At 38.9% G+C, this 72089-nt stretch overlaps 1 protein-coding gene across 1 annotated transcript; it reads right to left on the bottom strand.

Moving 5' to 3' along the window:
• Nucleotides 1-28373: 28373 nt before the first annotated feature.
• LOC148028325 (putative HVA22-like protein g) lies at nucleotides 28374-54110 on the bottom strand. The gene is made up of 6 exons (XM_087690129.1): nucleotides 53819-54110; nucleotides 53637-53735; nucleotides 41406-41462; nucleotides 41220-41283; nucleotides 30636-30839; nucleotides 28374-29250 (listed from the first exon to the last, which is right to left on the bottom strand). The coding sequence occupies exons 1-6, from the start codon at nucleotides 53848-53850 to the stop codon at nucleotides 28921-28923; spliced, it is 786 nt and encodes a 261-aa protein (XP_087546255.1). The 5' UTR covers nucleotides 53851-54110; the 3' UTR covers nucleotides 28374-28920.
• Nucleotides 54111-72089: the final 17979 nt, after the last annotated feature.

Below are 72089 nucleotides of genomic sequence, written 5' to 3'. Positions count from 1 at the left end.
AACTATCTCTTCTCAACAAATCTCAAATAACCAGAAAGGTCACCCTAGTAAGGGAGCTTGAAAAAAATAGCTTATTCAATAATAGAAGATTGATAGTAGACTTATATTGTGTTTTTCTTGCATCCATTAGAAGTTTCTATATAGGCTCAAGGAAAGCTTGATTGTGCTACAACAAGATGATGGGAAATGTGTAACCTACCAAAATTTTATTGGGCTACAATACAAAGAATACTTTCAATCCTTGTACATCAAAAAGGTGCTTAAGTGCTAATGAGGCAAGCAATCAATTATTAGAACATATTCAAAAAGAGTAACTACAACAGCCAATATGGAGTTGATAATGGAATTCTTAGCTAAGAAGCTTTAAGGAGCATTAAAAAATTTCGGATCAAGGAAGTCACTTGGCTATGATGGTGTCACACTAGAAATGATTAGACATACACTATTCGCCCCAAGTGCAAAGTAGTACATATGATTAAATAATGTTGTAATAGGATCACCCTTCCATAATCTTGGGCCAAAGGCATCATCCATCCAATTCCTAAGCGAAAACAATGTACCAAGTTGAGGTAATAGAGAGCCATATCCTTGATGAGCACTTTATACAAAATATTGGCCAAAACAATGGCAAACAATCCTCAGTAGTGCAAATGTGTGTCAACAAGCATCAATATAGATTTATCAAAGGCAAGAACATAATGGACAACGTTCTCAGTGTACTGATTGCATTGAAATGGGTATAATCATCTAGTAAGAAATCTATTGCAGCTAGATCTAGAAAAGACTTTTAAAAAGTTCAAATGGACAAGTCTAACACAAATCATGTTGAAAATGGGTTTTGATGAAAGGATAGCTAACCTAACCTTATTCTTAGATGGGCACAAACACACATATATATCTCTAAATGGATTTATCTCTAAATGGATGATTCCTAGATCTTTTGGCTACAAAGAGAGATAAGGCAAGGATGCAAAATCACTCCCTTGATGTTTGCAATTACAACTCGCCCACTTTTTGCATGATGGAAACATTGTCTAGTAATGATTATTGAAAATTTATTCATTATAGGGGAAGCAATTAACTAGGCAAGGATGCTAGATGACTCTCTCATGATGCTCAAGGTAGAAAAACAATCTAGATAAAGCCTTAAGTTTCTCAACCTACCTAGGAAAGCTACAAGCTTCGTAATCAACTACAAAAAGTCATGTTTGATACATGTATCTGAGAATGATTTGAACATCTTCAATGGAAAGGAAAATTTACTAATAGAGAGAAAAAAAATCATGTATTTCAATTTTCCAATTGGAATTGAAACCAAAGATTCAAAAAGAACAAGCTAGGCCTGGGAGAATAGAAGGAAGAGGCTAAAATGTTGGAATATGATCAACTAAATTCTGCATGTAAAACTCAAGGTGTTTAATTACTTCATCTATCTAGAAATATTATTCTATCTTCCTTTTAATGAAAGGATTCAAAAGGAATAAGACTCTCTAAGGCCTAGATTACACTCCAATCCCACCAAATCTACTCTCCTCTCACTCTCCTGAGCAAACAAGAAAGCAAAACAATAAGAGCTAAACTCACCTTTTCACCTTCACATGTTATAGTCTGAATGCCTTGAAACCTCCTTAGTGGTCTTACAATTCAAAAGTGGTTCCTTTGATCTACTCCAATTGCTCCACTATGATTGATTTTTACCTCAAGTGCTTTGATGATGAGAGAAATCATGGAGAAGGAAGAGAGGTAACCCAACCTCACCCCAATAATAAGATAGAAGCAAGAAAAAGGAAGCTCTCATATTTGCACTCCCACGAATGAGCACCCCTATTCACTTTTTGGATTTTATATATGCTATTGGGATTTAGGGTTCCACTCCTAAGTTGGGTGCCCATCCCATCATTTAGAATCTTGATCATTGTTACCTGCATACATCTCAAGTTAGTTCAACCACTCTTGACAAAGTGAATAGAATATCTATGTTTCAACCTCATATGGCCACGATTCTTCCTAACAAGTCTTGATATATGTTATAATTTGCATGGATGTGAGCTTGGATCTTGAATTATTACAAAAGTAGAGTGCAACTATAAATAAATAAAGTACATTACAAACAATGGTGCCTACAATAGTATAATGCAATCCAAAACATACGATCCTTTTTTACTTAAAACTAGCATGTTGCACCTTTGCTCATCTTACTTCCCTTTCATTTGTGATTAGAATTATCCCCCTCATGTTCGAATGCCAACACATGGCACTTTCCATTGTAGGTAGCACACTTCAAAGACATGGAATGCTTGGGACATCACGATAGGAGTAGTTGATGAGGGATGTCACTTGATAGATAGAATGTTGAGATATCGAGCTCCACTCGTGATATGCCAGGGTGACCGTTGTGCATTTATGTCACCGACGTGTTAGTTGCAGATGCGGTTGGTACACCGCCCATGAATAATAGCTACATGACAGCTATCCTTATCTACTCTAGTTCGTGGCTCAGTTAGTATGCCACCTTAGTTAGTTGAGTTTGGTTTGAGACCCATATATAGGGTTCTTCTATTTCTTTGTATGAGAGTTCTTTTGGCTTACACAACTAAGAAGAGGAAAACTGTTTTCAGCCTCCACCCTTGTGTGTATTCCCCCATTGTGCAAGCAAGAAAGCTACAAGTGAGACTCCTTCCTTCTCTCCCACAATCTTGACATGGTATCAGAGCCTTGTTCGTGGTAAGGAGCTCAAGAAAGCAAGCCAAGCTCGTGGTGTTCTGGTAAGAGGAGCAGTGTTGCTTTCATTTTCTGTTTTGGGAGCAAATCTCTGCAGGTAGCATAGCCGAAAATTGCAAGAGTGCATTGTCTCAGGTTGAGACACCCTTCGCGGTGAAGCAAGAGGGCAGTATATGCTGCGGAAAAAGGCTTTAGCCCTTGGCGACCCTTTTTTTTTTATTTGAGGCCATCTCAGGGCCTGTTTTGGAGGCGGAAGTTTTCTGCACGCACTTAGGAAAAGGCCCAGTTTTATGATGTGCGACCACTGTTCTACAGGTCGGTGAAAAGTTACTGTAGAAATTGCATCGTATGCATGTGCGCAGAGACATTGGGAGTTACAGAATCATCCTTGTTGCCTGTTGATGCAAAATCGTCACTAGGAAGTGACTGTGTGGTTAAATACCACTTTCGTCAGTTTTGTAAATTTGCCCTTGTGAGGCTGAAGTTGTGTTCTTTGCAGTGACAGAATTTTTTGCAGTGTTCTGTAATGGCATCTGATTCTCTTTCACAGATTGTCACTGAAAAGCTTGACAAGAACAACTTCCAAGCATGGAAGTTTAGAATGACGAATTTCCTTATGGGAAAAGGATATTGGGAATTTATTGCAGGAAATGAAGAAGAACCAGTTCTTCCTGATGTTCCCAATCAATAGCAAATGCAGGCATTCAAAGCATGGCATGAGAGAGCCAGGAAAGTTATGTACTGGCTGTCTATCAGTATTTCAGACTCTATGATTGTGCATATTCAGGATGCAAGTACGCCAAAGGAGGCATGGGATACTTTGTCAAAAATGTATAGCACAAATACACAAGCCAAGAAAATGCAACTCAAGCAAGAGTTGCATAATGTGCAAAGAGAAAGTATGAGCATCAATGACTACCACATGAAGGTGAAGAAGATTGCAGATGCACTTGCTTCCATTGGGTCGCTAGTGGAAGATGATGATTTAGTTTTCGTGACCTTGAATGGTCTAGGAAAGGATTATGCACAATTCCGAACATCCATTTCCGTCCGTGAAAGATTTCCTGATTTTGAGGAGTTGATTGCTCTTCTAATTTCTGAGGAGCAGAGAAATGGTGGTGCATCCTCTTCAGGAGGAACTTCAAAAGAAGCTGTCTTCTACTCAAATGCTGGAAGAGGTAGAGGCAGAGGTAGAGGAGACCGATTTGGAGGCCGTGGTAGAAATCAGAATATGCAGCAAACTCAAGAAAACCAGTCCTATGGAGGAGGACGTGGTAACTCTAGAGGCAAGGGGAGCCAAAGAGGTCGTGGTGGATGGCAAAGAGGCCAAAATGCAAACAGTAATGTTGAATACTACTACTGTGGTAAAATGGGTCATATGGCTAAAGACTACTATAAAAAGCAGAATGACATCATGAATGGAAAACTGCAACAAGGAAATTATGCATCTTCTAGTAGACAAGGTGATGACAGAAATGAGCATTTGTTTATGGTACAGCACATGAACAATTCTGTGACAAGTGCAGAAGAAAACAACGATGTATGGTATGTTGACTCAGGTGCATCAAACCACATGACAGGTCATGCAAAATGGATGGAGGATGCAAGGAAAATGGAAAAACCAGGATTTGTGGAGACTGGTGATGATACTACACATCCTATTGTGCAGATTGGAAAAATTCCTTTGTCTATGCAGGATGGGAAAAAGAAATACCTGTCTGATGTATTTCATGTCCCGAATATCACCAAGAATCTGGTTTCTGTTGGTCAAATGGTTGAGCAGGGCTTGCAGGTCAGATTTAATCCTCATGGATGCTTTGTTGAGGATATGAAAAATAAAGGTCGCTTGATAGCAAAAGGAAAGAAGAAGGGCAGAATGTTTACGTTGGATGTAGACATGCCTGAATTGAGTGCAGCAATGTTTGCACATGGGACCGGTGTAGTTGCAGATATTGATATCTGGCATAAACGCATTGGTCATGTTAATGTACAGCGACTTAAATCAATGCAGGCCCAAAATATTGTTGTAGGATTGCCTAAATTCAAGGTTGCAGAAACGCATAAGGTATGTGAAGCATGTCAATTTGAAAAACAGGCAAGGAAACCATTTCCTAGACATGTTCAAGAGAGTAAGAAGCCATTGGAATTAATCCACTTTGATGTGTGGACTACTAAAGCTGCATCTCTTGGAGGCTGTCATTATTTTGTCACTTTTATTGATGACTATAGCAGAAAAGTTTGGGTGTATTTTATGAAAAAGAAAAGTGAAGTTTTTGGGCATTTCAAAACTCTTAAATCTATGGCTGAAAAAGAAACAGGTCTGCAAATAAAATGCCTAAGGTCAGATGGAGGGGGAAAGTACCTCTCAAATGAGTTTGCAAGGTTCCTGCAGGAGCATGTCATAAAGCAGCAATATTCATGCAGTCATACCCCACAACAAAATGGAATTGCAGAAAGGAAAAATAGGCATATTGGAGAGGTATCTCGTGCCATGCTCAACGAAAAAGACTTGCCAGATTTTTACTGGGCTGAAGCAGTTGCTACAGCAGTCTATATAATGAACAGGACTCCCACTGCATGAATACATGGGATGACTCCAGAGGAGAGGTATACTGGTAGGAAACCAGATATTTCTCATTTGAAAATTTTTTGTTGCATTTCCTATGTACATGTGCCAGATGAGTTGAGATCCAAGTTGGATCCAAAAGCTGAGAAGTGCATCTTTATTGGTTACTCTCTGCAGCAAAAAGGGTATAGATGTTATAACCCTTCTACTCGTAAGTTTACAGTGAGCAGAGATGTTATTTTTTATGAGATGAGTAGCTGGTATAAACCAGTAAATGTGATTGATGATGTAGATGCACAAAATGGTAATACTGCACAGAATTCACAGCAGCAGTCACAAAATATTAGTGGACCTGGAGCGTCCTCTAGCAGTGGTTCACATTCTTCGCCATGGACAGGTAGATTGAGTTCAGGAGAATCTTCTCAAAGCAATGCAGATAGTGGTATGCAGGTATCACAAAAAGGAAAAGAGATGGTTGATCAGCCCATGTTTGATGTGAATACAGGTCACTCTTATGTGGATGGTGAATCCAGTGGCTCAGAACAAAGCATTGATAATGAGTTGGGTATTCCTTCTATTGTTACACCTAGAGTAAGGAAGACCAGGGATGTTTTGAGAGCACCTGGGAGTGAACCTGTTTTGCGCAGGTCTACGAGAGCTAGGTATCCTGTGGATAGGCTGAAATATGATGGATTTACAGTCATTCACTATGCATATATGGTCAAAGTGATACAAGAACCAGAACCCACTTCTTTTGAGCAAGCCATGGGAAAAGAAAAATGGGAGAAAGCCATGGATGAAGAAATGGATGCCTTGGAAGCAAATGCTACATGGAAATTGGTACCTTTGCCTAAAGGTAAGAATGCAATTGGTTGTAAGTGGGTTTATAAGGTGAAGCACAATGCAGATGGTTCTGTGAACAGATACAAGGCAAGATTAGTAGTCAAGGGGTATGCACAAACATATGGCATTGACTATGAAGAAACATTCAGTCCCGTTGCAAGGATGACAACTGTAAGAGCAGTCATTGCTATGGCTGCATCAAAGGGATGGTCTTTACATCAGATGGATGTAAAGAATGCCTTCTTGCATGGTGATTTGCAAGAAGAGGTCTATATGGAGCAGCCGCCAGGTTATGTGCATGCTGTTCATCTTGAGTTTGTTTGCAGGTTGAAGAAAACATTGTATGGCTTGAAGCAAGCACCTAGAGCATGGTCTGACAAGATAGGACAGTATCTTGTCACTATTGTCTTTCAGATTTCCAAGGCAGATTTCTCACTTTATGTGAGAAAAACAGAGAAAGATATTATGCTACTTGTCATTTATGTTGATGATTTGATTATGACACGTGACAGTGATGAAGATATCCTTCATGTGAAAATGCTATTGAAGCAGAAGTTTGAGATGAAGGATTTGGGAGAGCTGCGTTATTTCTTGGGCATCAAGGTGATTAGATCACCAAGTGGGATACAGCTCTTGCAGAGGCAGTATGGATTGGACATGCTGTCCAAATATGGGATGACAAGCTGTAAGCCTATCTCAGTTCCTTTGGAGCAGAATGTGAAGCTGAGCGCAGATGCAAGTGAGCTTCTGGAAGATCCTACTATGTACAGACGCATAGTAGGAAGCTTGATTTATATGACTATTACCAGGCCAGATTTGAGCTATGTTGTTGGATTGGTAAGTCAGTTTATGCAGGCTCCACGGAAACCGCATTTGGATGCGGCTAGACGCATACTCAGGTATGTGAAGTCCACATTGCAGTATGGACTATTTTATGTGACTGGGGTTCAGATACAGTTGCATGGATACACTGATGCGGATTGGGCTGGTAGCATTTCTGATAGACGATCTACCAGTGGTGGATATGTGTTCTCTTTTGGGAGTGCTGCAGTCACTTGGAGCAGCAAGAAACAGCCTATAGTTGCCTTGTCGAGCACAGAGGCTGAGTACAGGGGTGCAGCAATGGCTGCATGTGAGGTAGCTTGGTTGCATAAGCTACTTTATGATATGCATCAGCCTACAGATGGGCCAGTTGTCATTTATTGTGACAACATGAGTAGTATACACTTGGCAAATAACCCAGTCTATCATGCTAGAACAAAGCACATTGAGGTACATTATCACTATGTGCGGGAGAGGGCTTTACTAGGTCTTATTGATCTAGTTTATGTCAGCACAGAGGAACAGGTAGCTGACATATTTACAAAGGCATTGGACGCAGAGAAGCTGCGCAAGTTCAGAGACCTGCTTGGTGTGCAGGAATTGGGATTGAGCTCGAGGGGGAGTGTTGAGATATCGAGCTCCACTCGTGATATGCCAGGGTGACCGTTGTGCATTTATGTCACCGACGTGTTAGTTGCATATGCGGTTGGTACACCGCCTATGAATAATAGCTACATGACAGCTATCCTTATCTACTCTAGTTCGTGGCTCAGTTAGTATGCCACCTTAGTTAGTTGAGTTTGGTTTGAGACCCATATATAGGGTTCTTCTATTTCTTTGTATGAGAGTTCTTTTGGCTTACACAACTAAGAAGAGGAAAACTGTTTTCAGCCTCCACCCTTGTGTGTATTCCCCCATTGTGCAAGCAAGAAAGCTACAAGTGAGACTCCTTCCTTCTCTCCCACAATCTTGACATAGAATTGGTGATTGGAAGTATTGAAAGTGACAAATTTATTGAAGATTTCATGATTGTTGGTACTGCTCTTGGTTCCATTGGTTAGATAAAGTTTGCATGAGCATGAGGTTACAGATGGTTGCAAGTGGATGAGTTGTTGCTAATGACTATATGGTTGCATTGGAATTGTGATGATATTCTATACCTACAATGGAAAACCTCTCATGTATTCTTTCCTTATGGGAAGTGCTAGCATTCTTTTTCATGCACATGATATATTTTGATGGTCTAGGAGATGGGTCAAACTTCAAGCATGCCTAACCATTGCTACTAAGGGAAAGGGTACTTAAAGAAAATTGCATGGGGATGCCTTTGGTTGATAAGGGTAAGGTCTCCCATTTTTGCAACAAGTGAAAGTGAAATCATGATGAGTTGATCCTCTCCAAGCACCATTCTTACACCTTGCTTCCATTATCAACTTTGATGGAACTAAGGTGAGAAAGGAATAGAGAGAAATAGAGATGGACAATGTGCAAGTGACTTAAGGAGACAAGTCTTACCCTACGCAGGTTGATCTCCCTAGGCATATCTTTACCTTGATGAGCTATGAATAGATGTGAGGGGATGGGAAAGAGAACTAGGGGCCTGGGAACAAAGCGAGTTGATTGAGACTACCGAGCATACCTAACTTGAGGATCCCTAGGTGCAATGAAATCATTGTAAGTCTGTATTTATTTTATTTTTCTTTCTTTCTTTTTTTTGAATAATATATAAGTGACATACAATAAGGCTTCCATCTTTATGAAGTCAAAGGGGGATGGTGATGCTAATCAATTAAGAATGGCTTGACTCATTGGATTGTCATGGATTTGAGCACATATGTGTGTTGAGTATTGAGCACAATCATCCGAAGTGCAAGCCTCCTTATGGGAGTTATATCCATTGATGCAAAATACTTTACTGATTGTGATTGAAATGCATGGAGCAATTTGCACATCCCTTGAAAGAGTAGAGGTGCTTGAGGTAGAAGTCATGGTACATATGAATTGTTTATTTATATACACATGGCTCACTATAGCACAGAGTTATTCCACTTTTGAACAAGCCAATCATAGTAGTCTAGGGGGGAAGGGCAAGAAGTGAGCTTTTTTAGTGAGCATTTAAGCGAGCTTTTTTGGGAAACCTCCATTTCTTGTTCCACATATTCCACTTATTCCTCCTCTTCTCTTGTGCACGTATTAAGCACCAACCGCCCCCTACTGCCACCACCATCTCCACCACCACCATCGCCACTACCACCACCACCATCACCTCTACTACTGCCTCCACCGATGTTGTCACTACCACCTCCACCGCTTCCACCACTACTTTCCCCTCCCATATTTTCCCCCCATGTTAATTACCTCAAGTACAGCTCTCTCTCTCTCTCTCTCTCTCTCTCTCTCTCTCTCTCTCTCTCTCTCTCTCTCTCTCTCTCTCTCTCTCTCTCTCTCTCTCTCTCTCTCTCTCTCTCTCTCTCTCTCTCTATCTATCTATCTCTATCTATCTATCTATCTATCTATCTCTATCTCTATCTCTATCCCCCATCTTCCACCAATTATTCTCTCTCTATTTTCCTCTCTCTCTCTCTCTCTCTCTCTCTCTCTCTCTCTCTCTCTCTCTCTCTCTCTCTCTCTCTCTCTCTCTCTCTCTCTCTCTCTCTCTCTCTCTCTCTCTCTCTCTCCTTTTCTCCTCTCTCTCTCTCTCCCTCTCTCCTCCCCCTCCTCTCTCTCTCTCTCAAATAGAGCAAGTAAATATAGCAACTAATGAATATTAGATTTGAGAGCACTAGACCAAATAGGCAACTCCTCTATTTCTCCACCTCTTACACACACACACACACATACACACACACACACACTCTCTCTCTCTCTCTCTCTCTCTCTCTCTCTCTCTCTCTCTCTCTCTCTCTCTCTCTCTCTCTCTCTCTCTCTCTCTCTCTCTCTCTCTCTCTTTAAATTAGCAACTTCTCTCTCTCTCCCCCTCTTAATTTTGCAAGGGTCATCCATCCATTTTTCACAATCCTCTTATTTTTACAAGGGTCAAGGGTTTACATGAGGTCCATTGTTTTAGACACATTTAGCTATTAATATCAGGATGAAAAGAATATCACATTGTTACTCCCACATGCATATATACATTCATGTACCTCTCACTTTTATGTGCATGATTTGATATTATATCCTGATATATCACTTCCATTGTGCACACATAAGTGAAACTACATCACACATATTTTCACTACTTTCAATTGAGCATTATTATGTGGACTTACTACAAGAGGATAGGGTATCAAACAATTTGTTACACTCACTACAATAACGTGCGATATCTATTGTTTTTCACTTTTTTCGAATAGTTAATATCGCGACAACAATATTACCTCATTGTTACTCAATCCACTATGCACATATACATTCATATGCATGCATGTTTCTACACTCCACCCTTCCCTAGATATTTTGCACGTGCTTTGTTTACACATCTTGTAGTATTGCAATTGAGCGAATACCTATACACAATCTCCTTCACTTGCACATTCCTCTCTCTTTCTCCTATTCCCTCTCATCCTCATTTCATTGCGCTTGTAAATAAACTCAATCTAATAATTCTGAAAGTACATATTCATTATGCACATCAAATATCAATCAAGCTCCATTGCTAGGGGGTGGAATTGGTGATCCCTAACAAAGTCTAGGTCTGAACCACGGAAGCACGCTAGCTAAGTTAAGTAGGGAAGCATGTGCACCAAAAGGATACTCTCCATGGGGTTTCCCTCAAATGGGGGTGGGCATATAAAGGCATTGGGTGGGTTCATCTACATCTTCTCCATGTTATCATCCACAAATAGTGTTGTTTTTGGGTGGCCAATCAATGTCATCAAAACATTTCATGAAAAGAGGCTTTATGTAACTCCTTCCGACAGAAGTTGTTGCAGGAGTTGCTCTGCACTTGCCTTGTCCATATTGAAATACAAAGGTTGGTGCTTGCTTTGACAACTTCACACATTCACTTCTAACCAAATGGAGTAGCTCACTTAAGTTATCTTCCTTCATGGAGCTCTAGATGGCAATGTCAAACAATGTAGATATTTCCTTCAAAAACCTTGCAAGCCCTAGCCACAAAATCACCCAATACCTCCCCACTTCTAGGGGCTTCACTAGTAACGATCCCTTCTGCTTTGGCTACCTATGTAGAAGCCCCACATTCATATCAAACACAATTAATTTTCAAGTTGTGGAAGGTAGATGTACATGCGCACGTGGAAGGGTGAGCACCCAAGTATTGGTATGACAAAAAAGAACACTACATTACAGTCAAATATTGTACAAGTTTATGTAAACATGTTACCTTTGATCTTAGATATCTTCCATCTTCGGCAAAGCGATACAGGCATGCAATCTATCTATTGGAATTTAGCACTACCAATGAAAAGTCACCACATCCTGCATTGCAATCTAAAATGGTGTCCCCTTCTTTTGTGTACATTTGCAAGAATGAGCTCCAAAAAGTCATGCCATGTTGCATGCCACCTATAGTATTTGGTAGTCATATAACGGATTAGGAATCTACTAAATGTTTACAAAACATCTAGACTACATTAATTTAACAACATTGGATCTCATATTGACCACTCATTGGGGATCCCGATGTATCTTGCATCCACTCATTCGCAATGGTGTCATCTTTTGTGAACTCCGGAGAGGGATTATTCCATTGTAAGCGATATCTAAACACATGTACACTAGAATATATAGCACGTGTACCTTCATTTAAAGCTTGAAGTACTAATTTTAGTAATTGAACTCACTAAACAAAGCCAACAAGTGTGATGCATAAATAGTATCCAGCATGGCCATATCATGACTTTAAAACTCTCACCTCTCTACCTCCAATGACATAGGCAAGCGTCTCGCAATGAACAACCTGTGCCATGTGTAAGGCCCAACACTTCTTCCTTGAATCCATCCTTCGATGTCCATTCTCCACAACCTGCTCGACAAGCTCTACCATGGAGTGTGTTGTGGCAAGAAAAAGTAACATCCATGTGTCCTTGAGAACATAATCAGCCAGATACATGGCATTGGCTGACTCTACCTTAGTATAGGATTTCCATGATGGAATTCCATCTCCCAATCCATGCACGACATTATCTTTAGGGAGACAAACCACCATGTTATCGCATGCTATGTTTGTGGTTTCTTCGTCAACCTCAACCATCTTGTGTTGGTTGACCTTCTCCAATGCCTCTACCAATCGAGAGAATGCCTCACTTGGCTGATCATTTCACAATGCATCTCCTATCTCGAATGCCTCTACCAATCGAGAGAATGCCTCACTTGGCTGATCATTTTGCAATGCATCTCCTATCTCGAATGGGTCACACAGAATAGTACGCCACTCCACCTTCGCCGTCATAGTGGCATGGGAGATAGCGACTTGCAAGGGGTCTTCCATGGGGCTTTCAATGTTGTGGACCTCTGCACATCGACTCCTCGATTAGTAACATATTCTTCTTACTAAATGTTAATGATAGATAATTTTCTTCTTATGTGTTTGTTTTCCTACGTGTGTGGTTCGAACATCTTGCATATTGTAGCTTTGTGGAAGATGATGTATTGCAAGAGGACCTCCACGTGACTTTCAGTATGGCCCTCGACACGATAAATTCATAATTAGCAACATATTCTTCATTCAAAATGTTATTGTAGATAGTATTCTTAAGTCACATTAGTTCACTAGTGTCTGTGGTGGCTAGCACATCCTCTAGCATTATAGGTTGATAGTCAAAAATTGTATCCCCCTCTGCAAAAATACAGACCATTCTTATTGACATTCTATTGTGGAGAAAAAAAAACCATGAGTCACGCTTGTTTACCCCAGTAGTTGCCACGTCCCCTAGCACGACTAGTTCGTGTTCTTGCATTCTTTCCTTCCCTACACAGGGACACACATCACTATTAACATCAACTCTCTATCTCCCTCTCATGCACATTGTTTATATATCATCCTCTCTCTCTCCATCTCTTGTATATTACATACACCCCCACACTAAGTCTTTCAATGACACCATATCTGACATATGTATTCGTACATGTGTAGACAACTTTGGAAATGGATCCAACATCCAGTGCTACACCAAATACCAAGGTCCGCATATATGTATCCTCCCTCTCTACCAAACCTATTATGCACTCCACAAGTAGTCGATTCCTAATGTTGAAAAATGAAGACATTTGCAATGGCAATGGCCACCGTGTTCTTGCTATCACCCACGCAAATGGTTGAATACGAAGCACGCCGATCCATTGTAACAAGGACCATGAGGCTATCCAAGTATATGTTCTGGATACCTTGGTCTCGCAAAACTATCTTATCAAACAAGAAAATGGGCCTACATTGCGACCTTCCCTCACCATAGACCTCACCCAAAGCCCTTGCAACATTGAGAAAACAACAATCACTGTGGAAGCCTCACCACCTCCCTTGGACATTGAGAAAAACAAAACCATCCATATCACGCTTGATGTGGAAGAGGAGGGGATGCAAAAATCTTCTTATGTTGTAAGTGTGGTTGAGTACATAATGTCTTTGGGGAGCTGATACCGATTGTTACATCATTTGCTTCAGAATCCGAGAGCTATAGAGAGAGTGGAGGAGATCCCAGTTTTGTATGATGGCAATGTGGCGTACGAGCTTCCACTAGTAGTAGGCAATATGTGTCCAATGGAGGGTATGGAGAAAAAGTACAATGGCCATTGCTGAACAAATCCCAGGTCAACATCGATGGCATTCCTCAGTACTGCTCGCCGAAGCAAATGTATCTAAGAGCAAGAGTGTCCCAATAGAAATTGTACTAGCAGGTCGATTTTTGGCTCCCCAAACAAGGTGGCATGGACAAGTACAAGATTCTTCATTCGCTCCACTATCATTAAAATGATTGCAGAGTCACATGACATGGTTCTAGTACCCTATTGCAAGTAAATCATACTAATCAAGTCCCAATACATGACATGTAGGTAAACTCAATACCAGCATACCGACTGTCGGAATGTCAGTTGATGGTCTTGGGAGCCTTGGATGCTTCTATTGTAAGAACCCCCCATCCTGCTCTCCAAGTGGAGTGTGTAGTGTATTATGTGATGTCAGCAACACTAATGTCAAGACTTTTTATCCATCAAGGCACACATAACCATGAGGTGCAAAGAGGCACATGCAAAGCTAATGTCAAAGAGGTGCAAAATACCATAGAGGAAATGGTAAGAGACTTTAGTGCAGCAGGACCTCGACACCTGCAAATGACTGTGGCTAAAAGGCTAGTGATGAGTAACTTGGTTCGTGAGAGCAAGGTATCCCCATGTCAGACATTGAACTCTTGACAATGCTTGAGGAACTCCAGCCACTCATTCAAAGGAATAGGTAATATATTATTCCATTCACAACACATTCCAAAGTATCATTAAAAAGCCATGCATATGAAGATCAATATTATGTGCATACAGGTTCAATCACATGGTTCGTGCAGCACGTGCTGAGAGCGATCAGGGAATGGAATCTCATCTTCTAAAGTTAAAGCATCGTTCTGCATATAGATTTTTCCATGGTAGCCTATTTCCTAGGCAAGTTATTGACAATGATAGTAAGTGCTTTATATTCAAAATGTCAATGATTGGGCTAGCCTTAGGGGTTGACTTAGTGAATCATATGCAAAGGAATGGCACTAGAGACCTACGCAATACCTGGATATGCTTCGACCACATACATTGCATTAATGATTGGACCACCATGGCAGCACATGTGTATGACCCAAGGTAGTTTCTCTTACGTGATTTTATCGTCACAACACGAACTTAAGTAACATAGTTCTCCTTACTCTTCCATTCATGTCTTGTGTTTTTGTAGTGTACAAGAGTTTATGACTTTGGCAATATGTGAGATAAAGGAAGAGGATACATATGTACAAGCTCTTTTTTGGACAAGGATGAATGAAGTGATGGAGAAGTGTGGACACCCAAGCACTGATTTTCGAGGATTCATGCTAGATAAGGCACCCACCAATTGGAGGGCCATCTGCACAGTGTTCAATGGTGGTCTAGACAATGTAATGCAAGGAAGGGAGAGATCTTACTTATTTCATTGGGAACAAAGTCTCCAAATACACACATCATAGTATGTGAACAAGAGTTTCCAAGTGAGCATAAGCACTTGTGCCACATGTGGAGGTGTACAATCACAGAAGATGATTCAACAATGCAATATCGATTCATTTGGGCTTGGTAGGCCTCACGGAAAGTTGCAGATTGCAATATACCAGAAATGGATTATTGGCTTAGTTTGTGGCATATTAGATATCCACATTGGAGGCAGCAGGGCAAGACTAGTTTGTAATAGTAGGATGTGATGTGTGGTGCATTTGTTTTCTCACGCTCCATACATTCTCGTGTTGTATTTTTGTCCAGGTGGTGGAGGACATTGCTCATATGCCAACCATGAACCTAGCAAATCCAATGCATGCAATTTGGTTGGCAGAGGAGGGATTCAAAAGATCTATCAACTTGTATGATGCATGTGTCAGTGATTTGGCCAATGCTCTACTATAGAGCACAAAATGACATGCATTGATTGGTGGAAAGTTCCATGGTGCAAGACCCAATGCAGAGAAGCTTTGGAGTCGACTACAACAAGGAATTAGCCCCACACCTCGAGCAACGGCAAGGATGATTGAGGAGGTGGCAAGAGGAACTCAATTGCATAAACATCTTGATTTTTTAGAGGACAATGTGACCATAGCAAGAAAACACAAGATTGATGGGAAAGTGGAGTCTGAGGAAGCCAATGCCTCTCATAGGCTTGAGTATGTGACCAAAAACATACCTAGAAGAAAGGGTACAAGAAAAAAAAACTTTGAGGACCCTTTGCCTCCTAACCAATCAAGGGCAGTATCGCGAAATTGTTCAGAGGAAATGGTGGTGGAGATAGTCCTTCATGACACCGTTTTGGGCTATAAGAAGGATTCCAACTCACAGTCGTGTGTAATGTCAAGGATGGTTCGAAGCTAGAGAGGGAAAATGAAAAAAACTCATTTTGGGGCATCATGGAGTGGTCTAGCTCAAGAGGAGAACCTAGAAATCATCATGGAATGTGGCACTAGTTCATGTGGTTTTGTAATGATAGTGTGAACTGTACATGGAACATTTGTTCTTCCATTCATCATGCACTGCCAAAGGTTCCACAAGTATGGCCAATGGCACGAGGCACAAATTTGACCATAGAAGAAATCCACATGTTGGAGAGTGGTGGATTTGTTTTACCAAAGGCCACAGAAGAGGTGGATGTTAACAAGGGCTCATGTAGATATCGAAGAGGTGTTTCACAAGCTGCAAGGAAAGGGATAGACTCAGTGTTGGCTCTAGATACAACTGTGAAGGGCCACATAGTGGTGAAGCCCTTGAAGCATGAGATTTTCAAAATAGAGACCCCTAACTCAAGTGTAATGCAAGAGTGTTATGGTGTGCACATTACAAAGAATCCAACATGTAATTGTTGGGATTTCATGGACCATGCTATAGAAGAAAAAGCATATTTGGCATGTAAGCACCTATATCATGTGTATCTCCAACTGTTTGGGATGGATGCAAATGCCAACATGTTTATTCATTAACATGTAAATAGCCTATCTATAATATGGATTGAGTCAAGTTGCAACATCATGATTTTCATTTCAAAAGAAACTAACAAAATGTCAAAATCGAGAACGAATTGTAATATGTCATAAAGAACTCATAAATGAGACTAAAGTCTTATAATATTCAACTCTCAAGACAAGAATAGATACTAGATTGACAAAGTCCAATAACCAAACAAAATCACAAAAAAATCAATCTCTCGTCCAAAATCTTGAGCCATCACGAGACATTACACATCATCATCATCATGTTTAACATTGCCCAATAGTTTTGTTTGCATTAATATTTGGGATATTATTATTGGTATCATGTTCTTCCATGGATGCCTGGGATAGTATATTGGAACTACTATCTGTATTGCACACATATTTGCTTCGTCCTTTGAATGAGTATGTTAGGAACTTGCCGAGAAATTTGTTTAGTCTATGCCGTCTGCATGCACATAACAAATCAATTCGGACAACAGGATGTTTCACACATTGTCCATAATTTACAGCTCTGGCCTTCCGTACATGCTTTACATGTTTCAGAATTGTGCGTGTGTCTTCTTAGTGCCTTACATGGAACGACATACTGATTTAACCAAATTTTCTCAATCCAGATAGAGTTTTGACAATGATTAATCAAACTCAAAATGCAAAAACGGGTATATTTATACACCAACCCATACTCACTGAAGAAAACTTGCACATTGTATTTGGAAGCAGAAGAACTTTTCCAACACCAACTACACAATTTCCAACAATGCAACACCAACACTACCTCTCAGCACAACCGCATTTTATTTTGTTGAGATGGCTTGTGTGTGTGCCTTCTCCATAATCAATTTTTCTTTTCATTTAGGATTTAAGTTTACTAGGGATTATCGTCAAGAAGAGCATTTCTATGCAATAGGTAAATGGGAGGCATTCTTGATGTTTGTGGTTGTGTCTAGTTATATTGAGGCATTATTGATGTGTTCCTTGGTGGAGTTGGTGATTTCAATCTCATCTTGGTGGGGGAGTGTGACTATTTGAACTCCACTTTGGATTGGAAATTAGTAGCTACAAGGTCAATGGATTTGGCTATGTGGACACTTGCAGGCAACTATTGAAGAGGACCCTAGGAGTACTCAAAAGTATTCTAGGGCTTGATTGATTTGAAAGCATGGGGGATAGCACTTCTAGCTTCCTTTTGTCACACATCCACTTACTTATTGTCCTTCCCCTTAGGATCCATATGAGTGACCTTAGATGCAACACAAGGTTGTTACTATCATCTTTCATGCACCTAGTATACTTGGGGCACTCAATGGGACTCAAATGTACCATGGGCTATTGCTTTTTATCATTTGTTGGGGGTAAAGGTGCATGTGTTTAGCCACCCATGACTTGTTGAGCTTGCTCCAAGCCTTCCTCTCGCCCCAATAATCATTGCCTTGGGCTCCCTTATGGGCAACATTAGCTATAGCAAGAGGGGCTATAGGCAACGTGTTTGCGCTCTACTATCCCTCCTTGCCCCTCTTCCTACCCCATTTGACGCTTCTGTTGCCTCCCATTTTTCCTCTACTACTTTGTTAACTCCTGGGCATTCACCCTTTGGTACCTCAGCATTGGTTACTATCTCTTGGAGTTGGATTTGAGCCTTCCTATTTCAGTTCTTGAATGTGTATTCACAGTAGTCTATTGTGTACTACGACAAAGCAAGTATTGAGCTTGCCTCTACCTATTTGATGCTCCTAGGGCTTGACATGGATGCCAACATATTAGCTTGATGCTTGGGATGCTTCTTGGGCTTCTATTGAACTCATTTGGATCAATTTACAGAGTTTTTTTCATTCTGGAATAATAGGGCAGCATACAATTTAACAAAGTATCTTGTGTGCTATTGCTCTTGGATGCTTCTTGAGCATTTTGGATGCTAGACTAGGGTATACCATTGAACTTACATGCTTGGTTATAATTTTGGATTGCTTTTGAGATGAGATTGGAGCTTTGAATCTTGACATTCACTATCATTCACTATTATGTATGGGTATTTGATGCCCCAATAAGAGCTTTGCAAGTTACTTGGGTTGGATGCTCCCAGATATATGCTACTTGGATCTTGGATGTATGGATGCCTTCCACATGATGTTTTGAGCTTTTTTTGCTCATCTGGCATTCAACTTTTGTTCCAATGGGAGTCACTACTTAACACTTGGATATTACATTGAGCATTTGGTTATGCAAGTGAACTTGAGGATCTTATAGTGAGACTGTGGGACTTGGTGATATGTACATGCTCTTGTCATGCTTTATTTATGTAGTTGGTGCTTTTAGTGGGATGATTTGACATCACTCTTGGGCAAGTACCTATCTTTGTCACACGATGTTGTTAGTGATGTATGCATCTTGGTTGGTTATATATTGATCTTCCATTACATTGCTCAGTCCAATGTGCCTTTCATTGGTCTCTTCTGTACCCACTCTATGCATAATGGTTATGCCTATGGGATATATCTCAATGTAGCACACTAGTTCTTTGATAGTTCTCAGCTTCAATCGTATATTTACTCACTACTAGTCGGAGCTATTCCTTGACAATTATAGTTTGTCTTATATTAGTGATTGCCCATTTTTGGCATTGATTTCATACTATTATACTCCATTTTCAGCATGCTATAGTTACAATTTACTGCATTGTTTTTGTGAGTAGTCACCTTCATTTCACAGTTCTTTACATTAAAATGTGGAGAGTTCATTACTTGGTCAATACCCCTTGTTTTCAGGTTGATCCTGAGTGGTTTTGGGACTGATTTGCAAGTTATTATAGCAACCTATTTTTCCCTTCTATGCATTCACTTGGTCTCAGTGTATGGCTGGTGATTCGAATGATGTGATAATATGGACAAGTTGGATGGCACCAACTACAGCTATTGGAAGGCCCAAATCTAGCAAGTTTTAGTGCAGAAAATGCAAGTTAAGCCTTTGAAACATGAGGGTGCCAAGCCCAAACATATTGATGTAGATGATTGGGCTGAAGTAGATGAGCTATGTAAGTCCATATTATCCCTCTCTAAGTAGGTGATCTATAATGTTGTCTCTAATGGACAATATGCATGGGACTTATGGAAAAAGATTCACAATGTCTATGACAAGGAGAGCCCTGCTTCTCAAATGTATTGGTTGAAGCAACTCATGGACCTTCACATGAAGGAGGGCACTTCTATGTTAGCCCACTTAAATGAGTTTCATTCTATTCTTAATCATTTGTCTTCCCAGGGGATTGAGTTCAAGGGCAATCTCCCCCCCTTGTTCCTCTTGGTTACACTGCCTAAATCATGGAATACATTTTGTACTGCTATGTGTGTCAGCATGCCTACTTATGAGCTATATTTACAAGGTGTAGAGGGTCCACTCTTGAATGAAGAGGTTAATAGAAAGAATGTCAATGCTTCGCACACCCCTCATGCTTTGACAGTTAGAGGAAATAATGGTAAGAGTGATAATGACCACCGTGGAAGAGACTCTTAGCAGTGGATGTAGTTCCACATATATCTCTTTGCCATTTTCGCCTTGGTGGGCATGTCCCTAAAAGAAATGAAAATGCTTACCCGTTTGCATTATCTTATGTCCCCCTTAACTATAAGTGCTTTGAGTCTTGTTATCATTGTTTATATGGTAGGCAGACACGTAATGTGCATAAGGTAATCAATCATTGTTTATATGGCTCTCATTCATTTGGATGTATGTGGTTCCATGTCTTGCAAGTCATTAGGTGGCGTAAAGTATTTTATCACCTTCATTGATAACTATGTGCATAAAGTCTAGGCATATGTTATCAAGCAAAAATCAAAAGTCTTAGCCACATTTCAGTATTGGCTTGCTTTAGTTGAGAACCAATCTGGGTATAGGCTGAAATACTGAGGGTCAAATAATGGGGTGAGTATGTCTCTAAATTTAGCCTTTGTGAAATATATTGATGATAGGGATATTAAGTGTTAGTTGACCACCCCGTACGTCCCACCCTAGAATGGTATGGTTCAATGCCATGAATAGGACAATTAGAACCGAGTTCAAGTATGCTTAGCCAGGCAAACTTACCATAAACTTGATAAATCAATCCCCATGTACTGCTCTTGACTATTAGGGTGTAAAGGAGGTATGGTCTGGAAAATATCCCTCATATACTCATTTACGTATTTTTGGTTGTAAGGCTTTCTACCATGTATCCAAGGAGATGCAAGTGAGATGGGCTATCGCCTATGGGATCCACAAGCTCGAAAGGTTATCCATAGCCATGATGTTGTTTTCCATGAGGAGAAAATGCATAAGTAGCCTAAGCATGTCATTGAGGTATGTAGGGTGATATTTCAAGAGGAGCCAGCTCAACAACCTACAGCAACATCTGATACTTTAGTGGCCCAAGCCCTTGATGCTCCACAGGATATTTAGGCCCCCTAGCTTGTGTTGAGGCAGTCTACTAGAGATAGATGATAGCCCTCAAGGTTTGAGTCCTCTATGGATTATGTTGTGGTGAGAGATGTTGGCGAGCCACTTACTTATGATGAGGCCATGCACAAAGGTGATAGTCACGCTTGTTGGGAGAGGGCCATGCAGTCAAAGTATGACTCACTTGCAGAAAAATCATACATGGGATTTGGTTCCTTTCCCTATTAGAAAGCGTGCTTTGCCATGCAAGTGGATGTACAAGTTGAAAAGTACACTTGGCCACCCCAAGTTGGTTACTAAGGATTTCAAGCAAGAGCATGGTGTGGACTTTGATGAAGTTTTTTCTCCTGTTGTGAACATGACTAACCTACATGTGGTACTGACTTTGGTTACTCAACTTGATTTTGATATTTATCAGATGGATCTCAAAATGGCTTTTCTTGATAGGGACTTTAGGATAAGTTACATGGAGCAACCTAAGGGCTTTGCAAAACTTGGCAGAAGGGACCGCCTAGTATGCAGATTGAGGAAGAGTCTTTTTGGCCTTAAGCAGGCACCTAGGACATGATACCATAAGTTTGATGCTTTTATGCATTCACATGGATATTCTCATAGTAATATGGATCCAAGTTTATACATAAATTAGGCTCGTGATGGTGGCAGCTTTATGATTTTGATCCTCTATGTGGATGATATGTTGCTTGCTAAGAGTGTTCATGATGAGCTAGATGCCTTAAAAGAATAGCTCAAGAAAATTTTTGAGATGAAGGACATGGAACAAACCTCACATAATCTTGGGATACACACTACGTGCAATTGGCTCCTTTACTTGTCACACAGGAGTACATTCAGAAGGTCCTTGTGCGATTTCATCTACATGATGTGTTGTGTATTGGTTGTCCTTTACCTTCTCATGTAAAGGTTAGTTATGTCAATTGTCCATAGTTTAATGAGCAAAAGGCTAAGATGGCCAACATCCCTTATGCATCCATAGTGGTGAGTTTGATGTATGCCATGATAGCCACTCACCCTAACATAGCATTTGCAATGGGAGTTTAGGCATGCTATATGGCTACACCTGGAAGATGGCATTGGGATGCTGTCAAGGGTATTTTACTTGAAGGGCATAGCAGCTATGTGCATCTAGTATGGTAGCCAGGATATCCAAGAGGAGTCATGGGATACACTAACTCTAATTATGTAGCACATGCTGACAGTAGGAAGTCCCCCTCTAGCTATGTCTTCACCTTTGCTAGAGGTGCTGTCTCTTGGATGTCCATGATGCAGAAAGGCATGGCCTTATCTACTACAAAGGTAGAGTATATTGCAACCACTAAGGCTTGCAAGGAGGCTCTCTGGCTAGGCCATCTAGTGATAGTAGACTTGGCATTACTGATGTGGTCCCTACATTGCATTCAAATCTTATGAGAGTTTATTCAATATGAAGATGAAGCACCTTGAGGTGTGTTACCACTTTATTCAAGAGGTTGTTGAGGACAAGTCCATTGATCTTGTCAAGATCTCAATTGACCAAAATCTTACATATCTACTCACTAAAAGTCTCTCGTCATAGCATTTTGCCTTCCTCAAGAAGTTGATGGGCATTGGATGAGATGACGTCTTTCCTCATCCAATTATATTTATGTACAAATTTTATACTTTTTCACTTTTTTTATTATTCTCTCCTTACTAAAGTAATTCACATTGAGTGGGAGGTTGTTGGGGGTAAAGGCGCTTGTACTTTTTGAGGTGTTTGCCAAGAAGCAAACATAAGTTTTATCTGTAAACATGTTATAGATTACATGTACTATTGAGCAATCGGTGAGAAAAGTTGCCTGGCATATCACTATGTACTTGTTTTGAAAGGTTGCAGAAGACTTGCTTGCTATTTTGTATCATTTTTGCGATAATGGTAGATAACAATGAAAATCCCATCATTGAGAAGCTGGACAAGAACAACTACCCTTCATGGAAGTTCCTTATGACAAACTTCCTTATTGGAAAGTGCATTTATGAGTTTGTTTCACGTGAAGAAAATGAGCCAAAGTTGAGTATCCCTGCCACTACATATGAATTAAAGGCATGGAAAAAATGAAATGCAAAGGACAAAAAGGTGATGTATTGGCCATCTGCAACCATTGATAATACTATACTAGGACATATCACGAATGCAAAAACTTCACGTGCAACTTGGATAATTTTTTAGAACATGTTTTTAGTAAATACAAAGGCACAGAAGATTCAACTCAAGCAAGAGATAAATACCTTGTAGAAAAGAAAAATGTCTATCAAATGCTTTAGCAACAATTGATGCAATGCCTGATGGTGATGATTGGGTTTCATCGACTTTGGGTGGCCTTAATAATGAGAAGGCTTGAAAATCATTTGTCACTTCTCTATATGTACGGAAGCAATCTCCTGATTTTGATGAGTTAGTCTCTCTCATGAGATTACTAAAGAGTTCAATATGCAGGGTGATTCATCTAAAAGAAATGGTGAACACATTCAAGCATTTTACTCAAGTTCAAAAAGGGAATGTGGCAGATTCTCTTTGAGAGACCATGGTGGTATGGGACATACTGCGATAACCAAGAAAACAAGTTAAATCAACAGTTCGATGAAATGCAAGTTTCAAAAGGCCGTGGAAACTTTAGAGGCAAAAGGAGCTTTAGAGAAAGAGGTGGATGGCACAATAGAGAGTGGAAATTCTACTATTGTTTGTCATTATTATGGAAAAATAGGTCATATTGCATCCCATTGTTATGCTAAGAAGAATGATATATCCAATGGTAAATTGCAACAAGGAAACTAATCATCTTTACAGCAGAATGAAGACAAAAATGAGCCTCTATTTGTTATACAGCAAATGATAAATGTTGTTACAAGAAAGAAAACGTGTGAATATATGGTATATTTATTCATGTTGTGCATCTAATCATATACTAGTCATGTTAAATGGTTTGGAGAGATACATGATTTACAAAATCCAGGTTATGTACAAACAAATGATGATTCATGCCACCCAATTTCACACATTAGAAAGATTCCCTTGTCCTTCCATAATGGCCTCCGTTAAATATATTACATGTGCTATTAATCACAAAGAATTTAGTGTCTATTGGCCAAATGGTAGAGCAAGGGTTGCATGTTCGATTTAATACAAAAGGTTGTTTTGTAAAAGACTTTAATGATAAGTACAAGTTGGTCATAAAAGAAAGTAGAGTTGGCCATATGTTCACTTTAGATGTTGAAATTCCTGCAATGAATGCTGTCATATATACTAAAGAAAAAGAAGTGGTTACAAACATTGAAATATGGCATGAACATATTGGACATGCAAATGTGCAAAGGCTGAAATTAATGCAGTGCAAATGATTGGTTACATGGTTGTCTATTTTTAGAGTTGTAAAATTTTATAAAGTGTGTGAAGCATCCCAATTTAGTAAGCAGGCAAGGCAATCCTTTTCGCATGACAGAGATGTGATCAAAAATATACTTGATGTTATACATACAGATATTTGGGGGCCTACACATAATGTACCTCTTGGTGACAACAAATACTTTGTCACGTTTATTGATGATTGTTCAAGGAAGCTGTGGATATATTTCATGAAAGAAAAGAGTGATATATTTGAGCCCTTCAAATCTTTCAAGGTTGTTGTTAAAACAAAAACAGGCTTGAAAGTTAAGTGCTTGAGATCAGATGGAGGGGAAGAGTACCTCTCTAATGAGTTTAGTGGCTTCTTGAGGGGATAAGGAAACAGTTTACTTCTAGGTATATCCCACAGCAAAATGGGGTTGTAGAAAGAAAAAGTATGCATATTTCTAAAGTTTCACAAGCATTGATAGTTGAAAAAAATATACCAAAACATTTTTAGTCTAAAGTTATTCATATTACTATCTATATTATTAATAGAACTCCCATTGTTATAGTTCATGGGATGACCCCTGAAGAATGCTTTGCAGGCAAGAAGCATGATGTGACACTTGAAAGTGTTTGGCTATATTGCATATGTTCATGTGCCATATGAGGTGTGAAAAAAGCTTGATCCAAAGGCTGAAAAATGTATTTTTATTGGATACTCTTTACAGCAAAAGGGATATTATTGTTATAACCCTGTCACACATAAGAGTTCAAAGTGAGCAAGGACGTTATTATTAATGAGATGAGCAGTTGGTATACATTTATTGGTGACCAAAAACATCATTTGCTAGTGCTAGACCTATAGTTAGCCCTTGTTCTAGTGGGAGACTAAGGAGTAGCCTCACATCTTCAAGTGGATCTACAAGTGTTGTAGGTAAAGACAAATGAAAGAAAAAGGTATTAGATGATAATGATGCATCTACTAGTCCTTTGGGATTTAATGGAGATTCTAGTGGTTTAAAGAGTTTGGATGATGAGCTTGGTATTCCTTCAATCAAGACACCAGGTGTACAGAGAGCATATAGTAATGTTAAGGCTCCACTAAGTGATCTAGTGGTAGGCAAGTCTAGTAGAGTCTGATACCCTATTCAAAGATTTGGTTTTGAAGGTTATTCAACTTATGGTGAAGAGAATTGAGGATGTCAAGCCCACTTATTTTGAGAATATTGTTGGTCGTACTCATTGGGATGCATAATGGATAAGGAGATGGCTACATTAGAATCCAATAAGACTTGGGATTCATTACTCTTGCCTAAGGGTAAGAAAGCTATTAACTATAAGTGGGTTTACAAAATCAAGCATAATGTAGATGGTTCAATTAGCAAGTATAAGGCTAGGCTAGTTGCAAGAGGCTATGCTCAAACACATGGCATCAATTATAAAAGAGATATTCAGTCTAGTTACTAAGATGGCAACTGTTAGATACGTGATTGCTTAGGTAGCAGCCAAAGGTTAGAGTTTGTAGCAAATGGATATCAAAAATACCTTCTTACATGGTGAATTACAAGAAGATGTGTATATGGAGCAGCCACTAAGTTATAAGGATTTAGAGCATCCCACATATGTGTGCATGTTAAAGAATATGCTCTATGGATTGAAGCAATCACCTAAAGCATGGTGTGATAAGATCAAAGAGTATCTTGTCAATGTTGGCTTTTATATTTTTTATGTTGATTACTCACTTTATGTGAAAAAGGGAGATGTAGGTTTGGTAAATACTCACACAATACATTAGCTTTCTTGAAGCCTTTTCAAGGCCTTCACCACAAGTAATGTTAGGTGTCTTCTGAAATAACATTGGGAGAGTGCCAAGTATACAAAGTTAGAGAATAAATAGGATCCGAGAGCCTCCTTTGTAAAGACCAAGCGATCAAGAACTTTGCAACTCTCACTTTTATCAACATAACTCAATGTTCATGGCTCAAAAAGAAAAGATAAAGAACTTTGAACCTACTTTAGATCCAAGCAATAACAACACTCAACCAAAGGAGACCAAACATGGTGAGTTATGCTACCTAAAAGTGAAAAAAAAACCTTTTAGGCTTTCCAAATTTGTTGAAAACCTTGGTGAAATAAAGGTGTGGAGGATGTCAAACTTGAGTCCTCTGTGAATTTACTTAGGAAGGCAGCTCTTCAAAAGGAGAAAGCCACAATGTGGCTTTATAGGGTCATGTTTTCCCTTAGTATATATATCTATCAATGTCGTTGGAGCTTGAAAACTTGCACAAGTTTAAAAAAGGCCATTCATTGCAACTGCCAACTGGGCATGTGAACCATGCCCTATCAACAACAAGCAAAGGCTCAATGGGCATTGGGCTTGCTTAATAATAAGGTTGTCTGTGCCAAGGGGGTGGTTTGAAAAAATAGGGTATGTGGCTACATCCTCCGTCTACCTTGACTTCATACCTATGAGTAAGCTACACCATTCTATATATACATAGAGGTAAAGTCTACATAGAGGTAAATGCTAGAATGACTAAATCATAAGCTTGGTACTAGACAATCCACCCACATAAATAGTACGTTGCACAGTTCTTCCATTCCTTTTGCCCGCTTTCGTCTTATTAATAAAAATGCATTCACAACCACATCAAGCACGAAAAATATACATTCCAACTCCAACCCAACGACTCATCAACCATAGTAAGCTCAAGTATTGAATGTCAAGCCTATCTACAAGCAACTAATCTTGCTTAGTTGCAATGTACTAGGGTTCTCAAAAATCAAATAGTTAGTGCCAAGAATATAAATGATAACATTGTAGGATTAAAAAAGGCATAGAAGACATCATGTGAACTTTCTTGAATCAACAACCTTGTAATATGGATGTTTCTTGCTTGATGTGGTTGTAGAGAGCATCGCTACAAGCAAAAAGAAATCATGGCAACTTGAACACTCAAATTCAATAGAGGAAAAGAAAACTTTCTACCAATGTCTCCAATAATATGGCAAAGAGTCGGTACAACTCTCTCCAAAGTCCATGCCATCCTAATATACATGCTTCACACTAGCTCACAAGCCTAGTTTTATACCAACCTTTGTTTCTTTGCAATCACATGGAAATCCTTCCTCTCATCCTGTTTGGACTTAGAAGTATTTAAGCATGAACGATTATACCACCTAACAAAACCAATTTTAAAGAATAACTCTTGATAAATGTTTTAAGTGTCTTGAGATACATAGTGACATGCAATATTCATGCTAGATATTTGATACAAGATTCTCTATCAAATTTATGTGGATGGGGGGCAGTGTAGTAGTACACTACAATTGAACTATAGAGCTAATGTTGCATGGTTAGCTTTTTCATAAGGGTCTTGTAATTAGGTGGTGGTCACGAAGACAAACAATAACGAAACTACATGAGCAACTGCGATGCCATTGTTTCTTGCTTGTCATCCCAAATGAAGCTATGGTCCAAACAAGCATGTTTGATCACTACGCAGAATCGATGGCAAGAAGAATAGCTCATGATCTCATCCACCAAGCTACATTACGTGTCTAAAAATTTCATTTCTGATAAAAGAGCACACAAAATCCAACAAAAACCTAAGAAAAATCCAACTTCTTCACAAAATCCAGCATACACACAACCACTCACCCAAACGCACATGAAGGGATGCAGACATGCACATGCACAGGGACACGCACACACAGGGGCTCGCGCACTTGCAAGCACACATGTGAAAACAGGCAATGTGCAGACATGAACAGACACAGATGCACAGACAGACAGACACGCACACATGCACACGTATGCACATGTGCACACACAACCTTAACCAGAGCTATTTTGCAATGGTGGCAATTTCTATTAAAATGCCATTGTTTTTGTCAATGTCCCAAGGTCTGCCCCATCAAAGAAGGCAAGTCATACACACCAGAAAAACATGATTGTAAGTCTGAGTCCTAAGATATTAATACGAGGACCTTCAAATAAATATATGCATACATCACCATGCAAATAATTGAGCACATTACAATGACTCGGGTGTTTAAAAAATTATCTCTAAGAGGTGACAATTCAGAATTTCAGAAGCCATGACAATAGCAATGGCTCAGTTTCTCAGAAATCGTGACAATAAGAGGTGATCATCACATAATGAAGTTCCAAAACCTTCACTGCAAAAAGTAGTGGTTCTGTAAATACCACAAATGACAGATAACAACAGTAAAGGTGATATTTCTGGCATCTTTGGTGTAAAAAGTGGATTCTCTGAAGGACCTCGTCTGGTACAGTCACACTTTCTTCTGTTTGGACATGCTATACTACCAGAGAAGTCAAGGGCAGTCAACAGAATGAAAATCCAGGAAGGATTTTCTGCCACTCCTAGCACTGTGAACAGAGGACAATATGTACAGTTGACAGATATTTGCTTTCATCATGGCAGAAAAACACGTGCAATTTCAAGGAACAAAGATCTTCTGCCCACACCCCCCGACTAATGTACTCATTGCTGCCTGCGAGACCTATGCCGCCTGGTCATGTATCCACTTGTAGCTGGAGCACCCATGCTCGGCTGTTGCAATGTGGGTTGTGGCTCTACCACCCCATTCATCGCTTCATCATTCTGACCCTCCCTCCTCACATAAGGTGGCTGGGGAAAACCTGAGTGATGATAACCTACATGAGATTCATACTCTGATGGCAATGCAGGTGCAGATGGCTCATGGCTCGCAGCTGTGGCTGGAGGGGGCACAGGTGGTGGGGGTGGTGGGGGTTGCGGATGGTAACTTGAAGGTGGCTGCTGATATCCAGGTGGTGGTGGAGGAGGTTGGACCTGTGAGACATTGTTAGAATAATTAATATATGATCATAAATATTCAAGCACATTCAATCCCCTGTGAGATCTAGGAGAACAAACTTTACCCATTGCCAGAAGTCACCCTTCAATATGTTTTTTAGTGTTCCATAAATAAATATACCATTGCCATAGACATAAAATCATCCATGTCCATCCTTCCCCACATAATCAAAGGCAAAAATCTTGTACAAAAGCCATCATGATAGACTATTATTTTCAGCCTAGCAAAAGTAGACAATTTTCACTGGTCACACTTGATTCTGAACTTATCCATAGCCCAACCTGCCATTCACTTAAGAGTCACAAACAACCACCCAATAGTTCACATATAATGTTGGAAACACCCGGCCACAAAGCACAATGCATAACACAGCAGTTACAACCTCATTGGGATATTCTGGGAAAAAGCACACTGCTGCTTTATTTGGCATCATTTGTAATTGCCCATTCTCATTTTATCAACTTACTACAGGGCCAGGGTTTACAAGTTTCCTCTCTCTCCTCAGACATGGATATGAGCTCTCAGAGATGGGACATATATTGGACAAAAAGAGAATTGCATCAACTTCTCAACAGCGTTCCAACAATCAAAGGACAACTTATAATATGCTTGGTTTTTGTCCAACTGTGAAAGTCCTTCCTAAACACATCATCAGATTCCTTTAAAATCTAATTTTGAAGTTAAAAATTTTACCAAAAATTTCTGAATTTTTTCATACTTTCTCCTCCATTGCCAGGTCTCACTCCATTCTCTTGGCCAAGGTCTTGGGCTCTATAAATCGATTCTACTCCACAAAACCATTTTTCAGTTTTCACTAGGCTGATGTTTATTAGCTGATAGTCTTCAAATGTTCTCTTGTATGCTCTCTCCATGTCTCCTTGATTCTCGAAGACATCAAGATCAACCAGGACTAATCTACTATTGTTTTTGACTATAAGAAATCTCACCCAGAGACATCTATCTATTATTTGCATTTTTTAAGAAACAAATATTCCACCAAAAAGCATAGACTCCTGGATCTTGGAGACCTTCCTCAAAATCAGCTGGAATGATTCTATTATTGTTTTCGATTATCTCCAAAATCTTGGGAACAGAACAAAATTTTTAAAAAGGTCAACATTTTCAATGGAATGTTTATTTACATGTAAGCTCTCAAACTTACCTGTCTAGCATCTAATGAAGTCCTGACTTACCATTTTACATAAACCATCTCATGCATGACCCAGCTAAAACAGCTAGCTAAACTTAAAGATCTTCCTTCTATGTCACAAGAAACAAAACAGAAATGTAAGTGGATTTAATTGCAAGCAGGTAAGTAAATGGAGCACTCTAGATACCCAAACACAGCAACCGTACTCACCGAGCCTTGTTGGGGTCTTGGTTCAGATGCCATATATTGAATAAGTTCCATAAATCTTGACTGAACATAGACTGAGCCCTTCTGCCAATATTGAAAGACCACATCTCCTACTCTTGTTCTCAGCTCATTCAGATTTCTATCGATCTCCAGCTCATGGGTGGCAACAAAAGGCCTCAGGAATGTGGTGTAAACATATGTAGTGCCCTGCAAGAGAGTATGAAGGATTAGTGCATGCATGACATGTACAAATCACCAAAGGGTCCAAAGAAGAAGTTGAAAAAGACCTAGCAACCTTACATTGGAAAGGAAATTCGTAGGAATTATTTACGAATGAATCTATGGGTAAAATGATCCAGTTTAAGGCCAAGGATTAAATCTAACTCTCAATTCAAAATGTAGATAGTCAATACAGGTTTCTGATATGAAAGACATGAAGGTCAATGCAGCACAAATGGTTCAAGCTCCATCATGAGAGTTAGCCTCTCCCTAAGAGTTATAGACATGTTGCAAAAACTTTTATGCAAAATTTGGCATCTTACACTACCATCAAATCAAAACACCTCAAACCCTATAATAAATATAAACAATTGCTCAAATGCCGAATTTTGAGTCTAAAGGAGAAAAATGAGACGTAGAATGCAGATACAATTTGTTACCCTACTTACCTCAAAGACAAGGGTTCGAGTAAATAAACAAAATACAAAACACTAAAAATAACTCTAATAATAATTGAGTTTTGCATGCGCGCACACTTTCTCTTTCTGAAATTCAATGAAAAGATCAAACACAGCCAATAGACTTCTTGACAAAGTCTACTCCAATTGATCAACAACAATGGTGAAACAATCCATATGAGAAGCCGTATTTCACCCACGCAGCACCCCACATATAAGGATTGCTGCAATGAGCATCTAGAGTAGTTGTACGAATGAAACAATTAAGCTTCCAATAATGCATTGTGATGTGCCTCCAAATCATCCACAAAGCCCAAAATCTGACCTGATTGAAGAACTTTATTGCTCTGACAGTCCAGACAAAAATTTGCCATACAACTAGAAGATTTTACTAAATGTTTATGCAAGAAATCTAGCAAGAGTCTAAAGTGAAGGAAGACGGTAGCATATTGCTAAATTTGGCTCTACTACAAATACTCCAATCATACATCTCCAAAAAATCAATATTGTCAAGATTGGATTTCCCCCATTCAAGTGGCTTATCCAACTGAGAAAGAGCATTTCGAAGCTTATCTATCAGAGGTGGGGTGAGATCTGCCTAATAGCTTTGATAGATGGCAATATTGTTGGGGTGTAAAGGCCCTTTTATTCACCTCCGTCGTGTATTATTTAGTTGTACATGTGAATGCACCCTTACGTGCCGTAATTATACGTACATTTTATTCTTTGTACCAACACATTGTTGGTACACCCAAATCGTATTGTACTCTCTCTCTCTCTCTCTCTCTCCAACTGCATCACACTCTCAACACTGGTATCAGAGCTTTAGGTTTTGCACGCTTTTCAAGATCAAGGTGCAACTGACTGACACATGACAAGCCTAACGTCCCAACATGCAAGCCCAAACGGAAGCTATGACTAGATGATGACCAACAAGCGACACGAGACAAGTAGCGGGCAGGCAAAAGGCATGTGCAATATGCGGCACGCCCAACGAGTGACCAGCATGGTGTTGAGAAACCCTTCACCCTTCACCTACAATTTGTGTTTTTGGCATTTTTGCGTTTGGCGTTTAGGGTTTGCGTTAAGGGTTTGCAGCCCCAAAAAGGGGCGCCATCCTAGATTGACTATGCATATTTATAGGCCACTCTCTCATTCATTCCTTACGGCTGATTCATTCAATTTGTCACCTCTTCTCTCCAATCTCTCCACTATCCTCACACCCCTTCAAGAGAACATTGCGGTTCGTGGTTCATGGCTGTCTTCATCATCTTCCTTGTGCTACGGCACCCTTGTTCCCTTGTATCACATTCACTCCAAGATTCAAAACTTCATCATTCCATTCATCAAAGTTTCTTCTCTCTTCTTTTCTCTTCTCCATGTTTGCCGAGTTCACTCCGTATTCTTCCCCGCCAACCCTACTATCTCGCTTGCTAGTACGTCATCTTTTGACATGGTATCAGAGTTGGATTTGCTCACCTAGTAACGAAGATCCTCCACTCCAATGAAAGCAAAGACCAATGGCGGGTTCGACATCCACTTCTCTTCTTCTTCCGCTGCATCAAAAATCTCGTTTTTGCAAATTTCAGGTGTTTCAGCTTTCTACCCACACCCCGTTCGCGAAGGACATCTCAACTGAAACTATCCATTGCTGTCTCCATCAATTGGCGTCTGATTTCCAACCCTTTTTACACAATTTGGAGCTGATTCCAACCAAGCGACTGTTGTTCCTGTACAGACCTACTGCCAACAACCTACCACATCATCACAATCTTGATGCATACATTTTTACTCTCTCTCTCTCTCTCTCTCTCTCTCTCTCTCTCTCTCTCTCTCTGTGTGTGTGTGTAGGCTGTCCTATTTACATTTTTAATATTTATCTCTCCTCCAGACCGTCTTTCTTGCGTTTTTAGTCTTTCTCTCTCCTGCAAGCTATCATGTCTGCGTTTTTAGTCTTTCTCTCTCCTCAAATGCGTTTTTCTACTGGTTGCAACCTCTTGCTGCTGGTTGCATCTTCCTCTCACTGGCAGCTCACTTCCAACCCTTCCACTACCCTCCCACCCCTTGAGGGAAGCATTGCGGTTTGTGCTTCACACTGCCCTCACACCCCTTGAGGCGAACATTGCAGTTCGTGATTCACGGTGGCTGACCTCTTCCTTCTTCAACAAGGCACATTGGTATCCATGGCTTCTTTACCAATAGATGACCTGACTATTGGGTGCTCCTACTATGGCATCATCGGACACACCACCAATGCTTGCCGACTTCGACCTTTGCTCCCCACCCCCCCTGAAGTATATGCATCTTCCACCAAGCACTCCTTGTGCCACCTCTCCTTTTTGGGCCACAAAGATTGTTCTGCATTGGCTATCAGAGTACTATGCTCAAGGCAATAAGACGCATCCGATGCGCACTAAGTCCTTTCGAGAACCTAGAGAATCGATTGGCGCTACGACCTCTTGGAGATCGTCGCAATTCCAATGGCAGTCTTCTCCCACTTATTTTCAAGTACAGTGGCTTCCACAACCTACGGATCTGCAATCCGCTCTATCAAGAGACAATGATTGTTTGATACCGTCTCCTCGTTAATCTGCTCCTTCGAGAGACAGTGGTTGCTCGACTCCTTCCTCTTCAGCTATCCAATCCGCTCCACTAAGAGATAACAATTGTTGCCCACCTCTTGCTCATTCTGAGCCCCACTCTTTCCCACCCTCGACTACTCAGGTGTTCGAGAGGCTACCTCTAGGAGCTCTTCGGCACCCCAAATACCTTCTTCAACATAACCGACGGCACTTCCTTCATCATCAAACATTTCAGAGTCCGTAATCCATGAGTTTTTGGATTCCCTATCTACTTCAAAGGGGGATTCAGAGGGGAATGTCATTTCTCTGCCCTCCGAGGAAGCATCTACTTCTTCGACTTCAGTGGGGACCCCTCCACTTTCCACCTCAGAGGGGGAACCTACTCCACATAAAGTTCTTCATCCATCCTCTACTTTCTTGGGGTGGATGTCTTCGACCAGTTATCTCTTCTACTGATACCCAAGATCTTCAAGTACCACCTAGATCGAGACCTCGAAGGTTCAGCCACGACTTGGTGACAAGGCCTTTGCATTCCTTCCAGCATAGATGCACAGAGCTAGTGGCTTCTCTCCCGAGGTTGAGTTTCGGATTCTCCAGTTCACTCTGTCTACTATTCTTTACTACATGTTCCCTTTCCGGTAGAGATCTTGTATCTTCGGGATCCTCTGCATCTTCTTTCTCCTCTTCTTCTTGCCTTCGTCCCTTGGTCAGCATGGAGCCACCTCCCGAGATTGAGTACAGGCATATCCTTATGGTTCTCGACATCACACAAAGTCCAATATTCCTCCTATGCATTACATGTTTTCATCATCTTTATACTAGGGCAATTGGGCAAGTAAACAACTTCCCCATGAGAGACACTGTCCAAGTGGCACCTGCTACATAAGCATTCTTCAACATGTAGCATTGCATCTCCACCTCACTCTTCTCTTGTTCTCTTTTTTAGGCCTGAGAAAAGGTGTTAAGAAACCCTTCACCTATAATTTGTGTTTTTGCATTTCTACATTTTGCGTTTAAGGTTTGCATTTAGGGTTTGCAGCCCCAAAAAGAAACGTCATCCTAGACTGACCTTGCCTATTTATAGGCCACTCTCTCATTCATTCCTTACGGCTGATTCATTTAGTTTATCACCTCTTCTCTCCAACCTCTCTACTATCTTCACACCCCTTCAAGAGGACATTGCAGTTCGTGGTTCGTGGTTGTCTTCATCATCTTCCTTGTGTTATGATATCCTTGTTCCCTTGTATCACATTCACTCTATGATTCGGAACTTCATCATTCCATTCATCAAAGTTTCTTCTCTCTTCTCTTCTCTTCTCCATGTTTGCCGAGTTCACTCCGTGTTTCTCCCCACCAACCCTGCTGTCTTGTTGGTATGTCATACTTTGACACATGGAAGCGCCGAGCATTGGCGACAGGAGACGTAGGATCTAGATGATTGCAGGGAGTCGAGGTGACCAACGGGTGTGGACCAAGCGGCAAGTCTTGCACACGGGCTAGAGTTCATGGCGACCAACGTGATGGGTCACGGGCAAGTGACAGGCAAGCGACGCCAGCAAAGCAAGCGATACCCCCTTCACCCCGAGTCATTTTTTAAAATCAAAAATTTCTTTGCTTTCTTGCATCCCCTTCCTCTAACAAAGGTTTGCGCGTGGAAGCACAAGTCTCAAACTTGTGCAAATTTGAGCCTAAAAATTTGGGGCTTTTCCCATATTTGATCCTATTTATACTTGGCAGTGACATTCATGTCAAAAATTGCAAACATTGTGCGTGTTGACCTCAACTAAATTAGGGATTTTGCCAAATTTATCAAAATTTTGCTCATTTGAGTAAAATTTCCTAACATTGGACTCAAAAAAATTAAGGCTTTTCATGTATTGATGAAATTTTGCTCAACTAGGTCAAATTGACTGACATTTATGCATTGTTGGACCTGGAAACTTGGAATTTTATGCAAATTTTGGTAAATTCTGTAGTATTTCCTCGTGTGGTAGCTGCTTTATGTAAAAACAACAAAGATTTATTTCTGTTTGGGCAAGAACAACAATGTATTTGCTGATTCAGCTTGTGCTCTTGCAGTTTAGTGCATTTACTCTTGTGTTCATGATAAAAATGGCTGCAACTATTTCCAATTCTAACATTAAGAGTTTGATGGGAATCAAACGATTCAATGGTCAAGGCTTTGACCTTTGAAAAGACCGTATGCAAGGCATATTGTTCTTAAAGGATTGTGAGGATGCTTTGCAAGAAGATAAACCCGCACAAATGTTTGATGCAGATTTGGGCTAGAGTCAACAAAAAGGCTACGGGTTATATAAAGATGGGTGTCACTAGTGACATTTTGACAAACATTAAGGGCTTAAATACTGGTTATGCAATATAGGAGAAGTTGAAAACTACCTATGAGATCACCACACCTATTAATCACGTGCATTTAATGCACAAGTTAGTGAATATGCAATTGGATGAGTCCAAGCCTGCAACTGATCACTTGAGAACTCAAGGATGTCAATTTGGATTTTGATGATAAGTTAAGGGCGATCTTTCTGATCATGACATTGCCTGATTCCTAGGAGACCTTGGTGGTTTCTCTCAATAATAATCCCACTCTCTCATATGATGGTGTGAGGGGTTCAATCCTGAATGAAGAAATTAGACGTAAGTCTAGTAGAGAAGGTAACAACTCAGCTTACAATGTTAGAGGCAAGGCTGAAAAGAAAAATGCAAATGCTGGAGAGAGAAACAAAAGCAAGAGCAAAGAAAAGCAAAAGAGTGATGTTACTTGCTATCAATATGGTCAAAAGGGCCACAAGAAGCCTGATTGCAAGTACTACAAGAAGGAACAAGAGAGAAAGAAAAATACAAGAGAAAAATAAGAAAGATGTATCTAAGGCAACCAAAGGCAAGGAAAAGGCCAATGTGGCCTCTAGTGTAATCCTAGAGGAGCTCTTCGATACAGAGGCTCGTGTATTATGTGCAGTTGATTATGATGCCCTTGTATATCACATGCAGGATATGCAGATTACCAAGGCTGATCTGATTGATGCACTTTTGTCAATTGATGATGGTGTCACTCAAACTTGGATTGTAGACTTTGGAGACTCTTTCCATGTAACTCCTTGCTTGGAGTATTTCGCTATGTTCATTACAAGTAGTTATTGAAAAGTATACCTTGGAAATAACCATGCTTGCAGCATTGATGGGATTGACACTGTACACTTGTCTTTGGATAATGGGCAAGAGCTTGTGTTGAAAGATGTCAAATATGTGTTTGGCATCAAGAAGAGTTTACTATCCATTGGCCAGCTTCACTAGCATGGTTACACTACACTGTTTGGTGATGGTTGGTGGAAATTAAAAAAGAATTCCAAGCTAATTGCAAAAGGAACCAAGAAGGACACTTTGTATTGCATGCACTGTAAAGCTTTGAATGGCAAGTTTCTTGCAATTGCCGAAATTGACTGTCATTTGGAGTTGTGGAATAAGAGATTTAGGCCATATGAGCCAAAAAGGACTTGATGTCCTTACCTCTTTAAAGAGGGTTGATGAAAAAGACTCTAAACTTGATTTTTGTAATGACTGTCAGTTTGAAAAGCAAATGAAATTTTCCTTTTACTTTGGTGTCTCTCATAAGTCTAATGTCTTGGACTTAGTGCATTCTGATATATGTAGTATGCCCGTAAAATCATTGGGTGTTGCTGCATATTTTGTCTCTTTTATTGATTATTGTTTCAGAAAGATTTGGGTTTATCTGTTGCAAAACAAAAGCAAAGTGTTTGTTGTTTTTAAAACTTTTCATGCATTTGTGACCACTCAAACAGATAGAAAGCCTAAATGCTTGAGATTTGATAATGGAGGTGAATTCACATCTACTGTGTTTAAGTCTTGTTGTGACTTGCATGGAATCAAGAGGAAGCCTACAACTCCTTACAGCCCTTCTTCAAATGGGATGGCTAAAAGATACAATAAAACTTTATGTAAAAGAGTGCCGCTCTTCAAACATGTCCTTAAATAATGGCATCCCTAAGGAGGTTTGATCTAGCAAATCGATCTCATATGACCATTTACGGATATTTGATTCTGATGCTTTTGTGCATGTTAGAGATGAGCTAAGGAATAAGCTTGACCCGAAATCCACCAAAGGCATTTTCATGGACTATGGTAATAAGGGTGAATTTGGGTGTAGAGTGCGGTTACCACAATCCAAGAAAATTGTTCACAGCCGTAATGTTGTGGTTAATGAGGCAAAGTTGGTGAAAAGTACTTTAGCCTCTGATGAAAACATGAAAAATGTCAAATTTCAGAATTTGCAACCACCTATTACTTTAAATGATGAGCCTCATGGTGCTGTCCCCAACCTGAAATCGATGATCAGCCAGTTATTTTTGAACCAAGATAATGATGGACAGCAAATAGAAGCACAAGGAGGTCATGGACAGCAAGATAGACTTGCTAATTATGAAAATACAGGTCCTGGTAATGAAAATGAAGCTACTGTACAGCATAAACAGCATGCTGAAAATGGCTTGCAGCAACCAATAAATGCTAAAAATAGCATACCTCTTTATGTAAACCCAATTCCTGAAAATGTAGATCATTGAGTACGCAAATCTACATGCTTAAGAAGGCAACCACATAGGTATGACCCCTCCTTGCACTATGTGATGTTTACAAATGAGGATGAGCCTCTTACTTATAAAGAGACCAAGTCATGCAAATTCAACAGTAAGTGAGAGCTAGCTATGTAGGAAGAGAATAAATCTCTGAATGCCAATGATACTTGGGATCTTGTGTCATTGCCCAAAGGAAAAAAGCCTATTCCAAATAAATGGGTTTACAAAGTAAAGACACTTGATGGAAAACCCAAGTACAAAGCAAAACTGGTTGCCAAAGAATAAGCACAAAAGGAAGGGATTGGCTTACAAGAGGTCTTCTCACCTATTGTGAAAATGACCACTCTACATGTGCTTTTTGCTCTCACTATTGTATTGGACTTAGAGCTGTACCAAATGGATGTGAAAACAACTTTTCTACATGGTGACATTGATGAGGAAATCTACATGAAACATCTCAAAGACTTTGTAGTTCTTGAAAAAGAGCAATTGGTGTGTAAACTAAAACGCAGCTTGTATGGGCTGAAGCAAGCACCACAACAGTGGTACAAAAAGTCTGACACTTTTATACTCTCTCATGCGTTTACACGCAACCATGCAGATCATTGTTTATACATGAAAAAGAATACAAATGGCAACCCCATCATACTTGTTTTGTATGTAGATGATATGTTGCTAGCTGAAAAAAGAAAGACTAGCTTGGATGCTCTCAAAGATTAGCTGAAATCAGCTTTTTTCATGAAAGATTTGGAGAATACAAAGCATATATTGGACATGAGAATTCACAGGGATAGAACACAAAAATTGATGTTCTTATCTCAAGAGAAGTACATTGAAAAGATTCTAGGCAGATTAAACATGGCTAAAGCTAAACCTTTGGGAGTGCCCTTACTTCCATATATTAAGCTTAGTAAAGCCAAGAGCCCAAAAGATGACGTAAAAGCCAATGCTATGAAGGGAGTCCCTTATGCATCAGCTTCTGGATCTCTAATGTATGCTATGGTTGCTACTCGTCCAAACATTGCTCATGAAGCAGGAGTTGTCAGTAAGTTTATGTCAAATCCTAGCAAAACACATTGAGAGGTTGTCAAGTGTATTCTTCAATATCTAAAGGGTACACAAAGAAAGTGTATTTGATATGGGCAAGGTGCACTTAGTCTGCAGGGTTATTGTGACACAGACATGGCAGGTGACTTAGACACCCGCAAATCCACTAGCGGATATGTCTTTACAGTTGCTGGTGGGACCAGTTCTTGGTGCTCCAAGTTGTAGAATATCGTAGCACTGAGTACTACTGAAACTGAATATATATCACCTACTGAAGCCTCTAAGAAAGCTATATGGTTTAGCAAACTTGCAGAGAATGTTGACATGTCTATGAGTACTCGAGTGTGGGGATGTGATAGCGAGAGTGCTATGTATCAAGCTAAGAATGCCATGTATCATTCATGCACAAAGCATATAGATATGTGATATCACTTTATCAGACAAATTCTAGAAGATGGTCTAATCACATTGATCAAGATCAAAACACAAAACAATCCTGCAGATATTCTCACTAAAAGTATAAGCAAGGCTCAACATGAGCATTGCATACAACTAGTGGGAGTTGATTAGAGATTCACTTCGGACATTTAAGTGGAAGGTTGTTGGGGTATAAAGGCCCTTTTATTCACCTCCGTCGTGTATTATTTAGTTGTACATGTGAATGCGCCCTTACATGCCCTAAGTATAAATACATTTTATTCTTTGTGTACCAACACATTGTCGATACACCCAAATCATATCATACTCACACTCTCTGTCGCTCTCACTCGCTCATTCTTGCAAGTGTTTTTAGCTTGCTATCCGCACCCCTTTCGCGGAGGTCATCGCAATCTCAGCTATCCCTTGCTATCATCTACAGTCTGGCACCTATTTCCAACCTTCCACCCACAGTTTGCAGCTGTTTATAGTAGAGCGACTATTGCTGATTACTCTCCATTTAAAAAATAATCTCGTTCTTGCAAATTTCAAGTATTTTGGCTTGCTACCCACACCCTAGACACGGAGGACATCACACTCCAAGCTCGTCATTGCTATCTTTAACAATCTAGCACTTGTTTCCAACCTACCACACACTATTTGGATCTAATTTCAGCATATTGATTGCTGCTGCTGGTTTTTCCCACGTTTTTGGTCTTTTGCTCCTACAACTTGTGTTTTTAGTCTCTCTCTCCTCACTTGCTTTTTTAGTCTTTCTCTCTCTTGCACTATCGTCTACATCAAATCCAACCTTCCTTGGCTGCATTTACTAGTATTTGACATACGAAGGCTGTCTTGTTACGATTTGGGATTCGTTCAAAGTACGACACACTCTCCAGCTCATTACCCCTGCCTTGATCCTTGAGATACAAAGAGTTCGAGGTTCAATATTCATTCATTGCATAGTGTGTTTACTACATGAGCATTGTATATTCAAAAACCATATCATTTCATTTATTCACTATATTCATTCTCTGAGTCACTCTAACCCTAATTGTGTTCTTTTATCAGTATGTGCTTTGTCGTACGATTGTTATTTGTGTTTTTGTGTTAAAATATTTCTTTACAAGATGGACTTAACAATCTGTAAGAATGTCTTTATCTTGCTCTACTACATAGATTTGTTAGTTACTGCATTGCAAGTTAGTTTGGTTACCTTATATATATTTTTAAAAAAACCATGGATAGTACCTTTGTTTTTGGATACCACAAATAGATTATAAACGCAAGTTTTGCCTCACTATACATTGGAAGCCTGCACATAAATATAAAGAAAATTTTTGAGTAGGCAAAAAATGTTGTTTAGAAACTACTTTACTTGAACACAATAGATCAAAGATCTTCTAAACAACTAACAATTATGTGATCGAGAGATACCAGGCCACAAATGTATCACCAAGCCTTTCAAACACAGTGAGGATAGCAATTATTATCCTGGCCAAAACAAATCAATCAATCAAACAAACTAAAGAGATTCAAGAAAGTTAACAAGATTGAAAAACAATTGTATTCATTAACAAGATAGAGAAAGAGAAAAAAATTTAACACATGGTAAATATTATTTAACTAGAGTATTGACACATTCTTCCATAGGTCACATGTAAAAACTATGATATTCTAGACAAAAGAAATGAGTTGAAAGAGCAAGCAAATGTTGATAACTTTATGCATTTGGTGTTATGCCTAAGCTTTCTGCCTAACATTATAAATACAAACTCTATAATGATAAGATAGAGAAAGGGCACAAACTTCGATGCATATTAAGATATTATCTAACTTAAGTACTGATACATTCTATCAATGGATAACATGCAAAAACTATGTTAATCTAAACCAAATAAAAGTTCTGAAAACTAACAAATGTACAATAACCCTATGCATTCAATGTTATCCTTCACTTTTCTCAATAACAATGCGAATATGAACTTTCTATTTAGGCAATAAAAATATATGGTATTTTTTTGCATTTAGTGATGTCTCTTAATCTTCTCCATAACATTGAATCTGAACTCTCTCTTTTGCTAATACTCTCCTTCATACCTTTGCTTAGTCCTTTATACATGTATTAATTCCATAGTGGCAAGGGACACGTGCATCAATCTTTACCTCTAAATGCAAGTTCCAATAGCCAATTTTAATTCCATGTATTCCATGTCTAGTATTGAATCTAGAGTTTGTGGTCAATCATGTGGATTTCTACCAACTTGACTATATTCATATCAATTTCTTTTTCCCCCTATAGATCATAATGGGGCTGAGAATAGACATTTGAAAAGCACGCAAGCCCCATGTGAATAATGAATGATGAACTCCAAATCGAGGTAAAGCATTAAATCTTAAATGAATGCAATGTAATAACAACTACAAGACTATCATGATTCATCATTCTTTGGGCAAGATATATCAATCAAACATAAAACACAAAGAGGATTGGTAAGCAAAGGAGAAAGGACTAAATATCCAATCAGTAACCTTGAATTGCAAAGCAATAGCAACTACAAGACTATCATGATTGATCGGTTGATGGCCAAGATAGATCAATCTACCCTAGATCAAAAGTCAAACAAGTGAGCAAAAGAATGATGACTTAAATCACCAAAGCAAGCATATGCTTCAAGGCATGTCATTTGACTCTAGACCACAATTTCACGAAACTACTATTACTGAGATAATAACTCATAGACCCCACATCTATTGCTAGTTGATGGATTTTCACAAGGCCCTTGATATAATCTTGAGAGCCACACCAATGAGAAAATTGAAGACTAGCACTGCCAAGAGAGAGGACTCTAGCACTTCATGAGTTAGTTACTCGTACATTCAAGGCCCTTAGATGTGAATCCAATATGGTAGTTTGAACCTCAGGATAAAAAAAAATCACACTATTTCCCACCCCCTTTAGACTCCACAATTATGAAACCAAGTTACACTAACAAATTGGGTTATCTAGGACCACACACAAGTTTGATACCACTTTCATTGTTCAACCAACACTAATATTATATTTTACTAATACAACAAAAGCACGACAATTGTCTAAAGATGGCAATAGGCTGGGCAGTAGCGAAATGATGTCCTCCAACTATTGGCAACATCCTCCAAGTACGGTGGCAGGCTGGACAGCATGGCAGCAACTCCAAGGAATAGGCTGACGACTCTTTAGGTTGAGTTGCAGCTCCTATGTGTGGTATGAGCAGCTTTGGACTGTCAATGGCTGATGGCTGCATGAACTAATGATAGATAATCAGAGGGATGAGGCTCAATGCCCACAATATGTCCTCATATAGGGGATTTTTGGGCATTTGTCCTGCTGGTCAAAATAAATGTATATTTATGAAGAAGGAAAAAGGGGGAGAATGCTCTCTTTTCCAGCAGGATGAGGACATAGTGATGTATGGAAAAGCATTGGGGCCAACAAGTGCCACATGAGGTGCGAGACCATTCTTAGTCCATTTGAGTGTGTTTTAAAGTTGTTGAACTTACTGTTTTGCTGAATTAAGCGATTGCTTAGCTTGTGGTTGTCTTGAGAAGCAAAACGTAGACTTTTGGGCTTGCTGCAATTTTATGTGCTGAAAGCAGTTGTATAGCAATAAAAAATGTTGCCCAGCAGTGATAACAAGAGTGAAAAGTAGGAATTCCTGTGAGAGTGCGCAATGGAAGAGAAACACAAACAGAGTGAGAAAGAGAGAAAGCAAAAGACGAAGGAAGAATACTGCACTGACTAAAGAAGAATGCCGATACAATGGAGATAGACTAATCACTCCCTGCACGCAACCTAAAGCGTCACAATGGAGATGGACTAATCAATCCTTGCACACAGCCTAAAGCGTCAATGAGGACACGAGTTCAAACTGATGATGATGGCAACACCAAGCATGGAGAGTCGAAGTGTCAAAGTGTGCACCCAAGAAGACTGGAGACTAAAGAGAGTGTGTATGTGCCAAGTGGGGGATACAACTATAATTAGCCAAATCACCAAAAATCTAGCCGACTTGCTCCTGTAGGAGCCATAAATGCTGGCCGACAAGCATTAAATGCTGGCCACCAAAGAGAAAAATCCCAAAAAAAAAGAGAAGACCCTAGAAAGATCCCAACTAACAATGACAATGTCCGACACATGTAGACAAATTGTGGAAAGTAAAAATTGGCCTAGGAACCTAAATTGGCTGAGCTCCTATGTCTTTGTCAAACTCTAACAAGAGCTCACAACAAGGAGATGACAAACTAACATAACTAACAAAGGCCCGCTAACATCCCTCTTAGATCTTGGGAGTGTCTAAAGACCCAACAACCTCATGTGAGAAGCATAGAAGCCTTGGGCAAAGGCTTCGTGAAGAGATCTAGGATTGTAGGCCACTACTAACTCAAAATCCACAATCCGCTCTCGAACATAGTGAGATACTAAACCTCGATGGGTTTCATACGAGCATGAAACACAAGGTTCTTTGGCAAAGCTAGAGCACTCTGATTGTCCACATGCAGCTCCGTAGGTCCAAGATGAGGAAAGCCAATCTTTGCCAACACATAGCGAAGCCAATCCGCCTCCATAGCTACAAAACATAATGCACAATACTCTACCTCTATAAAAAAAAGGGCCACAATAGCCTGCTTGCTTCTTGCTGCTCCATGAGATAACTCTTGATCCAAGGGAAAAGGCATAACCTATAGTGGATTGTCTTGAATCCACATCACCTACCCAATTAGAATCACTCCAACCAAAGAGAGTAAGCCCTTGCCATACATGATCCCATAGGGTCAAGTCCTACGTAAATAGCAAGGCCTCTCTTCAATACTTTTGAGTGGCAATCTTCATGAAGGAAGACAATAAAGCCACAACAAAAAAATATCCAATTGAGTGTGAATAAGCCAGATGAGGGAGCCAACAAGACATCTATAACATATGGCATTTATAAGGGAAGCCCCAACTGCCAAAAGCTTAGACTTTGGGTCCATGGGGCAAAAAATAAACCAACGATCAACCATATCAAACTCCAAGAGAAGCTTGAAAATGTACTTGTGCTGCGAAATAAAAATGCCATGTGCCATCTGATAGATCTCCAATAAAAGGAAAAAGTAGACTATTCCAAGATTTGTCGTATCAAACTCCTATTGCAAAATCTTCGAAGTACGATCAACTTGAGTATAGCTCCTTGTAATGATAAGATCATCCATATACAAGATGGGCAAAAAACACGCCTATCACCCTCAACCTTGAAATATAAGTTAGGATCATGAGCTGAGCTATGGAAGCCATTTTGTAGAAAGAAGCGATCAATCCTCTGATACCAAGCATACAAAGCCTACTTCAAGCCATACAAGGCCTTCTGCAATCTATAGCCATGGTTCTCCTTGCATAAGAAAACTTGGAGGTTGTGAAACATAAATCTCTTTCTCAAGGACACCATTCAAAAAAGTAAACTTGACGTCCATCTGATAAGCATGCCAACAATGGTGCGCTACAAGAGCCAAGATAGCCCAAATCGTAGACATTCGAGCCGTAGATGCAAAAGTCTCAAAATAGTCTAAACCTACCCTTTGTGCAAAACCCTTGGCGCAACAAGCCTAGCTTTGTGCTTATCCAAGGAACCATTTGTAAAGTACTTGGTCTTATAGACTCACTTCACACCTATCACCTTCCGCTTCAAGGGACACAAAACCAACTCTCAAGTTTTATTATGCTCAATAGAATCGAGCTCCTCCTACATGGCCTGATGCCAAATATCCTCTGCAATAGCCTCCTCAATGATAGTAGACTCATTGGCATAAAGAATCTATGACATAAAAGCACAGTTTACACAAAACAAAACTATTTCGTTGGACTTGTAAGCAAGCTAATTTGCATGGACTTGTAGGAGAAGCAAGAAGTGAGAAACACCTAAATCGTGCATGAGCTATCGGTACCATCAAGGAATCCGAATAGACTGATCCTACTACAAGGGAGATTGAGTAGCTTCCAATATCCGCAATGCACCTATATGTGAAAGGGACCCCTCCTCCTCACAAAGGAAAGGTAAATCCTCCTCATTTGAAGAAGGCTCCCCCTTTGACGGTTGAGCATCCCTAAAAGACTCCAAAGGGGAGACCGAAGGGGTGGAAATATGCGGCGAAGAAAGAGAAGTAGTCACATCCGTCAAAGGTGGTAGGAAAGCCGAGGTAGAGAGTGCTAAGAAGGGGTGCTAAGAGGTAATCTGAAATAAAGTAGAGAAACTGAAGATAGGGAAGGGTCAACCAATGATGAAGAATCACTTGCAATAGAACCATCAATAGTATCCTTGAAGGCCGAAGCCTCATCAAAGATCATATCCCTACTCACCTCAAGCTTGTATGTTGTTGTATGTTGTTGAGTCATAAAGACAATAACCTTTCATGGTAGTGATGTTGCCCACAAAGATGAGCTTCCTAGACTTGGAGTCAAGCTTCATCTTTCTCTTCTTCTTGCCCACATGGACAAATACATCACATCCAAAGATGCAGAAGTGAGACATGAAGGGCTTTCAACCAAAGAAAGCCTCAAACGCAAAAGTTGCGGAGCGGTTGCGGATGTAAATTGTAATAGCCACCACCTCACTCCAAAGGATATGAGAGAGAGAGAGAGAGAGAGAGAGCAAAAGATAAAGAAAGAATATTGCACTAATTGAATAAGAGTACTAATACAATGAAGATTGATTAATCAATCCTTGCACGCAACCCAAAGCGTCAGTGAGGATACCACATCAAGCTAATGACAATGGCAACACCAAGCTCAAAGAATCAATGTGTCAAAGTAAGCACTTGCAAATGAAAGACTAAAGACTGAAGAGTGTCTATATGTGCGATATGAAGGGTGCAACTATAAATAGCCAAATAATCAAAAAATTGGCCAACTTGCTGTTGTAGGGGCCATAAATGCTAGCCAACTACCATTAAATGCTAGTTACTAAAGAGAAAAATGCTTGAAAAATATAGAAGACCCCAAAAAAATTCCAAATGACAATGACAATGACAATGTCCGACAAGTATAGGCAAAGAATGTGGAAAACAATCTACCTCTATAGACTAAACTATCCTATTTCCATTAACATTTTTGTGCTTCTATCTATGACTCTTTTTCCTACCTACATAAACTCAAGTATTCCATTTCCATTAATATCTCTATATGTCTTCTCTATGCCTATCAATGCCTCTCCAATCTACCTTCATAGACTCAACATCCTATTTTCATTAACATATTTGTGTGTTTACATATGCCTCTCACCTACCTCCGTAGACTCAACTACACTATTTCCATTAATATCTATGTGTGTCTATCTAGACTATCTTGACACGCTCAACATACATTAAGCTAAATTGTGTAATCAATTCATATATGGACTAATGAACGTGCAACTCAAAAGCCAAATGTTCAAGACAACAATGCAACATTCAAAACAAAATTGGCCAGTGCTCTAATTGGTGAGCTAAAAGTGTATTAGCTTTATTAAAACAACCCCAAAACTCAATGAATCAATGAATTAAAACCATTTATTTTTAAAAAAGTGCTCCTAGAAAGCATATGTGTCCCATAAGCAAAAATCCTAAATGGGAGGACCCAAACTTTCTAAAAATAGACATACTGTCCTCCATCCAACCTAAATCTTATTTTTGCAACTTGCAATTGCTAGAGCTTTAATGGCCACACCTTGTACGCAAAGGATATCTCAATCAAGCTATCTACCATTGTCTCCTACCATCAAGTGTCTGCTCCTCAACCATCCCTTGCACGAGTGTCTGCTCCTCAACCATCCTTTGCAGATTTCCACTATTTCCAACATCTCTCCACTACAAGTCAACCAAATGCATGTTGTCTATACAAGATCTTTCCGTTTGCAACTATCTCTCGTTAAAAAACTTACATTTCAGCCCAATCAACTGGCCACCTCCAAGACTACTATTGTTTAATCTTCCTAATGCCACCCATGCTGGTTATTGCCTCCAAAAGTCGTGTTCTATTGATTCAAGGGCATCGCCAATTGCCATGCCATCATCTCATTACTAGTATGCCTTCTCGTTATGCTACTATACCTCGGCAAACAATTGAGCAAAGTTTGAGAGTCCTCATCCTATGCACCTTTAGGTTACACCCAACATGGGGTTTCTATCCTTGCTTACCTAAGTATCAACAAGATGATATAACAATTTACCTCCATAGAAATTTCTAGTATGCCTTTTAGTTATGCTATTGTACCCTAGCAAACAGTTGTGCAAAGTTTGAGACTTCGAGAGTCCTCGTGCCTATCCACAGATGCGCTTGGATCCCTCTCCGAATACAACAAGCTATTCCTACACCACATGCATCTAAACAACAAGGTATTGATGATGGTTTGCCATATGCAATGGAAGATGTAGTACAACATGAAAGGGCTGCTGTAAATGCAACAAAAACGATCCCGAGATGGGTGTTACAAACTCTCCAAGAGAGTAAAATGGATGCTTCAATAGCTCAACGCATGCAACACATGATATAGGGAAAGCCCATTTTGTTGATTTTACGAAAGTAGATGATTGTGATGAGCGTGTGTTTATGAGCTCACTGTCAGATGATAATGAGCCTACTTCCCTAGACGAAGCTCAACAAGATGTACATTGAATGCAAGCCATGCAAGATGAGTTAAACACTATTGCCACTAACTCTACATGGGATCTTGTGGATTTATCCCCTGGCAAAAAGGCCATTGGCACAAAATGGTTTTTTAAACTCAAACACAAACTTGATGGTACCATTGACAAGTACAAAGCACAATTGGTAGCAAAAGACTATGCACAAAAAAAAGATATAGATTACGAAGAGACTTTTACTCCTACATCCCGTATGAATACAATGAGATGTGTCATTGCTATGGCTGCAAATTATGATTGGGAAATACATTAGTTGAACATTAAGATAGCATTCTTAAATGGGGATTTGTGGTTAAGGGAAGAAAGCACATGGTATCCAAGCTAAACAAAGCTCTTTATGGTTTCAAACAACAAGCTCCTTGTACATGGTACTCTAAAATTGATGCATATTTGGCCAACACAAGGTTAAAAAACAATCCAACTTCTCCCACTATACATTAAGAATGAAGAGAGAGACTTGTTGAATATCATTCTTTATGTAGATGGCATGCGACTCACCAAACCTTCAAAAGAAAAAATTACAAATTTCAAGGTTGAATTAAAACATGCATTTGCTATGTCAAATATGGGCTATCTACACTATTATTTGGGAACTCAATTCACCCAAAATCAATATGGTATCATCATGTCACGATTAGAGTATGTGGATAGATTGTTACATAGGTTTAATATACAAGATTGCAAACCTATGTGCACTCTTATGGAGCCAAGCTTAAAGTTGACTATACATAATAGTGAAGAGATATCTAAAATTACAATTTATAGCCAAGCTATTGGCTGTCTTACTTATCTTTGCAACACACACTCTAACATTCAATATGCAATATCTTAGGTAAGCAAGTATATACATAGCCCACGGACTATACATTGACAAGCTATTAAGTGAATCTTCAAATACTTGTAAGATACTCAATCACATGCATTATTATTTCCTTGGGAAGAGACTTGCAATTACAAGCTTACAATGATTCAAATTCGGTTGGTAATGCAAACACTAGGCAATCTACTAATGGACACTCTTTCTCTTTGGGTCATTCATGCATTTCATGGCTAAGCAAGAAATAACCTACAGTGGCTACCTCATCCTATGAGCTTGAGTACAAGGCAACCTTCATGGCAATAGTAAAATGTGTATAATTACACAAATTGTTGACTAATCTATATTTATCATTCAAGAGTCCTACACCTATTCTTTCTAACAATCAAAGTGCTATTGCAATGGCACGAAATCTTGTGATTCATGCTCGCACAAAACATATTGAGATGCATTACCATTATGTCAAAGAGAGATACCACGTAGAAGAGATCAACTTGATATATGTTCCTACAAAAAAAATGTTGCAAACATTTTCACTAAGACACTACCTCATGAGAACTTTGAGGCTTTTCACAAGTCCTTAAACTTGCTACCCTTTGGTGATTGATCATTCCTGTACTTTACCACATTGACACTACAAGGGGGTGTTAAAATTTGCCAATTCTATGGACAATGCCCAATGTTTTAGTCTTTATTCTTTTTCAATTCTTAGTGTAAACACAACTAAAGTTATAAGTTATGTCACCACTCTTAGAGTTAGAGTTAGAGTCAAGTTAAAGCTAGGTCTATCTTAGATCTACCTTGTACCTTTCATTCTCATTCTTACAATTCAATAAGTACACTCTACTCCTTTGCTTCAACACACTCTCATTGTCTCTCTTTTCTCTCCACAATTGGCTATCATTTTTCAACATAACCACCTCTTAAATTGTTGTGCTTTCATCTTTCTACTACCACCCATGCGGTTTATTGTCTCCAAAATCTACATTTTACTAATTCCAAAGCATCGCCAATTACTATGCTTTTATCTCTCTGCTATATTTTCTATTTTCAATCAATCTTTTACCCATCTAAAACTAGTTGCCTAGATACATTCCAAGATCCGTCAAAGTGTAATACACTCTATTGCTCATACTCTTTGCTTCACCCTCGAGACACAAAAGTACATAGTGTGTTTGCTATATTGGGCATTATATTCTATTTAGTATTCATACTTCATTATTCAATGTATTCATTGTCCTTGAGACCCTAACTAAGTTCTATATCAATTTGTACATTTATCATATAATCATTTTTGTTTTTTATAATAGAGCATTCCTTTACAATAATGACATTGTTGAATCTTTGAGCCATTAACCAATTGCTTGATGAGATAAAAAGATAAGCATGCCACTCAATGCAAGGATTTCACTTGGAAGGCTACTTAGTTGTCTTTTCACCCTTTCAAGTGCCCAAAGAACAAAAATGCAATGCAAATACAAAGAGTAATGCATGATAAAAATGAATGCTAGTGTAACAAGTGCCACTTAAATAATGCTCTCACAAGAAAATTATTCACTTGCCCAAGTGCTCTTTTACAATAAAACTTCAATGCACTAATGAAAAATATGTTAATGCAAAGATATACACCATGATAAGTCAATCCTTGGATGTATGAAGAAATAGAAGAACCTTTTTCAATGTGAAAGAAAAGCAAAGGCTTGATGCTAAAGTGAAAGGTGGATCAAGATTGATATCCCCATGCAATCACTTAGCATTAGCCAATAAACAACCTTTGTGAGAAGGTCAACAATAGCATCTTTGCCATCGCTTCAATAACCATTTTATATTAGTGAAAATAAAATGAATAGTGCATAATATATTAATGCCACTTGGTGCTACAAAATGAGACACACTACATTACAAATACTTGAGTAATGTAAGTCTTGAGCTATAAATGTAGGCAAAGCTTGAAGCACATATGAAGAAAGAGCAAGGACCTATATGAAATATGAATGCCAAGATTTGTCACTGCAAGGCTAGTTGCTTATCGTTATCATCGTAATTCTAAATTTGATCAAGACATGAATCAAAGTGGAGATGATAAGTTGCATTTATCAAGATGCAAGGGTTTGCAAGGCTAGTTGCTTATCGTTATCATCGTAATCCTAAATTTGATCAAGACATGAATCAAAGTGGAGATGATAAGTTGCATTTATCAAGATGCAAGGGTTGTTAGGATCCTCCAAGATGTTCATGATGGCATCCTCATCTTTGTGGCGTACTTTGTTGGCTCCTTGATTCCCTTCCTAGGCCCTTGAACATGCTCTCTTTTCTCCTTTGTCTTTTGCTCCGTCTCTCCTGAGTAATGGGATTAGCCTTTGCAGCTATACTCTTGTAAAGTATAAAAAAATTTGCAATAAGACAAGATCATTGTCCTTTTGTGCCTCAAGTTTGCTTTTGTTCTTAGAGGCAATATGATTGTTATAGTTTCATAATTGCTTCAAACAATAGGAGCTAATAGTTGAGCTTAAAATGCATATGGCTATTATTTTATTCATAGCCTTGTAGACCTTGGTTGCCTATCATCTAAAAGATATTAAATAGACAATTAGTTAAACCATGGCATCCATCCATTTCACCTTATCCCAAAAGTCCATGTTCTTAGCCATCGTGTTTCATGGGATCCTAGTCATATTTCCCACAGCAAATCCTTCAAAAGTCAACGCTCACTATGCAACATTTCCTCCTTACTTCTACACTCTTCATCGTCACCTTTGGGGCTTCATTAAACACATCGAGTCCCTTTATATGAACTTAAACCATGTATATATGAGCCAATTAAACAAAGAGACTTAAAAGAAGATTTAATTGCCTTTGAAATCATGGTCAACCCTAGGGCAATCCTTTGTGACACCCTTGGTCTCCTTGGGTGGAACCTTTTAGTCAAGCAAAGAGTCTACTTCTCATCACCCTTGAGATTTTTGTTTGGACTTGAAAGAGAATGTTAGTTACCTCTAATTTTAGCTGAAGCTAATCTCAACTTTTGAGTTAGCTTCTTTAGATCTTGTATACCCCCAAATCAAAATTCTAAGGATAATTGGCTCAAAAAGTTCTATAAAAGGACACGTGTGTGTGTGTGTGTGTGTGTGTGTGTGTGTTGGCCACACTTTCCATGATTGAGTCTGTGCTTTGCCATCAGCTTCTTAACTAGCTTGCCATCATCCTTGTCATCACACCATCAGCCTGCCTAAATTCAGCCCTCATCAACATCCTATGCCAAACAGCATCACCTTCATCTCTCCATGCTCAAAGGCAAGAGTAATTAGGCAGCCAAAGAGGGTCAAGCACCTGACCAACAGGCAGATTATACAGCCTAAAAGCGACTGAATAAAGCTAAAATGGACTATTGGAAAATTTTAGGCACCATGTTAACCAAAACGTCTCACTTAATCTGTCCATCAATGCTTAAGCCCCTGGACAATAATGTCTTCATTATTGCATCACCCAGATTATGCAGATTCAAACTTCAGCATTCTTATGTGTAGCAGTTTCTGTTAAGCCTCATTATGAATACAGGCCCTCGAGTTATGCAGGCTAAAAAAGGATTTACTATTCAATTTGAGCGCTGCATTTCATTACTATTAGATTGCTGCTACTGAAAGCAGTTTCAAGGTTGGTGCATTATGCAGACTAGTGTGTAAGATTTTTCTATTTACTTTTAGTTCTTATAACAGTTCTCAATGTGGCATGTTCAGTTCATCTATTAAGCAGGTTGCCAGCTGGAGAAGATCAATACAGGTCATTAGCCCATATGCCGAATACTACTTCTCTTTACTGGCTGCTCCTCCCGAGGTGCAGACTGAGGCCTAATGAGCCGGCCTGCAGCTCAAAACAAAAGAAACGAGTTCACCTGGTGAGTATCAAAACAACATGCTGAAGGCACTGGAGTATGCCACGGTTGTTTTTGCCCTACTTTTCTTGCAGGTGCACCTTATCATACAGAGATTTTCCATTTGAGCCATAGTCGTCTCCACAACTGAAGAAAAGACTGCTGACCTATCTCGTTGATTGATAGAATCTACTGGACCTGGTTCCTTGGTGACCGATCATTAATGTAATCTGTTTTCTGCTAAATAAGGTGACTTAACCAAACAAGAGGGAGAATTGCAATATACCAGTATTGACACCAGAAGCGGAGTTGCTCGATATCTGGCCTATTCTTCTCCACACACTTGAAGCACTCGTACGCCGGGTAAATGTATCCCAACACCATGCTGAAAAGCCGCATCAACAAGGGTAAGCAGACAGCTAAGAGAGATCGATAGCCAGAAAGGGACAAGAGATCACGTAGACTTACATGATCGCCCGGGTGATAAAAGAGCCCATCATTTTGGCTATATGCGGAAGAAGTTATGGAAGCAAATGCATTCAGATTTAGGGTTGTGACAGGAAGAAGAAGAAGAAGGAGAGAGAGAGAGAGAGAGAGAGAGAGAGAGAGTGTGTGTGTGTGTGTGTGTGTGTATGTTTTCAACTTGGTCCTGGGCGCCACGATTTTGAAAATCTCTCTCCCCCTTCCCCCAAACGGACGCGCCGTTCAAAACAAGCTCCGGCGTCGCGCTGGTTGCGAGGCGGCTCTCTCTCTCTCTCTCTCTCTTTCTGACATTCATTCGTATGACACCTGGGCATGCCGTTTACTGCGCCCACGGGACACAAGTGAGCATGCGTCAAGGCACGTTCCAATTTCGACCACCCATAATGTCCAAAAGAATTACGGCGAAATGAGCTTTAGGGGCTAATTTTAGAGTCGCACTTCTAAAACCTTGTAGTCCATCTTCTATCTTTTAAGAGAATGTAATGAATCAATACTTGCACATGCAAGGGGATTAAGGGAGGGAGTGGATTTTAAGGTTGAAAAATCTCCCAAAAATTTTTTGAAAATGAAAAAGATGAGATCCATGGACAAACTATCAAACTCGATGGACATGGCGCCACCTCCTTGACCTCAAGTTTATGTGATTGCTATTAATCATCAAAATTATCGAACTACTAGGCGTTAACTTAAAGAAATCCAATGCATGCTATTGGTGAGAGGACGCCATCGATGAACACGAGAAGATAGGAAGAAGCACCGCCCAACAAGCCTATAGCCTTAGGCTATAAAGCCAAGGCTAGCCTAAGGCTAAGGCCAATGCCTTGCTATCACCCACCTATTGCCTAGAGAGAGAGAGAGAGAGAGAGAGAGGTGAATAGCTAGAGAAAAAAAGAAGAGATGAACAAGAAGAGGAAGTGGGGAAGAAGAGAGGAGGAGCAATGGATAGGTGTACAAGAATAGGAGAGGGGGGAAGAGAGAAAGTAGAGAAGAAGAAAAGAAAATGAGGATAGAGAGGAAGAGAGGGAGTGACACAAAGAAGCAAGAGAAGATCATCTTCAATTCCAAAGGGGAGCACCACTCTAGCTCACAAGGGTCTCATCTACCTTTTGTACCCCAACACAAGTCATTCCTCTCCTAGTGAAGTATCAATCTTGCAAATCATATAAACATAGAAAAAATAATTTTTGATGGATTAGGATAATTAAAGTAGGATATCATAAATTAATTGATTAAATTAAAAATTATAACATATATAACTCATCAAAAATTAATAAATCGAACTTGTAGTTAGTTTTAAACCTAAGATATTGAAACCAATTCACCTTACCAACATGACAAGGCAACTACAAGTCCTAGATTTTGGGATAGCCAAAAAGAATGATAGAATTCTCCTTGAGAAGAATGAAAGTCTATTAATTCCTAGGAAAAATACAACCTTGTTGATGTACATAATCTCCAAGGAGAATTTGTGATTCAAAAAATCAAATCAATTCCCACAAATTAGGATAAACTCTAGATTCATAATGAGGTCAAGTGACCAATCTTTGAGAAGGGCCACGAACAAAAAATTTGTGAGCAAAGTTATCAACAACTAGGAAGGAAGGTTAATTAAAGTTTAGATCTCACATAAAAAGGGGGATTTAGAAAAGACGAATCTAAAGGGAAACTAGGAAAAATTCGAGTTAAGAAGGATTGCCTCTAAGTTAAGATCTTGCTATTGCCTCTCTATTTGTTATAAATATTGCTTGTGCTTGTAGCGATGCATACAAGTTTAACTTAATGCACTTAGGAAGTTGATTGAATAATTTAAAAAACCTAATGTACTAAGTTTGTAATAATATAAAAAGGAAAGTGCACTAGACCTTCCCCAAGGCTAGTTGCAAGGTCCCTTTTCCAAGGGGAAATCAATTACTATCCTCAAAGAGTTTTGGATCAACCCTAATGGTGAGAGGTCGCTCCGTAAGGGGATCCTTGGGCAAGAGGAGTTGAGGGTGCCAGGGGGGCTTTGGCCAATAAAATCTTAGACTCCTAGGAATCATCCAAGCTCCTACACGATTCAAGATGGATTTCCTTATATCCCAATACTAGTTAGGAGCAGAAATCTTAGAGAAATAAAGGCCTTCATGCTATTCTTTTGTATGGGTGAAAGGTGGATACTTGTATAAGAATTTCCTCTTAAATAAAGTTGTCTTTCAAAAGGGTTGTTTTCATTGTTGTATATTGTGATTTTAAATTACGTGAACAAGCATTACGATGAAAAGAATTAAGTAAGAAAGTCTATTTTATGTGTACAACTTAAATGTATTAGGTAAGTAGATAACTAAAACTATCCAACTTTGAGGGAAGCAAGAGGGCGTGATTTTTGACAAATTCACCATAGAACATGCAAGGTAGTCTCAGTAAGTCGAGAGCTTCTCACAAATTAAATCCATTAGAGTATATAAAATTTTGACTCTTAGAATTAATTAGAACCTTGACTTCTTATTGTTTTAGGGGAACGAAGTGAGACTTTGCCTTATGGGCAAAAGGGTCGACATACTCATACTCCCCCTCATTTCTCACTCTCCTTGAACCAAGTGCAATATGAGTCAAGTTCGGTTCCTCAAGCAATCTAGCACAAGCACTTACTCAAAGGTCGACACTAGCTAACCCAAATAGGAGACATTCGCTTATCTAAAAATCGAAATTCAAGTCAATTCTCGTGGGAACTATCAAGACCTTCCATTGTAAAGTAGACTCAATAGAGTCTAGGTAGCAAACCTTGTGTTATTCAACAGAGTACCGAGTGACATTGCTTAGAAAAATCATCTTGATGGACCACTAAATCATGACACTAAGGATGTCTCAAGTTGGCACCTCACATGTGGTATCAAAGCAAAATGGAATTAATATATAGGAAGATTTATCTGTAACCTTGTTTTGGAAAACGTTTATGAAAAAAATAAATTGATTTACCCTCTAATTATTAATGGAATCTCTTTTAGAATAATAAAGATTGGCAAAAATTATTGATATTTTGAGCAATGTTTATCTCGGCAATGCATTCCATTGATTTTGATTGGTGGGATCGCTTCATGAGGATCTTGGAGTATATGTACAATCCTTTGCCATTGTATCGGGAGCATCAATGGGGACGTGAAACAAGGTCTATTGCTTCATCAATGCCGATCGACTTGCCTATCTTCAAAATAAACTTAAGAGAATCAAGTGGATGGAAAACCTTAAGCTGGTCAAGCTATTCATTTTCAAAGAATCGTGCCTAAATCCCATCCTCAACATCGTAGGGGGAGAACGAGTTCGTCCAGAACTGTTATCTTTATGATTGAATGCTCTATATTCTCCCAACTGAACCCATTGCCATTTTGGGGCACTTGCGCTACCACAATTATTATAAAGATGGTTTTTCAATTCTTTCCCAAAAATACAAAGTTCTAAAAATATTTGATGAACCTCTAGCCTACAAAACCATTGATGTATTTGAATTTCACAATTACAATTGTTGTAACCCAAATTGTCTCTTTAACTTGATTTCCAAAACTATCTACTTGATGTAATAATGAAATCAAGTTAGCCCTATTATGAACTATGACTAATAAAAAGGGCTCAATTTTTCACAAGATTGTGTACTTTGTACTAACCTTATGCTAAAATTTAACATTTTCATAGATTCAAGTATTGAAAAAGACCTTAAAGAGAGTCGAATATTGTAAGCTCTCGAGACATGCAACTAATCTTATAAATGTTAACAAAACTAGGGCATCGCACCTTCCATATCTATGCTTACCCCGGCTAAAGCACAAGAGAATCAATTCCTACTCAAGCAAATTAAACCACCTGAGTTTGATGGGAAAGGAAAGGATGTCGAATCTGAAGTGAAAATTTGGATCAAATCTATGGAGGATTACTTCAATGCCACAGGTACTACTCCTCCAAATCAAGCAATGATAGTAAAATTGAAGTTGACTAGTGAATCCCAAATTTTGTGGAAATAATGGTGCAAGGACCAAGGGGTTGTGGAAGCGATCACTACTTGGGACAAGCTGAAGGAAGCTGTATGCGGTGATACTTCCTACCTGCATACTGCATACTAAAAATGAATAAATTCTTTAGCTTGAAGCAGTATGGATTAAGTTTGGAAGCTTACTATTCTAGATTTATGTCCCTTTTGAAGTGTGCCTTGCCCATGGACATCACACAACAAGTGTAAAAGTCTTGTCACAAGCTAAACCCTCTACTAGACACCCCTCTCAAAGCAATGTGTCCATCCAACTTACAAAATGCATTAATTCGAGCAAGGCCCATTATATAGTAACTTCAATCAACATCCAAGAGTAGCTGATTTTGGGAACAAAGTTCTCCATATAAAGAACCACGAGGATATGTCAAGAGGATCCAAGGACAATACCAGACCAGTCAAAAGAAAAAGGCCAAGATAAGTGCAGTTTGAAACTTCTTTCCAATAGATGACAATAAGGAGTTACTAAGATGTTTCCATTACAATGAGCATGACTACTTCAAAAGACAATGTCTGAAGCTAGGTCAACCAATCCACCAAGGGCAATTTCGGGGCTAGAATTGAATAGTTTCAACCACCAAGGAAAAGTTGTTATAGTAACCTTCAAATGAAGGAACAAAGAAATAGAGGAAGGTGAAGATCCCACTTTAAAAGTAGACATGGAAATAGCGACAATACATGCTACTCTTAACAAGAAGGACCCCAATTGCTAATTCTTAGTAATCCAAACCCCAGCAACTTACCAAGGTAAAAGCTTTAAATTTTTGATTGATTATGGAAACACCCACTCATTTATCTCACTAAAGTGTGCAAAGAGGCTATGAATAAACACCAAACCTACATCTAAGTTGTCTGTGGAATTGGCAAATGGCAAATAGACAATTTTTGCTCAACAAACCAAAAGGGTATAATTTAACTTAAGAGGCAATCTTTCCAACGTGGGTTTCAGAGTCATGAATTTAGGATATTATGAGTGCTTGTTAGGAATGGATTGGCTAATCCCCAATGATGCTTATATTCATTGAGGTAAAGGTCAAATCACATTCTTGGATCAAAGAGGAGAGTTAGTGACCACTCAAGGTGAAGTTGGAAACCTTAGAATCCAACTAGCAAAAGCTTCTCGGATCATGAAGGGGCTGAGAAAATGACTATCTATCTACTAATCAAACTTAATAAGATTGAGCAAGGAAAGGAAGCTAATGAAAAACCATCCGATTCCCTGAAGAGCTGACATAACTTCCTCCACCAAGAGAAGTTGATCATGAAATTAAGCTAACACCAGTTAGCAAAAATACCCTATCATATATCCATTCAAGAAGCCATTGAGTTGAAAAAATAACTCAAATAACTTTTGGACCAAGGATACATCAGACCGAGTAATTCATCATGGGGAGCCTCTCTGTTGTTCCAAAAGAAAAAGGATGAAAACATCCATCTCTACATTAACTACCATGGGCTAAACCAGGTAAGGATTAAGAACAAATATCCAATTCCAAGGATAGATGGATTACTTGATCATGTCTTCAAGGTGCAAATATATTCTCAAAGATTAATCTATAATCAAAAGCTATTATCATAAAAGGATCAAAGAAGAAGATATTTCAAAAACTACATTTAATACAAGGTACGGCCATTACAATTTCATTATAATGACTTTTGGGTTAACCAATGCACCCGGAACCTTTAATAAGCTAATGCAATACATTTTTCGGCCCTATCTTGATGATTTTGTTATTATCTTCTTTGGTAACATCTTGACCTAATCAATGAGGGATGAAGATCATGAATCACAACCTCATGTTGCCCTTGAAACAATGAGAATGCACAAGCTTTATACCAATAAGAAGAAATGTGCCTTCTATAAAAGGCAAATTGAGTATCTTGGATTTATAGTATTTGACAAAGGGATTGCGATAGATCTTGCCAAGGTTAAAGACTTATAAGAATGGGCACCCCCAATGACAATTAAAGAAGTTGGGCTTAACAGGATGGTACAGGTTTTTTATTAAGAATTAAGCCTTGATTGTTGCACCCTTGACTAACTTATTCAAGAAGCAAACTGCCATTATATGGATCCCCATTGAACAGTCTAGAATGGGCACCCCCAACAACAATTAAAGAAGTCGGCCTTAACAGGATGGTACATGATTTTTGTTAAGAAATATGCCTTGATTGCCACACCCTTTGACTGACTTGCTCAATAAACAAATTGGAATTATGTGGACCCCCATTGAACAGCCTAGCTTTGAGAAGCTTAAACAGAGTTTGACCGTAACTCCTATTCTAAAAGTACCTGACTTAAACCAAGAATTTGACGTTATCACTAATGCAAGGTCTCTGCATTAAGCTATGTGCTCATGCAAGAAGGCCATCTAATAGCCTACTCTTGTAGGATGTTAGAGATTTATGAGAAGAACTATGCTACCCATGATCTAGAGATACTTCTTGTGATTTGTGCTCTCAAACTATGGAGACACTATTTGCTTGGCAACAAGTTTACCTTAGTCATAGACCATATAAGTCTCAAATGGATATTTATTCAACCCAATCTAACTATGAGGCAATGATGATGGGTTGAAGTCTTGCATGAGTATGACTTCAAGATCAAGTGCATGCCAAGTAAGGAGAATGACTTCAAGATCAAGTACAAGCCATGTAAGGAGAATTCCGTTGCAGATGCCCTAAGCCGCAAAGAATTTCTCAACACCCTTATCTTAGACAAACCCTCCAAGGCAATATCTTTAACGGCAATGGTGCCAGTGCCTAGTAATCCAATCATAGAAATGCCTAAGGGAGAAGTAGGTAAGGACCCAATATATCAATAGATGATAAAAGTAGTCATATCCAATAAGACAAACCCTGAGTTCAATTCAAGTATTTGAACATCTCCACAAAAGGAGGACTTATCCACTTCAAGTATTTGAACATCTCTACAAAAGGAGGACTTATCTACTTCAAGTATTTGAACATCTCTACAAAAGGAGGAATTATCTACAAACCCTAAGTTCAAATTCAAGTATTTGAACATCTCTACAAAAGGAGGACTTATCTACTTCAAAATGAGATTGTGCATCAAGAAAAATATACTTTGGGAGGCCCACAATTCTTCTTTCTCAAGACATCCGGGCTATGCAAAGAATCTCAACACTATAAGAAAAAGCTTTCATTGGGAAAAGCTCAAGGGTGATGTGCTTAAATATGTCATTGAATGCTTGAGCTACCAACAGGTCAAGGCTGAGTGGATCAAGATGGCAAGAAAGCTCTAACCACTTGACATCCCACAAATAAAGTGGGTGTTTGTCAGCATGGATTTTGTAGTTGGATTGTTGTGTCCAAGGAGGATACGATTCAATCCTAGTCATTGTGGATATGCTAACTAATGCTGCTCACAGTTAAAACCAACTATGATGCTTTAGACATTGCAATGATCTTTGTGAACAAGATCTTTAGGCTGCATGGATTGCCTAGAAGGATCAACAGCAATCATGATTCACTCTTCACTTCTCATTCTTTGGAAGAGTTTGTTTGAGGCCATTGGTCAGCACCACCTATCATCCTCAAACTGATGGGTAAATAGAATGAGTCAACCAAGTCATTAAAGGCATACTTAGAGCTTACTATTGTAGGGAACCTAAGTGGTGGATACAAACCTATCTTTGGTGGAGTTTTCTTACAATGCATCCTATTATCAAAGGATCTAGATGACCCCATTCCAAGCCTTGCATGGATAAGAGTGCCTAAACCCATTAAGCTTTTCCAACCCTACCTTAAAAGTAGAATCTTCCAAGAAGATGTTGGAAGAAATGGATGAGCAAGTTAAGGCTATTAGATAAGATATCCAGGCTACCAAGGATTGACAAAAAGAATATGTTGATCTAGGAAAACAAGAACAAATCTTCAAGGTAGGAGACATAGTTTTCATTTGTGTTCAACCAAATAAAAACTCTTTATCTTTAGGGCAATACAAGAAGCTAAGCACAAGATATTGTAGACCATATAAATTTCTCAAGTATTTAGGGCTCAACGCTTATAAACTACAACTTCCTAAACACTTGAAAGTTCACAATGTAATTTATATTAGCCTTCTAAAAGGTTATGTACCCAATCCTATTTATATTTTTTATGATCAACATTGTAATGCCAAGCCAAGGAGTCCTTGAGCTTTAACTTGACAATATAGTTAATGTGAGAGAATGCATCCTTAGAAGTAGAACCATTAGGGAATATCTCATCTAATGGAAAGACTATCTTGAGGAGGATGCCACTTCGATAGATGAGGATACCCTATGTAAACAATATTCCCATCTTCTTTCATAATAAAGGACTAAAACCTAGTAAATTCTTAGAAAGAACTTTCTCATATGTTTTTTTAAAAAATTACACTTAAAATGGCTATTCTACCTTTATAATCTTGGACTACAATGTAGTACCGCAAAAAAGCATGAAGAGTCCTATCCTATAGATCTTACAATCCAACCTACTCGGTAACTTGGAGACGAGGGCATCTTGATTCCCCTAAGGAGGAAAAGGCGTAATGAATTGATACTAGCGCATGAAGAGGGATTAAGGGGGGGAGTGGATTTTAAGGACATCTTGATTTCCCTAAAGAGAAAAAGATGCAATGAACTGATACCCACGTGTAAAGAGGGATTGAGGGGGGGAGTGGATTTTAAGGTTAAAAAACCTTAGAAAAAAATTGTGAAAAATAAAAAGATGAGATCTGTGGACAGAATTGCACATTGCCATGTCCTCGATCTCAAGATTGTGCAATTACTATTGATCATTAGAGTCATTGAACTATTGGGTGTGAACTCCGAGAAATCCAATACAGGCTATCAATGAGAGGACGCCATCGATGAACATGAGAAGATAGGAAGAAACACCACCCCACAAGCCTATAGCCTTAGGCTATAAAGCCAAGGCTAGCCTAAGGCTTAGGCTAATGCCTTGCTATCACTCTCCCATTGCAGAGAGAGAGAGAGAGAGAGAGAGAGAGAGAGAGAGAGAGAGAGAGAGAGAGAGAGAGAGAGAGAGAGAGAGAGAGAGAGAGGGAGAGAGAGAGGTGAATAGGTGGAGAACAAAAGAAGGGAAGAAGAAGAAGAGGAAGTGGGGAAGAAGAGAGGAGGAGAAGAAGGGAAGAGGAGAGGAGAGGAAGAAGAGAAGAGAAGGAGGGGAAGAGAAAAAGTAGAGAATAATAAAAGGAGTAGACGAAAAGAAGAATAAAAGAAGGAGTAGAGTAGAATAAAAGAAAGTAGAGCAAGAGAGTGAAGAAAGAAAGGGAGTGAGAGAAAGGAGCAAGATGAGATCATCTTCAACCACAAAGGGGAGCACCACTTGGACTCGCAAGGGTCTCATCTACCTTTTGTACCCCGATACTAGTCCTTCCTCTCTTAGAGAAGTCTTGATCTTGCAAGGAGCCACCAACCCATTTAGAGTTCAAGATGAAGCTAGTGTCACAGATGTTTTCTTGCAATGGACTCAAAAAGGCGATATTTTGGAGTGAGGAGTGCATGAACTACCAATATGATCGTGAACATAGTTGGCATGCCATCACATGTGACATAAGACCATATTCCTTCATAAATTAGTGTCCATTCAATACACAACTAAGAATGTAAATAAAGAAGTTTCAATTTGGTAAAGAAATTACAGAGAAAGGAAATTCTAGAACATGTAAAGGTTATTAAATTAGAAAGTTAGGATAATTTGCATAACATTACATTGCGTTGGGTAAATTATCTTAAGTTTCTTATAAACAAAAAATTACATCAAGAATAAATCTCGTAGCATTTACAAACCGTGTAAATATAGTAAAAGGTAAAAACTTGCATTTAGAATATTTATGTTAGCCTTTACAAACCATGTAAATGTAGGAAAAGATAGAAATTACACTTATAATATTTCTATTAGTGTTTACAAACTATGCAAATGTAGGGATAGATGAAAATATTTACATTTAGAATATTTCTTTTAGCATTCACAAACTATGTAAAGCAAAAAAGGACAATAGAATTCTCATTGAGAAGAATGAAAGTCGAATTCTTAGGAAAAATATGGTCTTGTTGATGTATGTAATCTCTAAGGATAAATTATGATTCTAAAAATTATATTAACTCTCACAAATTAGGATAAACTCTAGATTCGTAATGAGGTCAAGCAACCAACCTTTGACAAGGGTTAAGAACAAAAATATTGCAAGCAAAGATATCGAAAACTAGGAAGGAAGTTTAATTGAAATTTAGATCTCACATAAAAGGGGGGATTTAGAAAAGATGAATCTAGAGGGGAACCATGAAAAATTTAAGAGTTAGAAGAGAGCTAAGTTGAGAAGGATTGCCTCTAAGTACTGCCTCTCTGTTTGTTAGGAATATTGCTTGAAGAAAAATTGCTTGTGCTTGTAAAAATGCATACAAGTTTAACTTAATGCACTTAGGAAGCAAATTGAATAATCAAAAAAACCTAATATACTAAGTTTGCAATAGGATAAAAAGGAAAGCACACTAGACCTCCCCCCAGGCTAGTTGTAGGTCGCTTTTCCAAGGGGGAATAGGTTACTACCTCAGAGAGTTTTGGACCAATCCCGATGGCGAGAGGTCGCTCCATAGGGGGATCCTTGGGCAAGAGGATTCAAGGGTGCCAGGGGGGCTTTGGCCAATAAACCCTTAGACTCCTAGGAATCGTCCAAGCTTCTATACAATCCAGGATGGACTTCCTTAGGTCTCAATACTAGTTAGGGGTGGAAATCTTGGAGAAATAAAGGCCTTCATGTCATTTTTTCGTATTGGCAAAAGGTGAACACTTGTATAAGAATTTTCTATAAAATAAAGAAGTTGTCTTTCAAAATGGTTATTTTCATTGTTGTATATTGTGATCTTAAATTACATAAATGAGCAAGCATTGTGATTAAAAGGATTAATTAAAGAAGTTGATTTTAAATTACATAAATGAGCATTGTGTGTTGTGATCTTAAATTACGTAAATGAGCATTGTGATTAAAAGGATTAATTAAGGAAGTTGATTATGTGTATAACTTTAATGTGTTAGGTAAGTAGATAATTATAACTACCCAGTATAGGAAAATTTGACACATAATCAATAAGGACCTTGACTTTGTATAGTTTTAGGGGAATAGAGTGAAACTTTGCCTTATGGGCAAAGGGGTCGATGTACTCATACTCCCCCTTATTTCTCACTCTCCTTGAACTAAGTGTGGTATGAGTTGTGGCTTTGGTTCAAACAATCTAGTGCAAGTAGTTGCTTGAAGGTTGATGCTAGTTAACTCAAATCGGAGACCTTCACTTATCTAGAAATTGAAATTCAAGTCGATTCTCATGAAAATGGCCAAGATTTTCTATGCAAGGTAAACTCAAGAGAAACTAGATAGCAAACCTCATGTTATTCAAAAGAGTACCGAGTGGCATTGCCTAAGAAAATTATCTCAATGGACCACTAAATCATGTCACTAAGGATGTCTCAAGTGGGCATGTTATAGACAAGTACATTGAAGCTAACCCCCAAAGAACCAAAATTTAGCCGACTTAGTTTTGCAAGGAGACAATTTTCTTAAGCCAATTTTTTTTTTTCCTTCGAGTTAAAAAATCAAATTATGTTTTGATTTTTAAGGTGTGGGCCCTTTCTACATCCATTCTTAATTTTTCAAATGCATCAAATTTAGTGCACATGCCCTATATAATAACTACTATGCTGCTTCTTGTATCACATGAAGCTGTCATGAAGTGGCAAGTGAAGTTAGCATGGCAACTTTTCTTAACAATTCATTTCTCCTCTTTTTCCTCTTTATTTTCTCTCTCTCTCTCTCTCTCTCTTCCTCCAATTCCCTATGTCTAAGATTTTTTTATCTCTCTACCTTTTATTTTAGTTTGTTTTCTCTCATCTCCTTGTTCTCTCTCTCTCTCTCTCTCTCTCTCTCTCTCTCTCTCATACATCAAACGTAAAACTAAAAGGAATTTATAAAATTTGTAATATAAAACGCAAGATATGTATACAATCTCTGCATCAAACTTATAAAATTTCATCTATATAAAGAGTTGGCACTAATTAAACCTCACAAAGTTTGAAGTTCAAGTCAAACCTTCCTCTCTTTCTCTCTCTCTCTCTCTCTCTCTCTCCATTTTTTCCTTGATTATTTTTCTTTCCTCTCCCTTTCCATATTTTCCTCTCTCTCTCTCTCTCTCTAGTCTTTTTCTCTTGCTCTCTCTCTTCTTACCTCTATCTTTTATTCCTCTCTCTTCCCTCCTTTTTCCCTCCCCCTCTCTCTCCCTCTTTTTTCTCTCTCCCCCTTCTTTTTTCTTTTTTTCTTTTCTCTCTCCTACTTTTTCCTTCTCTTTGCTTTCGCTTTCCAAAATTTTTTCATTTTTTATCTTCTCACCCTCTCTCTCTCTCTCTCAATCTTTTTTGTTTCCCTCTCTTTCCTATTTTTCTCTCTCCTCTTTTTTCTTTTCTTCTTGTCACACACACTCTCTCTCCCCTCTTTTTTCTTTATTTCTCTCTATCTCCTCTCTCCTTGCTTTTTAATTCTCTCTCTCTCTCTCTTCTTTGCCTCTCCCCTCTTTTCCCTTTCTTTCCCTTCTCTTTTTTATTTTTTCTTTTCTATCTCCTACTTTTTCATTCTCTTTGCTATTTCTCTCTCTCTCTCTCTCTAAATTTTTCCCTTTTTTTTCTCTTCTCACCTCATCTATCTCACTTTCCTCTTTCTCTCAATCCTTTTTCTCCCTCTCTTTCTCTTTCCTCTTTTTTATCTCTCCTCTTTTTTATTTTCTTCTCGTCTATCTGTCTCTCTCCTCTCTTCTTTCTTTTTTCTTCTTTTTCTTTCTCTCTCTCTCTCATTTCTTCTCATTTTTTGGCCTCCTCTCTCTCATCTCTTTTTTCTCTCACCTATTTTCCCTCTCTCCTCTCTCTCCTTTTTAAATTTTCTATCTTCTCTTTTTCTTTTCTTTTCTCTCTTCTCTTGCCCTTCTTTTTTCTTTTTTTCTTTTCTTTCTCCTACTCCTCTCTTTTCCTTCTCTCTCCCTCTCCTCATTTTTTTCTCTCTCTATTTTCCTTGTTTATTCAGTCTCTCTTTGCTTATCTCTCTCCTCTTTTTTGTTCCCTCTCTTCTTGTCTCCCCCTCTCTCATTGCCTTTTATAATTCTCTCTCTATGTTCATATTCTCTCTATTTTTTATATTTTTTCTCATTTCACCCTCTCTCTCTTTTCTCTTTCTCCCAATCTTTTTTTCCATCTCTCTCTTTCCTCTTCTTTCTCTCTCCTCTTTTTCCTTTTCTTTTTGTCTCTCTCTCCCCTCTTTTTTCTCTCTCTCTCTTCTCTCTTCTTTTCTTCTTCTTATTCTCTCTCTCTCATATTATTTTCTCCCCCTCTCTCTCTCTCCTCCTTCCCCCTCTCTCCTTGCTTTTTTATTCTCTCTCCTCTTTTTTCTTCTCTCATATTTCATCCTTGCTTTTCCCTCTCCTCTTTTTTCTTTTTCTCTCTCTCTTTCTATTGTTTATTTCTTCTCTCTTTGCTTATCTTTCTCCCTTTTTTCTCTCTCTTCTCTCCCCCTCTCTCCTTGCCTTTTATAATTTTCTCTCTCTCAATGCTCATATTCTCTCTTCTTCTTCTTCTTCTTCTTCTTCTCTCTCTCTCTCTCTCTCTCTCTCTCAAAGTATGATAAAAACTGTCGAAATTTTTAAATTATTTTTTAAAAATATATAATTAAAAGGGAAAAAAAATAAAAGTATTTAATTAAAAGAGAGAAAAAAGGAGGAAAGTTTAAATTAAAAAGTTTAATCTATATGTAATTAAAAGGAAAAAATAGAAGTATTTAATTAAAAGAGAGAAAAAAGGAGGAAAGTTTAAATTAAAAAGTTTAATCTAAGAGAGAGAGAGAGAGAGAGAGAGAGAGAGAGAGAGAGAGAGAGAGAGAGAGAGAGAGAGAGAGAGAGAGAGAGAGAGAGAGAGAGAGAGAGAGAGAGTGTGTGTGTGTGACTTTGGAATCAACTATATTTTTGTGCAAAACTACCAAAACAAGAATGATGGTTAGTCATGATTGAGTCACATCAAGTGACCATGACCTGATGGAAGGAAAAGAATAAAAGAGAGATACTTTGGCCTTGGCTCTCTCTCTCTCTCTCTCTCTCTCTCTCATATGCAAGTTGTAGGTCTCCTATTTCATCAGAACTCTAGCAAGCCTTGTGCTTATGGCTACTACAAGCATTACTTTAATTGTAGATAGAATTGTTTGGCAAGGAGCTCGAGCCTTGAGGAAGCTTAAAGATGTGTAGCTAAGAGGTGCATTTTGGTATGAATGGGATGCTACCTGTTGCAAAAAGTTAGCCATGTGATTGAGGCCTATACACACTAGGCGCAAGACCCCGCCGGACCTCAAAATTGTGTGGCACGTTCTTCACACATAGACTGTGGAAAATTTTGTCAAAAATAGCATTTGTCTTTATGGTAAGTGTTGTGAACTATGTGGCTATTAGACCAAGGTTCAAAACTTGTCAAGTGCAGATTACTCTTTTAAATGAACATGTTTGCCCTTATTCCACTCAGTCCCTTTGATAAGGGACTTCCCCCACCCAAATTCTCCATCATGCATGATTGGTAGAGCAAATCATATTCCACCATGTCAGCATAATACCCCTTCTATTTTAGTGTACTTCAAATGTTGTCCAAGCATGTGTGTAACCGACTTGAGCAGACTACATTGAAGATGGCAACTTCATAACTATGGTAGTTGTTTTTGCATGCATTATATGCAATGTTATAGTGGAATTTGGAATTGATTTGATGATCTAGATAAATGTTCATGGGTTTGAGCATAGTATCCCATACATATTTACGCTCTCACATAGCCAAACACCCATATCATTTTTGTTTCTCAAAGTTATTTCAACTCCAAATCGTGCAACACACAACTACATCACATTATATTCATGGACAAATTACTTTACTTAAAGTTATATTATGTCGAAATGAGTTGTTTTCCCAATATGTTCCATTTGAAATAATTTTATAACACTTAGAATTTCGTATGCATATTTCAATTTTAAAAAAATTTAGTTCCAAAGACAACAAAGTCTTGATGCAATAAGACTACCTGGTGCACCACTTAGTTGGGCTTATGTACTATGGTATTAGGGTATTAGTTGAGAGAGAGAGAGAGAGAGAGAGAGAGAGAGAGAGAGAGAGAGAGAGAGAGAGAGAGAGAGAGAGAGAGAGAGAGAGAGAGAGAGAGAGAGAGAGAGAGAGAGAGAGAGAGAGAGAGAGAGAGAGAGAGAGAGAGAGAGAGAGAGAGAGTGTGTGTGTGTGTGTGTGTGTGTGTGTTTTGAGTGGGTGTGTTGTATATTTATTTGGTAAACTTATTATTGTTGGACTTAATAACATGGGTTCATGCTACCATAGTTTCTCTATGTTGGGTTTATGCTAGCTTAGTTCATTTATGTAGGTCTTGAATGTCACATGAAAGAGAGCTACTATATTGTTGATCAATCTAGGAAGAACAATTCAAATGTAAGGGCAAGCCAAGATTCCCATGTTGCCAAAGAGTGGGATACAATCCCTACAGTTTCATAGAATAATTTAAGTAGGTCTACAAGGTTAATAACCTCAAGTCTAATTTAAGGAAAGCATAAGCCTTTGGATTATACTTAGGCGACAATGGCTAAACTTCGTTTACAAACTTAGATGTTATGGAGAAAGCCCAACTCTTTATGCTAGAAGACCTCTTCATAATATGCTTTGTTGAAACATGCTATGGAGATAACCTCATTGTTTGACTTATGAACATGGAGTAGTAAGGAGGAGAAAGTATAAAGGATTATGTGGTTAATGTCGAAAACCTACACAAGAGAATCCCCATTCATTGAAAGGCTGGGCACAAACTAGTAACAAAGGCCTTCAAAAAAGGCATCGAGATACAAGAGTGTACAACATCATAGCCAACAACTCAACCATTGATCAATCCAATATCAATGAAGTGCTTAATGAGGCAATTAGAATTGAAAATCTATTCAAGGAGAGGAGCAAAGATCAAAAGAATATGGGGATGTAAGACTTCTCATCAAGACAATGTGATGTCTCAAGACCTCAACAAAATATAAGAACTCCTATTTTCCCTTTAGCAATATCAACTCAAGCTCTTAAAGTGCATAGAGGTTGTAAGCCAACAAAGAGCTTATAGACCTAACATATGATGCATGCATTGGGATGGGGGCCGCTTACCATCAAAGTCCTCTAGACCCAATTGAGTGTACCCTAATTGTAGCCATTTCAAGCATGACTCAATTTATTGCCGGGATCCTAGAAGATTTTTTTACTTTGCTCCATAGATGAATATTGGATCACATTCAAGGATTCCTCATCATTGCCAACCCCATCTAGTCAAGGACAAATGGCTCCAAGGATTGAGATTAATCCATTAGGGATACCTAAACCTCTGGGTCCTATCATAACTTATCCATCTTGTGACTCTCCTATGCACATTATCAAAGAACAATATGATGAAGATAAATACACAAACCCTTACATGTTGTATGACAAAGAGGGAGACATAGTCCTCATGGACTACCACCCTCCTCCAATTATGTTGCTAGGTCATGAAAAAGGAATAGGTGTGAACTACTCGAGAGAAATGGTTGAGTATTGGAATTACCACTAACGAGGGAAAATGTCAAACATTTGCCCCAAAAAACAACTCTTGGTGGTAAAGGCACTTGTGCCCATGCCGTCTTGTATTTACTACATGTGCCTTGACCACACACCTATACACTGCAGGTGGCGGATGCCATCTCAGTCACTTTATTCTTTATTCTTTTAGTGACTATTGAATAAAGGAAGGCCAATCAACCATTGTGACTATTGGAGTTCCCACATATTGTGTCTCTCTTTCTCTTGCTTTCTTGCTCCATAGCTTGCATCTCTCTTGCTTTCGCTTGCTTGTGCTTCTACTTGGTCTTCTCCCTTAAACAACTGGTATTAGAGCCAACCATTCAAGGAGATGACAAAAGCTTCAGCTTGAAGGTTTCATGGTAGTTCAACCCTCTTCTTCCCAAGGTATGCATTGTGCTTCTACTTCTTCCCAACTTGTTCCCACCTATTGAGGCTTGCTCCAACGTTGCAAAGGACCTTCTTCATCATTGTTTGAGGCTCAGTATTGACTAGTAGGACTATCAAGCAAGGGAACCAACTCAGTGTGACTTGCAACAACTGTCCATCCCCGTTGTCTTTGGTAGTTTACACCTTTGCCTCAATTGTTAGACCCCTTGGACAAAGTTGATCACTTGTGACACCTCTCAACATTGCTTGCTTGCATTTGGGGCCTTCATTGAAGTGAAATATCTTAATCATTGACTATGAAATAGTATAGGCATGTTATATACACTCCAGGACAGCATGTATTGAGCTTCTCATTGCTTATGTGATTCCTTTGGAGCTTGGCACTGATGCTTAGATGTTATGGTAATGTATTGAGGTGTTCATTGGCTTTGTTTGAGATCAAATAGCTCAATTTATACAAGGTTTTATTATTGTACAGTGTTTGGGCAACAAGCATTTAATTGGGAAAGACCTATGTATTGAAGGCTTATATGCTTATTGAGTATATCGTATGCTTATGTGAATGGTCAGCATTCATATATGGGCTTTGACATGTCTATGGTGACATTTGAGGCTTTGATTTGAGCTACATTTGATGTCTTGGAGCTTTGGTTGCATGCTTCAATGATTGACATTATGGGTTTGAAGACTTACTTGAGTTTTATGCCCCCAAATGCATTGGCTGATGTTTATGGGGATTTAATATCATGTACTTGATATATTAAGCCTTGCATTGTTCTTTCACACTCCAGATACACTTCAATGCATTTTTGAGATATTTGCATTTACTTGGATATTTTGTATTGGAACTATGGATCTTTTATGCATTTGAGCTTTGTTTTTATGAAATAGTGGGAATCTTGCATTATGTACATGCTCTCTTAGATACTCTTGGATGCAGTTACACCTACTAGCATGCTAATTTGATTACATGCTTTGGACACTAGCACTTACCTCTGTTGTGATCAAGATTCAATGATGTATACATGCTTCTTGGTTATGTATTGAGCTCCATTCCTCTCAGCTCAATTAGTTGTGTATTTGAAGGATCTCTACCCTTGATATTGAGATCTCTTACATACATCGTACGATGTCTATGCCTATGGGATGTATTGTTTAATAAATCCCTTGAGTTTATGATAGAAT

This window comes from Lygodium microphyllum, chromosome 12, assembly GCF_053477565.2.
Source record: "Lygodium microphyllum isolate KBCC chromosome 12, Lygodium_microphyllum_v1.1.10, whole genome shotgun sequence".
Classification (NCBI taxonomy): Eukaryota; Viridiplantae; Streptophyta; class Polypodiopsida; order Schizaeales; family Lygodiaceae; genus Lygodium; species Lygodium microphyllum.
Note: the sequence above shows the minus strand (reverse complement) of the source record. Positions and strands in the feature narration are given on the sequence as shown.

What these genes read in the sequence shown, in the direction of transcription:
- LOC148028325 (XM_087690129.1), bottom strand. Translation starts at nt 53,850, where the DNA reads ATGATGGGCTCTTTTATCACCCGGGCGATCAT. An exon ending in TTTATCACCCGGGCGATCAT is followed by an intron (nt 53,736 to 53,818) that starts GTAAGTCTACGT and finishes GCGGCTTTTCAG; the next exon opens with CATGGTGTTGGGATACATTT. An exon ending in CAAGACCCCAACAAGGCTCG is followed by an intron (nt 29,251 to 30,635) that starts GTGAGTACGGTT and finishes AATGTCTCACAG; the next exon opens with GTCCAACCTCCTCCACCACC.